Consider the following 72089-nt stretch of genomic DNA (forward strand, 5'->3'; position numbering starts at 1 on the left):
TTTAGGCCCAGATTGCTGTACTGGGGTGAATGTATGACATTGTTCTGCATTCTGTCCATCCATTGTTCTTTTTGCAGGGAGCAATGAAATAGGCCGGTAGTTAGCCTTCTTCAGAAGAGGAAGCACCATTGCGTGTTTCCACTCTGGGGGAACCATTGCCTCCTGGAAGGTGGCATTCAAGAGTTCCATGATTATTCTGAGTGAAAGCGACTCAAGCTGCTGGAGCACCGAGATCGGAAGAGGGTCACAGGGTGAGCTATATTTAATACTGGCTAGGAGTCGTATAAGGGAGTTCATATCTAATGGAGCCCACATTTCCAGTTTATTAGTGGATTCAGCGATCCTGTTGTCTCTGTGAGAGATGGTTCTGGCTGCTTGTGGGGATGTAGGTGCTTGCTGAAGGGGGGTACCTGGTTTTATGCCCTTCATTTCAGAGTATATTTTCTCCACTTTATGGAGGAAGAATTTCTCCACGTCTTCACATTGTAAACCATTCAGGGAAGGGGGAGTAGATTGAGTTTTCGATCCAGAAAGTTCTTTGACCATTTTAAATAATGTCTTGGAACAATTCAGCGCACTAGAGATGGTCGAGGAGACATGTTCAGCATGAGCTGACTTACAGAGAGTGTGGTATTCTCTTTTTTCCCTTTTATATGCGAGTTTGTTTTCAGGTGCATAGTTCCTCCTTCAGCTTCCTTCCAAAGCTTTGCATTTGATTTTCTCTGTTTTTAAATTCCCTGTGAACCAAGGGGCAAGGGGGCGGTGGTTGTTCACCTTCTTAATAGAGGGAGGAAGACAAGTATCAATGGCATGTAAAAGCCACTTTTGGACGACACCCCAAAGAGTGACAGACATTTGTTTGGTGATAGCAGCGTTGGAAGACAGAATCTTATTGAGAGCTTCAATGTCCATTTTCCCCCAGTTCATAGTTGGTTTCCTGATGCTAGGTGCGGCTACAGGTGAGTTCACTGAGATCTCGAAACGCAAGCCGATCGCAACGTGATCAGATCAACATAAGGGAAGAGCTGGTGGGCTTTGAATGTTGGATAAACTGGAGAAAATAGGGTCGATAGGTGGCCGGCCACATGATAGGGACTGTAGTTGCAAAGTGCAATATTCAACGCTGCCAGATCAGAGATAAAAGAAGCGCTATTCGTACATGCAGAGTCATCCAAGCGTAAGGTAAGGTCGCCCAAGATGGAGAAGTTGGTGGCATTTAAGAGAAAAGGGGTTTTAGGTCAGGAAAGGATGAAGCCCATGGACCGGACAGCCCAGGGGAACGATATCTAGTAAGCCTGAGAAGGTGAACTTAGGGGTCAGGGCAAGCTTAAATAAAGCTGCCTCCCAGCTCGTAAATGGCAGGTCTTCAAATTTGCACATGTAGGACTTCTTATAAATTATAGCAATGCCACCACCTGTCTTGGAGTCCCTGTCTTTCCTGACTATAGCATAGTTAAACAGTAAAACTGCAGCCACATCAGGGCCAGAGCTCATGTGCAGCCATGTTTCAGTAGGAAACATTGCGTAAAATAAATAGTAACTAGTAAATCCAGTATTTGTAAAGCGCACAGCTACCCGGAGGCATCCCGGCGCTGGGGGCCATTGGGAAGATTAAGCGAGCTGCACGCATCTGATCTGGGGCCATTGAGTAGGGGTTAGGCAGGACGCTTGCAGCGACTAGAGCGCTTCCCGGAGGGAGAGTGTGGCCGAACAAAATGGCCACCCGGGCAGGAACAGCCCCGCAAAGTACAAGTGCAGGAAAAAAAGGAGTATAACACACTCAGTAAAGCAGAAAAATAATGCAACAGCAGGCTACAAAACTATAAGCATCCCTAAACCTAGAAAGGTAGAAAATGGTTTTGGCAGCCACCAAACATGACTACCCCGTCTCCCTGCAGGAATTGTGGTAACAAATCTATAGCCCTTTCGCTCAGTCACTCGTGCTTTCTCTCAAAGAAATGTATACAGCGGACCTTGCAGGCAAGCGGAAACAGAGCGTTAGTACTTCTTAATACTCTTAAAGACAAAAACGTGGCTGCTTCTGTTTTTATTGTATATACCATCTTTATGTTTTTTTTTATAGACTGTGCTGTATCTTCTTGACATCCCGGTCTGCAGCGGGACTTCCCCGATTGAGCAGAGTAAGTCTTTCAAGCCCCACATCCAGAGCTGTAGGGGCAAATTAGCAGACTAGTTGTTTGGAACCTGTTTTTTTAATTTAGCGACTTATGTGTAGTCATCACAAACATTTCTCCTGCTTGGGGATTTTAATTATCATGGAGAAGATTTTTTAGATATGGAAGTAGCAAAACTGTTATCAGACTTAAAGACTTGAGGACTCGACAAAAGATTACAGGCCCTACTCACTCGGCGCGCCACAATCTTGGACTTAATCTTCACCACCTCTACTGCACTACTTGTGAAGCCCATGCCTTTGACGTGGACTGACCTCATTAATCTTCACCACCTCTACTGCACTGACTTGTGAAGCCCATGCCTTTGACGTGGACTGACCTCTCATTACTCTTCACCACCTCTACTGCACTGACTTGTGAAGCCCATGCCTTTGACGTGGACTGACCTCATTAATCTTCACCACCTCTACTGCACTGACTTGTGAAGCCCATGCCTTTGACGTGGACTGACCTCTCATTACTCTTCACCACCTCTACTGCACTGACTTGTGAAGCCCGTGCCTTGACGTGGACTGACCACTCATTAATCTTCACCACCTCTACTGCACTGACTTGTGAAGCCCGTGCCTTTGACGTGGACTGACCACTCTTTACTCTTCACCACCTCTACTGCACTGACTTGTGAAGCCCATGCCTTTGACGTGGACTGACCTTTCATTAATCTTCACCACCTCTACTGCACTGACTTGTGAAGCCCATGCCTTTGACGTGGACTGACCACTCATTAATCTTCACCACCTCTACTGCACTGACTTGTGAAGCCCGTGCCTTTGACGTGGACTGACCTCTCATTACTCTTCACCACCTCTACTGCACTGACTTGTGAAGCCCATGCCTTGACGTGGACTGACCACTCATTAATCTTCACCACCTCTACTGCACTGACTTGTGAAGCCCATGCCTTGACGTGGACTGACCACTCATTACTCTTCACCACCTCTACTGCACTGACTTGTGAAGCCCATGCCTTGACGTGGACTGACCACTCATTACTCTTCACCACCTCTACTGCACTGACTTGTGAAGCCCATGCCTTGACGTGGACTGACCACTCTTTACTCTTCACCACCTCTACTGCACTGACTTGTGAAGCCCATGCCTTGACGTGGACTGACCACTCATTAATCTTCACCACCTCTACTGCACTGACTTGTGAAGCCCATGCCTTTGACGTGGACTGACCTCTCATTACTCTTCACCACCTCTACTGCACTGACTTGTGAAGCCCATGCCTTGACGTGGACTGACCACTCATTAATCTTCACCACCTCTACTGCACTGACTTGTGAAGCCCGTGCCTTTGACGTGGACTGACCACTCTTTACTCTTCACCACCTCTACTGCACTGACTTGTGAAGCTCGTGCCTTTGACGTGGACTGACCACTCATTACTCTTCACCACCTCTACTGCACTAACTTGTGAAGCCCATGCCTTTGACGTGGACTGACCACTCATTACTCTTCTTTCAAATACCTAAAGCTGGGTTGCCTGAGTAACAAGACCTGAGCAAAAGAGTCTCTTGGCAATGGCAGCGCATTACTCCTATCGCTGAAAAATTTGATTTCTCTGTAACCTCAAAGGAACAAGACATAAACCACACCTTGGTGGGCTAGTGTTCGGCTTTAAATTCTGCCTTTGATAACATTGCTCCTTTTAGAACGCATTCTAATAATAAACACAGGACTCGCGCCCTTTGGTATCCTACAGGGCTGAGCCCGGAAAAGTCACTATTTAAAAATCTAGAGTGGCATTTAACTACCAACCCTTGCGACAGAGACCAGACACCTCTATTGCGCTCTTTTTGTAGGTGCTAGATTGTTGGCTACTGTGAGGCATTTCACCAATTGTTTCTTTACGCTGATCCTATAACTAATGTCAATCGACTGGGAGATGCGTCTAGTTATATGAATAAAGTCCAGAAGGCCTTGGGTCCTTTTTGTTAAAAGGTAAGGATGTTCTATGGGATACAGCCATGGATTGTGGTATGCAGGCTGTATTTTACGTACTGCATTGGTATGCAGAGTATAAAAGCTGGCAATGCTAAAACTAGTCCCCATCCTGGAATAAAAGAAGACACACCTAAAAATAGCTTATCCTAAAAACCAACCTTCCAAAAACAAGGTACCAAACAAAAGGAGAATCTTAGTAGCTTCACGTGATGTCCCTAGTGTCTGTTTACTGGTGTTTGTTTAGGTTTACAGGAGTCCAGAGGTTACATAGCAAACCTTGTCTATGCATGCCGTGTATTTTTCATTCATTATTGTAGTGTTTATGTAATCCACTCATCGCGTGCCAGAAGGTAGATGTATTTGGCTACAGTTGTTTATATAGCCCAGACTAGATCTGGTCTGTGTCTCCTGCTCCACAGCCTGTACCCGTAAAAGTGCATTAATTTCTCCTTCCCTTGGAAGCAAAATCCACCTGTATTCCAGTTTAAGCATATTTATTCTCATAGAATCACTTTCAAAATCCACTGTTCCTCAAGTAAATTCAGATTCAGTCTGACCCAATTCATTTTGGGGGTTCTCCCTTCATCAGGGGGCGCTCGTGAGGAATCTATGTTGTATGTTGTGTGCGCAAAATAGTGAAATAAGAATTAACCTGCACTGCAATCTAATCCTACATATACATAAATGAATAGTTTACTACATGTCCTGGTAGAGCCGAACCGCATGTCTGTGCTTGTGTTAAACCAGGGTCTTCGCCTTTTCAATAGTGAGAGCTACTTCTGATCTACTGCCTACATCACGTGGCTTAGCTAAGGGTAGATGAATGCCAAGCAACCTAATTGCGCCCCTAGAGCGCCCAGTCTTGCTGCAGTGAGCACATAGCATTTGTAGCACTGGGCTAACAAACATTTTCCTGTAGGGCGCTTAAGCCTTTGTAGCACTGTTAGGTTTACCTGCGGGACCCCAAGAATTTATGGTACTGGTAGGAACGGTGTATCTGTGGGGTCCCCAGGGACGCATTATGTTAATTTTATTCTTATTAACGAATCACATCTGAGAGGTGAGTGTTTCACTCAGGGTTGTGGCCTCTTTGTCATGCAATACATGGGATGGCATTGTTCTCTCTAAGTGCGTGTGAAGACAAAAGACTTCTGTTATCTGGTGAGTTGCCCTCCTGTTCATTGGCTCCTGTCCAGATCCTGGCCCTGGTTTAACAATTCAAGATTAATGTTCAGTAGTGGCAGTCACAGTATAAGGACTGTGAGCAAGACCTGCTGTAGAGTTTTCGCTGTCCTAGGAAATATACCTGCGCTGATTGCAGTGTCCGATTTATAAAAAATTGCACACAGAGTACCCCTTAGAGGGGTCCCCTAAAATCTACCAATCCTTAGTGTGGTCACCGACTGGCCTGAGCCAGCCTGTTACCACCAGAGTGTGTTCTGTCCTCATGGGGAGAGTGCCTGTGCACTTCGAGGTCGATAACGATGCCTTTCTTGGGTGGAGGTGCTCACACCTCCCCCTGGTCAGGAAGAGCCGTCTGTGGCAAGGATTTTCAAAGGCCTTGCCGCCTTTGTAATGCGACCCCAACCTCTCCTGTTAGAGGGAGCAAGCGATCTTCCTGTCCTCACCCCCTTTTAGGCACAAGGACAGGTGGGAAACCTTAGATACAACAGGAGAAATTTCAATTCTTGGCGACCTAAGGGCACTGCAGCCTTCTCTGCTGGTGAAGATCTGTAGAGAACTATTGTCTTGGTCCCAGTCCTACTGGCCTGTCTCCATCCCTGGGTTATCCAGAACCAAAAGGCAAGTCGTCTTGCAGCCCAGCGACCTCCAGAACCTTGGTTATGTTACTCACTCTATATTTGCAGACTTTGTGTTTTTGGTCTAATCACTCTCACTAATGTGCTCCGTATTTTCGGTGTCAACACTATCGATTGAGCACTTGTTCAATAAAAAGAGATTTACAAAGTACCTGTGTCTTGGCAAGATAAGCAGTGTGCTGGTCATTTATTCAATCGAGTCTGTTGTTGAGCTCTGAGTTCAAGCTGCCCTTTAATGTAAACAGGGTCATTGATTTGGCAGTATCAGTATCTGTAGTTAAATTAGACAAAAATGAGTTCTAATTGCCAACTCCCTGACACCCTGAATGGCCTCAACCCAATCGCCATCGCCAAGCGTGCCTAGATCCCTCTCCCGCACAGCTCTCCGGGTCCCCAAGGGATCCAGAGAATTGTAGATCAACTTCCTATAGATGGTTGAGATTGCTTTTTCGGTCAGGAGATCAATTAGCAGCTGGTCCTCCAGTGGGGATGCATCAGGCAACTGCCCCCCTTCCCGGATGTGACTTAGCAGAGCGTGGCCACCTGCAAATGTCAGAACCATTTTTAGTCACCTAATTCATACTTTTGTTAGGGATCGTGATGGACACAAGCGCCTGTCCCCCCACACATCGCCCGGCCGCTCTAAGCTAATCAATCCCCATTTTGTGAAGCCCTGCAATACTCCCACTGCACTTATGAGATCACCACCATACAGTGGAGTAATTTCAGTCAGCTTACCTTCTCGGCCTAAATACTTGGTAGCCTCTCTCCACACCCTTACCACTGTTTGGGTATGAGTAGGTAGGGTGCACTCATACTTTCTTCGATACAGCTCCGGGGTGGGGTAACCTCTCATGCCCATGGCCAATCTATCTACCCGGTAAGCAGGATCCTCACAGTCCACAAAAACCCAGTTGTTTACTGCCCCCAGCTGCGTGGCCCAGTAATACTTGTGAATGCTCCAGACCACCAGTCCACCTTAATAAACTCCCCTCTGCAACTTACTCAGCGTGACTTGCCACCATCCCACAACAGGAGCCGAAGTTCTCAATCTACCTTTTGAAAGAAAATGTCCGGTGGGATCTTAAAGGAATTTTTTGCACAATGTACAGGAGACCCTGGAGGGTCATCACTTTAAATAGGGCCACCCGGCCCAGTAAGGAGAGGGGGAGTGCCCGCAAGTGTGGGGGATCCCAGCGAAGACTGTCTAATTTCGGGAGTGTTTTCCTGCCTGTGCTCTCTTGTAATGAACACAACCAAATATTTAAAGCCATGTAGTGCCACCCGAACTGTGCAACTAGAGTGCAGCCGCAGGGTCCCTGCAACCATCAGGAATATTAAGGACTTCTTCCAGTTGATATTATCTCCTGAATAATCTCCAAGTATGTGAAAAATGTGTAGGATTCGTTCACTCGAGAAGGCTGGCTATGTGTCATATAACAAAACGTCTTAGTAGACGGAGATTCTCACATCCCACTCCTGATCAAATGGAATACCCTATATGAGAGGTCCTAGTGAACCCAAACATGTGTGAAGAGCATAGGAGACAAGGAACATCCCTGTCGGACGGCAAAGACTCGGTAGACAGTATTATTGAGGCGCATGCTCGCTAGAGGGGCCACATACAAGAGCTTAACAGCAGCGCCACTGGTTCAGCAACGGAATCCCCTGTTGCATATGGTACTCCATTAAGGTGTCGGAGATTTAAGTGCGTTCCCTGGTGTGGCATAAAGCCCGATTGATCAGGATGAACCATTGTTGCAATTACTGTCCGCAGGCAGATCGCCAGGGCCTACGCAAGGACCTTAGTCTCAAAATTAAGCGGGGAGATAGGTCTATAAGACCCACACTCAGTTGCTGGTTTGTCCTTTTTGAGATGACCGCCACCTCAGACGTTCTTTGGTCCTCCGGGAGACACCCTTATTTTCAGGCAGTCTGAAACCTCCTCTGAAGGCACTCCCTGATTTTATCCTTCATGCTTTTATATAATTCTAAGGGGAGCTCATCAGGCCCCGTCGCGTGCCCTGTTTGCAAGGTTCCTGTTGTCTTATTTATTCAGTCTACTGTCAGGTCTTGGTCTAGTGCGTCTCGGTCCTCATTCGTTAGCATTGACAGGGTCAGGTCTTTCAGGAAGTCTCTCCCAGTATTTCCGTCCCCTTGTTGTCAGTGTCCTCAAGGATCCAGTTCCGTCCTTTTGTCTTGTCTCTCTAACCATGCAAGCAACTCATTGGCTTTATCACCGACATCATAGAGATAATTCTGGGTAGCCAGCGCATGAGTGCACGCTATTTTCCATTAGTGCTCTTAATGTGTGCTGCTTCAGTTGATGGTGTAATCGGAGAGAAATTGATTCCCCACTTGCCAACCCAACTTCCAGGAAAGCACATTCCTTGTCCTGAGCCTCGCACTTCAATTTACGTTCCTTCGACATTCTCCCAATCAAGGCTTGTGTCTGGCAGCGAATCACTGCCTTAAATTCACCCTGTAGCATGCAAGCTGATTCAACAGGCCGCCCGTTCTCCTTAAAATAGAATTCTGCTCTATCTCTCATACGAGCTTTGTACGTCTTGTCTTTTAAATATCACGGATCAACCCTTGGGGGTAGGATGAAGTCCACAACCGGACCATCGAGTTGCACCTCCACCAGAGAATAGTCTGAGATTCCCCCTGCTATGTGCGTAGCAGCTCTAAAATCAACTTTATGGACAGTCTGGGTGAAAGGAAGATGCAGGCATGCCAGACTACCATGTGCTATAGACAGGTGTGTCCGGTTCTGATACCCTCTTCCCCTCTAGGGGCATTTAGGAGTACCATGAATATAGTTTAGGTGCAGTTCTGTCACTCCAGTCACCCCAATGCGTATATGCTCTGTCGTAAGCGTCTTGTCCTTCCACAGGATGAGTCAGTCTTGTCTGGGTCTCTTTCCTGTTTCCCGGCACTTGAATGGCACGCCTGAACGCCTGAGAGAGCAGTGACCCACCAGCAGGCTTTTGTGGAGCGCTTTTGTCCTGGATGTAAGGCTGCATTCAGTAGGGCACCCACTCTGTCTTTTCTTTGCCTTTGCCTGAAGATCTGTGTAACAAAGAGGGTTTTGGCAAAAGCACAGTAAGGCTGTGCCAGATACAAAATGAACAAAGAAATTGCCAGTACTGTGCAATAATTTATGCTTTTAACAAGGTGTTGAGCAGAAGTTTACTCAACCCAAAGACCACTATTTCAGTCTGAAATCTTATAAAAGATAATTTATTTCATTGAATTATTATTTTCTTTTTTCTTTTTACTTGCTTTTAAAACAAAGTAAACCAGTCAATTTGAACAAGAGATTAATTTGGATGAGTGTTGACAATGAACTCATCTAATGTTCAACATGTGAAAATACACTTGTTTTAAATGGTTATTTCAATACACAAAAACAAAAAACCAAAGGCAATGGGGTATCAATACCCAAATCCTAATTCACCAATACAACATGAAAAATGACGCTTTTAGACAACAATCAGACAATAGACAACATATAGAAGTGATGAGGCTAGTGAAAAACCTCTGTTTCAATTCAAATTGTTTCAACTAAGGCCTATTGCAGAATCTCTGCTCTAATCATAGATAGGCCTATACATACAAATGAAAATATGCCAATGTAGAAATATCTTTTTCCATATACGACCACACACTGAATTTATATTTACAGATTATCAAAAGAAGGGAGGTTGGTCGCAAAACAGAATAAATCAGAAAAGAGGAGAAGGGGGTGTGGGGGGTGTGGGGGGGGTGGGGGTCGACACGTTTCGAATCCCTGTTTAATTCAGGGATTCTCTTCAGGACCAACAGACATGATCTGAAAAACATAAATAAACAGACACTCAGTCAAGACCAGACATGAGAGACCCTCAACTCGCATACTGATCAGCACGATCTTGTATCATACCTGTATTTCCAAGTAACAATGTTCAAGTCTTAAAGTCTGGAACACAAAGAATGGGCCATTCTAAGTCAGTTAACGTATTTTTAAGGATAATTCAGGCTTATTGGTACAATGAATTTAAGATGAAAGCAACTTACATGAGTGCTTGTTTAGATAGTCCAAAAGTAAATTTGATGGGAAAAAGGGGAATTGTGACCCAACTTTTCAATCAATTTGTAAGCGATTCCTGAAAAAAGCAAACGAGCGTGTGATTGAAAAGGCGTGTACTGCAAACCGGTAAATTCCATTACAAAAGAAAACGAATCCAGTATTCTAGTTAAAATCGAGACTTCTATAGGCGAATGGTTACACATGGTCAAAGTGTGTAAAGTGAATAACAACCGGCGAACAACGTAAGTTGAAAAGGGTGTATGTAACAAAATAAGTTGCGCTCGTGCGAGGTGCCGTGAAGTGGGGCAATGGGCATGAGCCGCGTCAATTACCTTCAGTGATTGCTCTATCCTCCTTAACTTGCTCCTCGCTCTCTCGTACGGAAGACGCCGTATAGTTTGGCATATTCAATTCCGTGTTGAGCCGGAAGTGATTATAAAATGAACGCGGTGTTCATGGGAGATGTAGTCTCCACTGACTATTGAAGTCACTCCAATGCGAGAGTAATTCGCGGTTCCGTATTCCGAATGGCAGTGAGCCAACGATTAATCCATGTGCGCGTCGGACGCCCAATGCTTAGTTTGTATGACAGATCTGGGTATTTCATTGTTCTATAAACCATGGTTGTTATCGTGTAATCACCAACGTCTTCATGGGAGTAGGAGTTCTAACGCTCGGAAGCCCAACACGATGGGGTGTGTATATCCTTTGGTTACAGTAGAAACTCTTTAGAACAACGGGAAGTGCCTTTTAAAATTGGGTTATGTGATACCACTATAGGAGGGTATTTTAATTTGGTCAAAAGGGGGGGAGGGGGAGGGGGTGTCAACAATTGAGGGCTACATCATATGCTCAGTTAGTCGGAAAATGAGGGCTGACATCAGTTGTACAGTTAGACTCACAGATGATATAGTTCGGACATCTCATTCAAGCCTGTAATGGTGGTATTAAACTTAAGAATTAGCATAGCTTCTCTCTGTCTTAACTTGGCCTCTAAATCGCCATCTCGTGGATCTGGTTCTATTTTTGATATAATTGTCCATTTGAAATCCTCATCCCCATGAGATTCATCAATCCAGTGTTGGACAAGTGGAGCTGTTAGTACTTTCTTTTTTATACGAGATTTATGTTGTGACATTCTATGTCTGGCTTCTTGATTGGTTTTTCCAATGTATAGCTTGTTGCAAGTACAGGTGATGGCATACACTATATTCCGCGTTTTGCAATTAGTGAAATGCTCATGCTTCCATGACACACCCTCATGTTGAAAAAGGTCACCTTCGATAGTTGAATTGCAACATAAGCAAGTGCCACATTTGTGATGGCCTGTGATGGGGGGTAGGCTTACATAGTCTCGTAGAGTCATTGTCTTGGGTTTGGGTACGGCCGCTCTGACGATCTGATTGGCTATACTTGTGTCTTTTTTGAAGGCAAAAAGTGGCACTTCTTTTAGCTGTTCGTTGATTTCTTTTACTAAATGCCAATTTTGATGGATTGTTTTTTTCAAAAAATTGGATGCAGGAAACGCGTCGACCCCCCCCTTCTCCTCTTTTCTGATTTATTCTGTTTTGCGACCAACCTCCCTTCTTTTGATAATCTGTAAATATAAATTCAGTGTGTGGTCGTATATGGAAAAAGATATTTCTACATTGGCATATTTTCATTTGTATGTATAGGCCTATCTATGATTAGAGCAGAGATTCTGCAATAGGCCTTAGTTGAAACAATTTGAATTGAAACAGAGGTTTTTCACTAGCCTCATCACTACTATATGTTGTCTATTGTCTAATTGTTGTCTAAAAGCGTCATTTTTCATGTTGTATTGGTGAATTAGGATTTCGGGTATTGATACCCCATTGTCTTTGTTTTTTTGTTTTTGTGTATTGAAATAACCATTTAAAACAAGTGTATTTTCACATGTTGAACATTAGATGAGTTCATTGTCAACACTCATCCAAATTAATCTCTTGTTCAAATTGACTGGTTTACTTTGTTTTGCCTGAAGATCAGCAGTCCCAAGGTAGCAGTCACACCTGGCCTGTCTGTAAGTGCAGCCTCTCTGGAGGACCGACCGTCAGCAATTGAGCCCACACTATGGCCGGCTGGACCACAGGCGTAAGCTCAGACAGGGTGTTCGACACTGGAGTAGTTGTAGTCCCTCATGGACCTCTGACACAGAGCAGTCAGAAATTCAGCAGATAAAAGCCCAAAACATGCTCTCCAGGAATCTTGTAGATTCAGACCCTGTTGTGTTAGGAATTTGGCAAATGCAACCTTGAACACGCCGTTGGCAGCACACAATCGTCCAACTGGGCCTCAACAATCACTTTGTCGTAGAGATTTATTTTCTTCCTTGAACTGTTGGGAGAGTCTTGGCGGGGCGGGAAATCCCTCAGACTAGCTGGTCCTGCTGGATGGCTTTCCGGCCCGCCCTACAGATAACGAGGATGTGTCAGACCTTGCTTCTTCCAGGACAGCCTTGTCCTCCCTTCCCTTTCTTACCAGACAGGCAGGCTTCTAGGCAGACTTCTAGGCTCTTCAGGACAGGTACACAGCTTCTCCATTAAGTAATTCAGCCTGAAGGTGATGTCCCCTCAACTTAGATAGGCTGACACCAGCCCTGGTGTCACAGCAGGCACCTGAGTACTTTGTAGAGCACTTTATTCCTTGGTATCAGAGGACTTTGAACTAGGGTATAAAAGAGGGATAGATGGTCCCACTTGCATACACAACTGGCAGGCGGGAGATGCTGTTTACTCTGTGGCACTCTCACATTGCATTTATGCTACGCACACCGACACCCTAAACACGCACTTGATGTTAGTGCAAAGTCTGGGCACAGGCATAGAAATGGAGCATGTTACAAGTCCATAGGGTGCATGTATCCTTTGTGAGCTTAATAAAATGTTGAAAATTCTATAAATCCTCACTCCTACATCCAAGTACTCTCAGGCTACCATTCTACACTCGGCTCTGTCTGAAAAACAGCTCAACATTTTCAAAATTCTGCAACTCTGCATTGATTTAGCTTGTAAATTATATTTTTGGAAATGTTCATGTATTAACTGTTTAATTTTAATACTATAGGTGATTGAAATTACTCACGAAGAAAGCAAGATTTAGCACCAGGCAACTGAAGTCAGTGCCATAAGAAGGATTATTTTGAAAAACTGAAGGACATCCAGCCTTCTACGTTTAAACAATTTCCAAAATCTAGGTGTGGCGAGGAAGTGGGAGCTGAGGAAAGTACTATACCTGTAAGTGAAGTCTCTAATTTAGTATTTCATTAACCCAGAGCAAAGCCATATCAGTGCACAGAATAACGTTCATCTAAAACATCATGTAATTCCAGATAGGAAACACACATTGCATAAAAGAAAGTTATAACAAAAGGTTTCTTCTGCAGACCATCAAAGAAGAGACACTGTGAGAAGACTCCGAAGCTGACACGTTAACAACCGAAAGATTGGAAAATCACCTTTGTTCAACAACCGTTTTTAACCAGTTACGCAAGTTTGAGACTATCTGCCTCTGGGTAGAAAACCATGACACACTCTGCTCACTCTTGCGAAAAACTTACAAATACACCACTTTATTGTGTTCATAACCATCTCAGATTGTTTCCTTTTTATTGTGTACTGTTCTGTAATTCTATGTAAATAGCCTCAACATTATCTGCTGTGCGTGAATGATATGTAAAACTGTTAAAGATAAAAATGGATTAAATGAGCACAGTTGTGCTATAGGTAATGTAAATACATCCTCGTCTTCAGAACTACAAATCTTAACCTTACACCAAACAAAGAAAGGGTAAAAGGAACTGATGTTCTGCAACTGGTGATCCACGATAGTACTATGCATGTTCTAACACCCTCAGTTACTGCCATTACTTCAGTGCAAAAAGGTACTTATCAGTTTAATTATTAAATACCAGACTAACACCTTATCACTGCATTGTTAAGAACCTATACAAATAGATTTGAGAAAATCTTCAGTCACAAAATAAGTTGCTGCCGGATAGGCTATAACCTAAAGACTATTATCTGCTAGAAACATTTCGACAGGTGTTACAGGGCTGCTTCAAGACATAGTTTGCTCAATTCAAGTGTTAAGAAGATTACACACAATTTCTTTTAGAGATAAATGCTGAACATTATCTAAACAAGCCTGACTCTAAAATCGGGTTCCCTCTTACCGTGGCATATAAGCAAGAGAAAACTAATCGCAGAGATATTAACACTAGATATACACCTTATAAAAATACGGACTGTGAGACCAAATTCAGTGTTCAAAACCACCTCAATGAAGGCAAAATAACCTAATTTGGGGGGAAAAGTTACATGTGCCAAAAAAGACACAGCCATAAATCTTATCTCACAGAATTTGACAGAATGCATACTGGGGAAATCCACTCTCAGTGCAAAGTATGCCAAAAAACTTTCAGGCGTAAATCTTATCTCACTGAGCATATGAGAATCCACACTGGGGAAAACCACTCTCCGTGCAAAGTATGCCAAAAAACTTTCAGGCGTAAATCTTATCTCACTGAGCATATGAGAATCCACACTGGGGAAAAACCTTATCAGTGCTCTGAATGCCAGAAAAGCTTTAGTTTCAAAGCGACTCTAAATGAACATGCATTAACCCACTCTGGGGAAAAACTTTACCAGTGCGCTGAATGCCAAAAAAGTTTCTGCCGTAAATCTAAACTCACTAAACATATGAGATCCCACTCTGGTGAAAAACCTTATCAGTGCGCTGAATGCCAGAAATGTTTCAGTGACAAAGGAGGACTCACTCTACATACAAGGACCCACACTGGGGAAAAACCTTATCAGTGCTCTGAATGCCAAGAAAGGTTTTGTAACAAACAAAGTCTTTCTCGACATGCATTAACCCACTCTGTGGAAAAAACTTATCAGTGCTCTGAATGCCAGAAATGTTACAGTGACCAAAGCAGTCTCACTCGGCATATAAGAACCCACATTGGGGAAACATCTGTTCAGTGCTCTGAATGCCAGAAATGTTTCAGTGACCAAAGCAGTCTCACTCGGCATATCAGAACCCACACTGGGTATAAACCTTTTCAGTGCTCTGAATGCCATAAATGTTTCAGTTACAAAATCAGACTCACTGAACATACAAGGACCCACACTGGGGAAAACCCTTATCAGTGCTCTGAATGCCCTAAACATTTCAAACTTAAATCACTTCTAACTGCACATTTGAGATTCCACACTGGGGAAAAACCTTATCAGTGCTCGGAATGCCCAAAACATTTCAACCGTAAATCAACTCTAACTGCACATATGAGAATCCACACTGGGGAAAAACCTTATCAGTGCTCTGAATGCCAGAAAAGGTTTAGTTTCAAATCGACTCTATATAAACATGCATTTACCCACTCTGTGGAAAAACCTTATCAGTGCTCTGAATGCCGGAAATGTTTCAGTACAAAAAGAAGTCTCACACTGCACATAAGAATCCACACTGGGGAAAACCGTTATCAGTGCTCTGAATGCCAGAAATATTTCAGTGAAAAACGCTTTCTCACAGTGCATATAAAAACCCACACAGGAGAACAACCTTATCAGTGCTCTGAATGTCAGAAATGTTTCATAAACAAATTCAGTTTCACGAAGCATATAAGAACCCACACTGGGGAAAAACCTTATCAGTGCTCTGAATGCCCAAAAGATTTCAGACTTAAATCACTTCTAACTGCACATGTGAGATTCCACACTGGGGAAAAACCTTATCAGTGCTCTGAATGCCAGAGATGTTTCAGTGAAAAAAACAGTCTCACTCAGCATATAAGAATCCATACTGGGGAAAAACCTTATCAGTGCTCTGAATGCCACAAATGTTTCAGTGTAAAAAGCAATCTCATTCAGCATATAAGAACCCACACTGGGGAAAAACCTTATCAGTGCTCTGAATGCCACAAATGTTTCAGTGAAAAAATCAGTCTCATTCAGCATATAAGAATCCATACTGGGGAAAAACCTTATCAGTGCTCTGAATGCCAGAAATGTTTCAGGGAAAAAGGCAGTCTCACTTACCATATAAGAATCCACACTGGAGAAAAGCCTTATCAGTGCTCCGAATGCCTAAAATGTTTCAGCCAAAAATATCATCTCACTGAACATGTGAGAATCCACACTAGAGAAAAAAAATTATCAGTGCTCTAAATGTCAGAAAAGATTCAGAGGTAGAGATGGTTACAAGCGCCATAAGAAAACACACCATCAAAATAATTCAGTGCTCCAAGTGCCAGAAAAGAATCAATTTTAAACGCAATCTCACTCTACATGAGCAGACGCACACAGGGGAAAAACATTACCAATGCGGTGAATGCCAGAAATTCCTATTGATTGGCACAGCCTCACTAACCATAAGCGACTCCATACTGATGAAAAACCTTATGAGTGCTCTGAATGCCAGAAAAGCTGCAAAGAAAAACGCTATCTCACCATGAGAATCTCCACACTGGAGAAAATCCTTATGCCATAAAAGCTTGAATCTGAAAGACAGAGTTATGCTTCATGAGAGATCCCACTCTGGGGAAAAACATTATGAGTGCTCGAAATTCTAGCAACGTTTTGGTTACAAATTACTTCTCACTTGACATGAGCGAACTCACACGGGGGAAAAATGCCTTATGTGTGTTCTGAATGTCAGATAAGGTTTAGTCTCGAATACAATGTCACTTCACAAGAGAGAATTCCCACTGGACTAAAGCCTTATACAGGAGGGGAAAGCCAGAAACGTTTTACTCAGAAGGGAGATCTCACTAAACATGAGAAATGCATCCACACCAGGTGAAAAGTAAGGCGTATCTTGAGTTGCAGAAAAGCTTCTAACAACCTGACTTTACATGAGAGAGCACATATTGTAGTTGCAATAGGATTCATCAAGAAACTCTTGCAGGATAACTTAGGCTGCCCGCATGCACCCTCCAAAGAAATTTCAGGCCTGTAATTATTTTTTAATTGCGACCGAATCCACAATTTGAGTATCTGAAAGTTACAAAACTCTCAAGGTCTTTACTTAACACAGAGAAGTGTTAGTGCTTGCAAAAATCAACTAAATGTCAAAAAAAATCACAATATTAACGTCTTAAATTTTACTTCACTCAAAAGGTTTCTACTCACCCTTGTTTCTTAACATATGACTGGTATCTATATTTTCATGGTAAGATTAAGCCTATGCGGAGTTCCTCAATGAAGAACTTCGCAAAGTGACAAAAAAACTCTGGCGGTCTACTCAGATTTCCGCAAGCATCAGAGTGCGTAAGGGTCATGGCGTTCGTGATGATTTTGATCTCCTGTTGTTTGTCCCGCCCTGTAAAAATAATTGCGAAAGGCACCATGTGCAGCACAAGAGGGTGCAGCTGCTTCTCCTCAAGTGGCCGCTTTGTCAATGCGAAGGAAGGTTTCTCAATGCGAGTGGTGTGACCGGCCACGACCACTTGCATTGAGAAATCCGACGACCCGCTTTGAGAAATCTCGCTAGGAGGTTGATTTTGCTCGCCAACTAGACCATGGCGACCGCGAGCAAGGAAAAATCTCATCAGGAGGTGGATTTTCCTCGCTCCAGCACATAGCGTTGAAGAGTGTGAGCGTTGAAAAAAACTTGCTACGCTCCTCGGAGCGGAGTTTTTAGGAACTATGTGAGCTCCGCGGAGTATGGAAAACTCTGCCAGCGGAGTTCACCACCCAAAATGGGATAATATACAACAGCAGGAAAACATAACACATCAGTTACTTGCCTTCGATAACGCTCTTTCTGGTCGATACTCCTTTACCTGCAGATTCCTCATCTTGTGAATATTTCCCACACACCAGACTGGGTCCTTCAACTTTAAAGCAGAGTAGGAGACAACATGCAGCTCAGTGTCGCCGTCATTCTGCTACAGAAGTGACAAGCGGAGACTCAAAGAAGCACTTCCCTGGCGCACTAATAATAATAATAATAATAATAATAATAAGGGAAATTTGTAGAGCGCCTGGTTACGCGCAACGGCGTGTCCCCGCGCTGTAGTGAGTGGAATCAACAGAGTCACAGCCGCCAAAGTCGGCCCGGCTTACTGCGTGTAGAGGTGAGTCTTTAACTTCTTCCTGAAGCCAAGTTCAGAGGGCTACAGGCGAAGTTCCAGTGGTAGGGCATTCCAGCTTTTCGCGGCCAGATATCTAAAGGACCTACCCCCCATGCGTGCCTTTTTTATCCTGGGGACCTTCATTAGCCCTGTACAGGAGGAATGCAGAGCGCGCACAGGCGCGTACTGGGTGACCAGGCCCTTGAGCGAAGCCAGTGCCTTACCGCACAAAATGTGGTGGCACGTACAGAGAGTCTTAAACTCAACCCTGCTCCTTACTGGGAGCCAGTGAAGGGCCTGGAGGGCTGCCTTAGACGGCGATCTTTTAGGAAGCTTCAAGACCAAGCGGGCCGCTGCATTTTGCAGCACCTGGAGGCGGTTAATGGCCTTTCCAGTGGCCCCCAGATAAAGCAAGTTGCCATAATCCAGGCGCGATGTGACGAGGGTGTGCACCAGCGTCCTTCGGGCTGCCGTTGGAAGAAGATCAATAACTTTCTGCAGGCTTTTCAGGACGCCGAAGCATACCCCCACCACACGGCCTATCTGAGGTCCAAAAGACAGATCGGCGTCAAACCACACCCCAAGATTTTTCTCTTCCTGGCAGGGTGTGGGAGCATCCCCCAGACAGGGTGGCCACCACGCCGATGACCAAACAGACGGCCCCCCCCCACCACGAGCACCTCAGTCTTGCTGCCGTTTAACTTTAGGCAATTGGCGGACATCCAGGTAGCCAGCTCTTGCATGCAGGCTCTGAATCCAATCCAATCCAAAAATCTTTATTTCTGCCATTTAGACCATAAAAGATACATGCAAATACATACAACAATATAAAAATCATCATTTGATGTGAATAAGTGCAAGTAACATTAAAAAAAAGAAAGTCGAATAGATAAAATACATAAACAGGGAACAACACAGTTCATGCCATGAGAATAGAATAGACAATATAAAAGGCATTTACCAACAGAAGCCATAGGTTACAGTGGGGGAATGGCAAGGACATTCATTCTATATTGGTTTATCCTTAACCAACTTGGACCTAATACGCCACATGGCAAGGAGACATTTTGAAACTGCAAAAACAATGTGGGGGGAGGGGTCAGATTTCAATATTCTGTAGGATGTCAAACAGTTCCTTATAGCCATGTTCCTGCATAAAGGCACCAACCAATATTTCCTTGGGGATTTATAGGTGGGGCAAAAAAACAGAACGTGGATTTCCTCCTCATCGCACCGGTTGCAGCCGGGGCATAGTTTATCCCCTCCATTGGTCCATTTACTAGTGAAGGATTTAATAGGTAGGGAGCCAAACCGCCACTGTATAAACTGCTTCCTTGCCATGATCGGATAGATAAAATCCAAAAAAGTTTCAAATTTGTAAGAGTTTTTGGATTGGGTAAAACAATGAGTTAAGGAGCCGATGTTAAGTGCAGTCATGTGGGATGCAAGATTTAGTTCCTTGTATACTTCCACTAGTCTTTTCCTGGAGACCTTATTACAACCAATTTCTGGAGTCACCCAAAGCTCGTTAAAGCCAAGCCTAAACAATTCTTTTTTAACAAAGGCTAGCCAGGGGATCTTGTCATTGTGGTTTAAGTTCATAACATGTACAAGATCTTGCCTATAGTGACTAAGCTCCTTTGTTGACCAGAGTCTATGCCAGAATCTTATGGGTTTGGATTTGAGATCCTCCCTGATGGAAGGTAAACCCAGGTCAAGACGTAAGGGAAGCAGGGGAGTTGCAGTTGGGAGGGCCAAAAGACGCCTCATAAAGCTATTTTCGGCACTTACCAACTCAGTTGCCGCTTGGTGCCCCCATAGCTCGCTACCATAAAGTGCGGCAGGTTTCACTTGCACTTTATACATCTCAACTGCAGGAGCTATAGGTTTATATGTTGAGGTGTTAATAACCTTTAAAATAGCCCCGGAGAGTTGAGAGAGCCTTAATCGCGAGCTTGCGATCTGTGGGCCCCATAAGAGGTTCTCTTGGAGGGTTACACCCAAATACTGAAATGTTTTAACCCTCTCTAGGACCGTAGAATTTAGGGATGGGTTAGATCTGGTTGTAGAGGAGGGGTTAAAAATCATGTATTTGGTCTTCCCTGCGTTTATCTCCAGGCCATACTGCCTGCAGAAGAGATCGAAGCCATCAAGGATTCTCTGGATTCCCATGGGTGATTTGGAAAGCAGGAGGGTGTCGTCAGCAAACATGATTGCTGGTACCCTCCTGCCTGCCAAGACTGGGGCGTCATTATCCCCGACATTAGCTAAGTGTGAGATGACGCTGTTCACATATAGGCAAAAAAGAGTAGGGGCAAGGACGCAGCCCTGCCTGACCCCCCGGGAAACAGGAAACCTATTTGTCAGTGCTCCGCCCCGCCCACAGCGTACCTGGGCGAAGTTGCCCTGGTGCAGTCTAATTATAGCCTGGAGTAAATTAGTGGGCACTCCCAACTCCTTCAGGACCTCCCAGAGCTTTCCTCGCGGTACCAGATCGAATGCTGACTTTAGGTCCACGAACACCATGTACAATCTCCCGCCCTCGATGGTCACCGTTTTCCAGAAGAGGAGAACTAGGCGGAAGATTTGATCCATGGTGGACGTATTTTTCCTAAAAACAGCCTGGAGAGGACTTAAGATTTCATTTTCCTCCATCCAGTCCATCAGTTGGTCCAGTAGGAGTCGCGAATAGATCTTCTGGGGGACATCTATCAGGCTGATCGGCCTGTAGTTGGATGGGAGCAGAGGACAGCCCTTCTTAAAGATAGGGACTATCTCTGCCCCCAGCCAAGTGCAGGGGATCGCCATACCACGTGCAAGTGAGTTAAAAAGGATGTGAAGGTAAGGCGCCCAGATCTCTGGATGGGACCTAAAAAGGTCACCAGGTAATTTATCAAGGCCGGGGGCCTTACCCATCGCTAGGCCATCTATTGCGCTTGCCACTTCCCCTAGCGTGAACTCCAAAATATCTCCAGGGAGGGAGAGGAGTGTTGCAACAGTAGCATCAGTATTCTCGAGGACATCTGCATAGAGTTTCCCGAAGTGATCTTCCCACATTTGTGCTGCTATATTAGGTTCGACTGCAGCTTTGGGTTCCCCTGAGCCAGTAGTAACTAAGGCTCTGAATCTGTCTGCCGCTAGACTGGGCGCGGACGATAGGGAGATGACCAGCTGCGTGTCATCTGCATAGGCACTATGTGCAGGCCGTGGCTTTCGACGAGACGCCACCGGAGAGACATATAGATTGAATAAGGTTGGCCTCAGGGACGAGCCCTGAGGCACGCCCTGGCCCAAACCAATCTCCTTCGAGTAGCAGTCTCCCTGTCGAACCTGAAAGCCTCTCCCTGTCAAAAAAGACTGGATCCATTCAAGCGCAGCCCCTGATATCCCTCAATCATTCGGACACTGTAGCAAGGTGGTATGAGTACAGTGTTGAAAGCTGCACTTAGGTCCAAAAGGATGAGAGCCATAGTCTGGCCCTCATCCACTCCCTGGCGTATGGTTTCCACCGCCATCAGTAGCGCCTATGCCTTCCTAATTAACCCATGATAAGTATGCCTCCCAGTTAAATATTCCTCCTTGACATGCGTGGCAAATGCCACCCGCCACTGCCTTTCAGGGCGCTTAAGTACGGCTTTAGCCACCCGAAGCTCATCACTAAACCATGGGCCGTTTTTTGAGTACGGCAACCCAATTTTGCCAGGGAGAGTCGGGCAGTACAGTCTAGCGCCCCGGTAATGCGCTTACTTAGGCTAGTGTTAGGTGTTTCCACATCATCCCCCCCTGGACTCCCCCCTCTAATAAGTGCCGCACTGAACTTAGCTTGGGAGAAAGTGGCCCATCTCCGCCTCGGGTGGTTCAAAGGAGCTGGCTCTGGTAATCTAACCCCTGGGATCCGTATGGTAAAAGGTACCAGGTGATGGTCCGACCATAGGTATAGGTATAGGAGTCAGAGCATCTACTTCCCCCCAGTTGGCAAATATGGGGTCCAGTAAGTGGCCTCGCTGGTGGGTGGGATCTTTTACTTTCTGATCTAACTGAAGGGCACGTAATTCTTGGCAGAGGTCCATGGCGGCTTTATCTGTGGGGTCGTCCAAATGCATGTTAAGATCCCCTAGCACCAGGAACTTATCCCTGCGCAGCGCAGCCTCTATAATGCCTTCTACTAGGCTGTCCTCAAACCTGGCAAGAGGGCCCCGGGGGTCTATAAATCAGGAGGCCCTTCATAGTGTAGCCATCATTCACCTTAATGGTAAAAATACCCGCCTCGCTATCCATAATGGCGATGTACTCTAAGTGGCATCGTAAGCGTTGCTTGGCTACGATAGCTATCCCCCCTTCTCTGCCGGTAGGTCTATCCAGCCTAATCATAGTGTAGCCTTCCGGTAACGCCTCCATAACATCAGGGGCCGAGCAATCATCAAGCCAAGTCACCGTGAGAAACACGAGATCCCACTGCTTCTCAATGTGCAAATCGTAAACATCCAGCTTATGTTTCCAAGTTGTAGGCAAAATGACAGTGCCCACAACCCGCATTCTCCTCCACCCTCATACTGTGCAGGCAGGAGCTTGGGGTGGCATTACGGAGGGACAGCAGCTGCGACCTACTCCAATTTAAGTGCCTTACCGTTGGGGCAGGGGATATGGCCCTGGCCCGCGCTCGACCGCGGACGGGCGCAGACGGGCTTGACTTAGGCGCGACTTAGGCACGCCTCCGTCGCGCCCGCTGCACGGGCCCGCTGCGCCCGCCCGCTGCGCTGTCGATTCGACATCCGCCTTTTATCCCCCCCCCAGCGTCCTAACAACTAGAGCGCTGCCCGTCCTCCTCTGCACACTGGAAGTGGCTGGCTCGGACCTTCCACGCCCCCTGCTCAAACGGTGCTAATCACCGGCTTCAGAACGAGGCGGGAAGGAGAGATGAGCCCAGCCCTTCTGCGTGCCGTGATTGCAACTGCCTTCAGGTAGGAGACCTTGGCCTTGCAAAAGGCCCCCAATACAAGTTATTAAAATTAAAGTGCAAAGAATAGCAGCACACGGAGGGAGCCTAATCGCTCTCCTCCCAATGCCCCACACTTATTTAAAATGAGCTCAATCAGCTTAAAATACCATCACCCGTGAATCACAGAAAGCGCCCGTGCTCGCGCCATAAAAGCAGCAGGGACACTGCCACTGTCCACTCACCACCACTGTGAACAACTACAGAGGCCTATGAGTTCATTATCTCACAGGTCTGTATCACATATGCAGGCCCTGGCCAGATATTAATTCACCATTTTTATCATGGTTAGAATTCAGATGAGGCCTTTTCATTTCCCAAAATTCTAATTGTGTTCTCAGCAGCAAGTGTATATAAAAATCGTTGAGTGATGACTGCGCAGGGCTCAGATGAAAGTGATTTGATGATAAAACCGTCCGATCCACATTTTGTACACAGAAACGGGGCTATAAATACTTTTGTACAATACAAGTTAAGCAAAGGCGATTCTTAGAAGACATAATTTATATGAAATAGCCCCTGTATAGTCAAAGTTTCGACCGTTCCAGTTAATAACCATGGTCTCATCAGGACGATAGATCGCCACCTCTCTAATTTGCTTCTCAACTATATTCAATACAGCCTAGTAAGGATTCTTCTGTATCTCTGGCCAGTGTACCTGGGAGGAACTCACTTTCAACTAAGCAGTTCCATCGCCCGTTCATCGGACCAAACAACTGCAGCCAGTGAATCCTCGGCTCGCTGTCAAACACGTTCAAGTGTGACACTTCCTGATGAGACCATTGTTATTGATGTCTTGTCTGTGAAAAGCTGCACCAGCCCTCCTGTGATGGTGGGCCGGAAGACCTTGACCGCTGATGGTGATGAAGTAGCAGCTTAATTTCCAGAAAGGCATGTTGGCCATCAGTTGTCGGATGGCCAACAATTGCCTTAAACTTAACTCTGAAAAAACAGAGGTTATTATATTCAGCAAATTACTGCCAAATTGGTCTTCTTCATGGTGGCCATCTTCTTTGGTGCCCCTTCCACTGCCAGTCACCAAAGTCAGAAATGTGGGCGTCATATTTGACGACAGACTATCCTTTGTGCCTCATTTTTTTATTTTTTTTATTTGTTATTTTCAAACACCCACAACAAATAGGAGGATGGACAATTGCCTTTACATGGTGCCCGACCATTAGGAGATAGTGACATTGTTACACAATCAAGGTTATCCAACGATCCCAGCTCAACCCCAGACACAGATACACCTCAATACCAGAATTGCCACAGTGTCAAAGTTCCTATAATTCTCCATGCTACTATGGTTAATGTCTTCTGCATCAAAGCCTCATCCTACTCTTCCTGAGATGCCCGCTCCAAAATCGACCTCCCCCTCACTCCCCTGCCGGCGCTACTGTCTTAAGGCTAAGTGGGATCAAATGGTGAGTCATATTGTACGGGTTACCCAGGTGATCTCATTTTAACAACATTATTAAGCATCCTGACTACTATGGAAGCCGGGAATCGCCTCACGTTCTGCGCCTCAATATCAAGATACCTAGTCTACTGGTCTCCCTCAGCCATTAATGCGCTCGCCTCTGAGTCAGTTTCTGGATCTGTCGCTTTCAGCTCTGTCACAATGGCCTCCCAGGTTCGCGCCGCCTCTAATGCATTGTCATTATGGGATCTATGGGCTTGCTGTAATCGAACTGAGCTCTCGCTGTTTGCCCACTTAAGGAATGCAGATTTCCACCTTATATCGCTAGGACCCGCCGCTGCTTTCCAGTGGGATGTAATTTCTCGTTTAGCAAGCACCAATCCCAAGTCTATGAATTTGCTAGTTAACTTCGTTTTGCTAGTATGCAGAAACCAATGTAGCAGGCAAGTCCCCCCCATTCGGAGCGGTCTGTCGCCCTGTTATATTACAGAGTAAAACGGTCATCTCTTCCCAATATGTCCAATCTACAACTGGGGCTAAGAGCCGTATTAACATGGAAATATTGCTTGATTTTAGCCGGCGTAAGATATGCCCTGTGCAATATAAAAAATTGAATCAGCTGGAGTCTAGCATTCCTGGTGCCCTTCCATGCCCTTTCAAGTATCTGCGACCAAGCCGCATCATGTATCTCTTTAGCTAAATCCACCGCCCACTGCTCAAGTAGCCTCTGCAGCGGTGCCAGTCCCTCTCCCAGCATACGTTTATATAAACAAGTGACCGCCTTATACTTGCCCGCCGCCATCACTACACATTGACACGCCTCGCTCGTTGGCGGTTCCGAAAGGCCAGTGCCCCAGTGCTTCTGGATGGCGGCAACCAGGGCCGCATGCAATAAGAAGTGACCCTGGGGGAGTCCAAAAGTGTCCTGTAATGCGCCATAAGGTAATAGTACACCATCTCCAAATAGATCGCCCACCATCTGGAGTCCCAGTGTTTCCCACTCCGCGAGGGCAGACCAATCTCCGCATTGTGGCAGGGCCGTGCACATGCCCAACGGTATTTCCGGGGCGTAAGGTCGCTGTACGCCAACTCTGCTGTGGTAGCGTCTCCAGCAATGTCTCAGGACACATTCTGCAGATTACAAATCGGTAGCCCGTATCCTTTGCTGCAGTACCACAAACGATAGAACATGCCGCGGGAACATCTGGCTCAGTCTCTCGCTCAGGCCCTCGAAACTCCTGCGCCTCCGCCTGGGTGAGGTGTTGGAACTGTGCAGCTAAATAATGTAATTCAAAATCAGGGATAGCTAGGCCTCCCTCCGCTCTTGGGCGGATCAGAGTATCCAACGCCACTCAGCGCCTCCCTATTCCCCAAATAAAGCCCCCCACCATAGAGCAGAGTTGCCGTAATAGTGCGACGGGTATACGTATAGGCAAGGTCCGGAAGAAATATAAAAGCCGAGGGAGCGCCACCATTTTCAACAATGCTACTCTGCCTGCTACCGACAGTGGCAGAGTCCGCCAGAAATGCATGCTGCCCTTAAGCCCCCCCGTAACGCTCTACCTATGTTACCTTCAAGCAGATCTTCCTGCCTATGAAAAACATGCGTCCCCAAACACGCTCCGGCCGCCAGAAACACACATGTCTTCGCCCAATTACTCGCAGGCCAGAGATATCCCCAAATTGGCTGAGCAAGGAACGCGCTCCCTCCAGTGCGCCTCACGCATCTCTCAAAAACAGCAGCAGATCTTCTGCATATAATGAGATATAATGTGACTGACCACCGAGCCTCAAGCTCCGGAACGCCCTCCCCATCCTGGCCCTCGCCGCTAACGGTTCCATCGCTAGGGCAAAGAGCAGCGGGGAGAATGGGCACCCCTGTCTAGTACCACGCCCTACTGGGTACGAAGAGGATACAATTCTGCCAACCCTCACTCTGGCGCTTGCCGACGAATATAATATTTCAGTCCAGCGTGTATATCCCTCGCCAAGCCAAGAAGGCTTTCATGACTGAGAATAGGTTGGGCCAGTCCAAGCTGTCAAATGCCTTACCAATGTCCACCGAGAAGACAACTGCGCGCCCCTCCGTCCATGGTCCCCATCTAGTATCCGTATTAGTCTGCGTATGTTGTCAGCAGTATTGCGAGTCGGGTTGAAGCCAGCCTGGTCCGAGTGTACCAGCCACATCATTAAGGGAAGGAGTCTCGTAGCTAATACACGACTCAGTATTTTATAGTCAGTGGTGAGCATAGATAGAGGTCGGTAGGCGGACGAGTCAGTCGGGGTCTTCCCTAATTTAAGGAGGGGAATGATGATGGCCTCCCTGGTGGAGGTCGGCAACACACCCCGCTGCCTGGCCTCTTTATATACTGTCAACAGTCTGGGGCCCAGGAGGTCGACATATGCTAAATAGAATTCTATGGGCAACCAATCGCTGCCCGGAGTTTTGTTGCGCGCCAATTGTTTAATGGCACAACGAATTTCATGAGTGTGATGTCCCGACCAAGGGACTCCGCCTCTTCCGCCTTGACGGTAGGCAGTTCGAGGTCCTCCAAAGATGCCTGCACATCCATCTCCCCTGTTTGTAAGCAACTGGTATATAAGTCTGCGTAGAAGGACCTAAACCGATCATTTATTTGATGTTCCGTATATTCCAGTCGTCCCGATGATGAAGTCAATGTCAATATGAGCACACACCTAGGGGTGGGATCGGCCAATCATGCCAATAGCTTACCCACCTTATCCCGTTCAGCATGTGCGCGGGCTAAGTAAGCTCTGTGGGCGAAGCACCGTAAGCGCTCCACGACCACTGCTACTGTTTCTCTCCGGGCCTGGACCGTGTCCCGGTCCTCGGTGCCACCAGAGTGGGCTCTTTCACCCTCCTTAAGGGCCTGTTCCTTAGTTTCAATTTCTTGCAGGAATAGCTTCTGCACACCCACCCATTTATTAATACAAATCCAGTGAATCACTACTTTAAAAGCGTCCCATTCCAGGGCAGTCGTTGAGGCCGAGCCTTCATTTTCCACAAAATACCGCTCAATACACACACCCAGTTCAGTATGGAAGGCTGGGTCTTCCAGCAACTCCGGGTGCAGCTTCCAGATCGGAACTATACGGCGCTCCGCAACCCAACAGATCAATAGGCTCAAGAGCCTCCTGGGATGGCCCATATCACCCAAAACCTGCCATAGCCTGCTTCGTGGAACCAGGACAAAAGCAGATTTAAGGTCGATGAAGGCAACATACAAGTTTCCCTGCCGACCACAACGATCTTCCAATAGAATAAAAGGAAGCGGAAAACCTGATAAAATGTGAATATCTTTTTCCAAAAGCCTGTCTGAAAGGGGGATACGATATGATGGCTTTAGCAGCAGTCCATTCCTCAATCCTGCTCAAGACCAATGGGGCAGAAATTTTCTTCGCACAGTTGATCAAGCTGATCAGCCTGTAATTGGCTGGATGGAATCTATCCCCCTTCTTATATATCGGGACGAGGTCCGCTCCCTTCCAAGAGTCAGGTACTGGGGCACCACTGGTAATGGCATTAGTTAAGGAAAAGTTATTCCAAGACAATTTATCTCTTTCTAGCAGAAGGATATATGCTGCAATGCTGTCTAATGCGGAAGCTCTACCTCTGGTTATTGCATCCAGAGCTGAGGATGTCAGCCAGGTTAAGGAAAGGGCCAGGTACAGCTACAGAGTTGTCTGTTTACACAGTCCCCAGCACAGTGTCCGGCTCATTAAATGGAGTTACTGAATAAAGATTGTAGAAATGATCAACCCAGGTCTGGGAGGAATGTTATTTTGCAGAGGTGAAGCAGAGACCTCTCTCCCCTCCACTTTACAAGTGCCCAAAACCTGGTGGAGTTCTTAAGAGAGCAAGCCAATTTGAGTTCCTGTCGTCTTTCTTCTTCCCATTCTTTCTTAGCCCGAGCCTGGGCCCTTTTGTACCTCTCTCCACCCAGACTGATTTCTGAGATGTCCTTTGTGCAAAGTGCCTTACCCCGATATCTACGTGATAGTCTGAATTCCTTATTAAACCAATTGTTTACTTTATGAAAATGCTGTTTGTGGTCGTTAATAGGGCCTATAAGGTAGGACAATATTTTCTTGAAGTTGTTGTGGAAGCAGTCATTGGCATGCCACACTCTTAGTTCTTGCAGATCGATTTCCTGAAGGTAGTGATAGATTGATCTTCACCTCGCCAGATTACCAAAATATCGTTGATACACACATATAACTGAAATCCCAATTGGCACAGACAAACCATGGGAACGAAAGCAGTGATTGGGATCGGACGGGCCTGAACACCGTTTTCCTTTGTCCATTTTGGATAGTCCCAAATCTCCATTGATTGCAATAGGAACAAGGCAGTTGTCCCTTCTCTGACGGAGGGGGCCCCATTAGACTTGACCTTTTTCACATGAGTGATTTTTCAGAGTGTGTGGTGAAGTGCCACTGGTCCCCTAACATGCAAGAGAAAACATATGGCTAACCATATAGAACAATGGCTCCTGATAACCAGGTGATACAAAAGGGGATGATGGACGGAGCATTTGAGCAAATCAAACACTCACCCCCAGTCAACTGATCTGGGTTTAATCCATCACCATTATTTAGCTCACTCCGCCACCCCAGTTCAGACATAGCCATATGCTAACCAGGTGCCTTAGAATATGTGCGAGGGACACTGCCTGTTCTTTTCTATATTTTCATATATATCTTTATTTTTATTATATTCTCATAAGCTCAGAAGAAGATTACCACCACCAGATACCTGTAACAGACTGTCCGTTGGACATGGTCCAAACATCCTACACTTATCCATACAAGATTGGGCACTCTGATTCAGGTGCACTGATCTCTCTATACCCTTAGACATATGGGGCTGACCGCTTGCAACAGGATACATGCGTAGTACAAGGGACATGGTTTACACACCCATCACTCATTTCTACTATGGGCAATCTGGTTTTCGGGTGTGCTGATTTTCCTAATGGGTCTTCTGCCCTTGGGTATACAGCGCTGACCCTTTAAAAACACATGCCAGTACATCGTGGTATTTGCATTTAACTTCGATGAAGGCCCATTTTTAGTGATTTTATTCCACGTGAAGAAGCGGCTGTGTGTGACAGAGGCAAGAAAGCCGTCACCATTTAGTGCGCGTTCATTCAGATTCATGCTGCCCGCATGGGACTACATTTCCCAAGTACTTGTGGTCACGTGACTGCATCGGAGTAATGCGATTATACAACCTGAGTGAGTAGCCACACACCAAATTCGGCTTTAATCAGCTCCGGATTCTCTATTCGAGCAACAGCAATTACTCTGGACACCTTCCTCCATCTGCTGTGGTATAACGGATTGCTGGCTCCCCGTATACAGCGTATACAAGTATGGGTCTCTGACCCTACGTTTGTTATATCTTTAATTTTTTCTGCACCGAGGCAGCGTGTTCCCTGTATACAGGAATGGGTCCCTGAACCTACCTTTTTGTTTAACTTGAATCTTTTGTGCATTGAGCGTGTCTTTTTTTTTTCCTTTTTATGAAAACGTACAGAATGCTGCATTCATGTTAAGGATATGGAAGTGTCAAAGCACACTCGTTCATATCGTAGGAAAGTTCTCAGTGCACATGTGGCAGGTGTTGTGTCTTGAAAACAAAGCATGCTGCCCCCATGCAGAGGTCAACTATTTTAAGCCCATTTTCTCCACTGCATTGCAGCTTTGTTATTGCAGTGCACATCAAACACGTCCGCAGTTTTCAACTTGAAGAATGCTGCAACAATGTTTAAATTAGGCAGTGTTATCATGTGCCTTGCTGTTGCATATTTTAATGGGGCAGTTGCCTGCAGAAATCTAAGCACGCTGTACTTGTGTGTTAGGCCAACTAGCTCTAAGAGTCTTTTTTCCCCCATAACACCACATGTTTCCTTTGGAAGTTACTGCACTAGGTTCTGCCTTTGTTCACCCTGTGATGCCGCAACACACGCCTGTTATGAGGAACGAGCCATCAAAAACATTGATATACAAACTTCAAGGCAGACACACGACTGCCTCCACGGTCTTGGCGTGTCTCCCCCTAGTATTTAACACCATTACGCTGCACGCTTGTCTCAATGAACCTTAGTGACATCTAAATACATGCTCGGGGAACGTATTATGGACTTCACAGCCATACGAAAATACCTCAGTCACTATTGCAGACACTGCCTATGAGTATATGGACAGTTTTTAATCTACATGGGCACGCTTTTTCTTTACACTTGTTCTGAAATGCCTAGACCTGTTACAGCCTTCCAGAAGACTTATTTTCTTACCATGCTCACCTTCCTATAATTCTTTATTAGGGCGGAGAGTCACCCTGAGCTGCATGCCACAGTGAGTTGAGGCACATTTCCCGACGTCAACGGATTTTAGTAAGGGCTTTAAACTCTGAACACATGCTTGTGTGTGCTTATTTATCCTTGCTGTCTCTGTTTATCACCTTCCCCTTTTCTGCCTTTCCCTCTCTTGCTTTGGGACCTTTCCAATGTTTAACAAAAAGCTGTAAAAGATCTTTGTTCTTTTAATAAAGCGTTATTTTATCACCCTGTGCCTGGAAGCTGTGGCAGATTGGAGTACGACAAACCCCTGAAAAATGGACCTCGTCTGCCGTATTCTAAGCATTAACCAAGGAGAAATGTATTGCATGATAGCTTGGAGAGATGAACTGACCAGTCAGAGATCCCATGGCAGCTCTGTGGAGACTCAAATTCACAAGCTTCTTCTTTCAAGGAGTTATAGGAACCAAATCATGCACGCCATGCCCTCTGACCTTTTGCAGGCGACATAGTTAATTTTAAATCCCCCCTTGCACAAAAAATTTCAGACAATTTTAGTGACAACCAAATACATACTTGGTGCTCATAAGTGTGTGAGTGAACAGTGGCGACGCAAGTGGTGGAGTAGACAGCATGAGCGGCGCAATAAAAACAAGAGTGCAAGTATCATACAGTGGGTGGCTGAGTGAAGGGAACAAATCAAGTGACTTCTGTGTTCAATTCACAATTTAAGTAACAGCCACAGTAGAGAAATGGGCCAATTAATGTGCTGTAGAGTCAACGGCGTTTCGATCCTCAATGGTTTGGGATCATCATCAGGACATGGCTGTCATGGTTTGTAGTGCTGCGGGGCGAAAAGAACAAATCAGGGGGGCGAAAGGAAGAAGGAATGCGTCAAAGCAGGAGGATGCCAGGGGGCAGCCACCCACTGTATGATACTTGCACTCTTGTTTTTATTGCGCTGCTCACGCTGTCTACCCCACCACTTGCGTCGCCACTGTTCACTCACACACTTATGAGCACCAAGTATTATATGGTTGTCACTAAAATTGTCTTAATACAGTGCTGCTTTAACTGTATGAATATGATGATACCCTTCCAAATATAATAGGATTAACTACACAAGACCAATTGAATACCAGTCTCCTTTGTTCTAGCTCTTGTAGTGTTTTATACATACATATGTAATACTCTACCAAATATTACCCGTTGGGATATTGTTAGCTGTTCTACTTCCTTGCCATGATCCCGACTAGGTCTCCTTAATTGCTTTACTAGCTTTTAAATAAAGGCATTTTTTAATGCACCCCATTTTACTTTCAGATTCACAAATGTCCCCTTGGGTTACTACCTCCTGTTACTGTTTTACAGCCCACATATGGTTTCAAAGCTCAATACATCCCTTAACAATGTATTAAATATTCAGAAAGGAAACTATTAACATTCCCCTTCCAAATTCTGAATTGTTAAATGGGCTTAGTACAATTCAAAAAGGAGTTTAGCATTAGCAAACTCAGTAAATTACTGAACCAGTGGATTGTTTTAACAATAAAACATGAGGCCATTTTTCTCAATTCCCTCCAAATTAAGTTTGCTAATAATGTTAGTTGAATGATAACCTGTGCACATACCTATTTAGTGTTAGTGTTGCTTCAGATCAAATAAAAACCATCACACACAACTCTTGCACAGTACTTACAGACAGAATTTCTGACATCCAGCTTTAATGTTTAGTTAAATATATTTGCAAATGTTGTCACTTAAACAGGAAAGCAGCTAAAGCAGCCTCTGGACATAAAATAGGATGTAATCATAATCTTTAGATACATTTTCTGAGTTTCAGGAACAATGTGTGTCTTCTGGGTTTACTCTAAACCACTATAATAAACATATTCAATGCTTTTAGATTTGATCTGTTTGTACTGGTTTCTATTGCAGACAATAATCTAGATTTAAACCAAGGATCAAATTCACCCATGGCTTTTAAAATCTATTCATCATTGATCTCTATTAGTGTTATCGCAACTAAAACTGTAATATAACTTATCTGAGAGATGGACCTTCATCAAGTATTATGCTCAATCAATTTATTGAACAAACTATGGAGTTAAAATCTGAATAGATTAGATCCACAAGTATTGCCTGACGACTGTATTTTACATCAATAGATTACTTATCAGCACATTATCTCTAAGTACAATTCAGTCATCTTCTATTTTTTGCAGAGCTCGAGCTGGGTCTGTTAGAACTCTTTTAAAATATGACATTTAAATGTGCAAAAAATCAGGAATTCTAGTTTCAAGCCTGGTCAAACCTTAATAAATGCTACACCAAAAGATGCCCTTCTGTTCCTATATTTTATTGTGCACCATGATTCAGAAATGGCATTTTTTTGCTTTCGGAGGTAAAATTCTAAACATATTTATTGTTGTTGCCAGTCGAAACATCACTAATTGGGAAGATAACAACAAGTGGTCTTATGATGCTTGCTGGAATGGGAAGTGTTTAATCAAAAAGTGGATGGAATTCAAGTTTCAGAGACAATTTTACAAAAGTGTATGGATTTTGTATATATGTCAAATTGTTGATCTCCAAAATGGCCTAAATCAATTAATTGAATTGAAATTCAAGTTTATCATTTGAATCCTATTGTTGGAAAATATGTGAATTTGAACCCCATGAGGCGGTTCCTTTCCAGAAAGCATTCAGGTTGTAATCATTAGTCAAATAATGCTGCGGAGTTTAAAATATTCAACTTGAATTCTAATTACATATGAAATGTTCATTGTTCAATATATTTCTCTTAGTATTTTAATGTGAAGACTTTATTGCTCAAGGAAAATAATTAGTATTTGTTTTTCTATATGTAGGAAGCATTACATTAATGAAATCACTGTATCCCACCTTTTTTGTTTCCTTTCCTGTTCTTTATGAACGTTTCTATTGTTGAACTTTAAAGATTGGCCGAAATTAGGAATTGTGCTCTATATAACTTTGCTGTGTTACAGTATGTTGACTTTTATGTACTACTTTTGTCTCTGATGTGTATGACAACTGATGTTTTGTTTTGCTTTAATAATCAGCTTATGTTTATTAGGTTTTATTAACCAATAAAATGTTTTAAACACAACAAATGGTAGTTGATATGTATTTACAACTGCAGCATTTTTATTGTATGGGCAGTTTTCAAAGTGGCCAAAAATATGGTCTGTGGGATGACAGAGGACCACATTGGCATCAGCAGGAAGAGGTTTGGGCAGGTGATTAGGGGTACATGTAAGGTTGGAAGTAGGGGGAACAAAGCATGTACATTGTGTGGACTGTGACTCCTGGAGTTATTGTGAGGGATACCATGCTACCCTGTAAATAAATCCCCTACTGATTATTATCAACAAACTTTATTCGGTTTTATAAAAGAAAAACATCTTCCAAGTTACAGATTGACACATATAATATGTCCAAGTTAATCAGAAAACAAGATAAAAATTCATGAATTACAGCAGTAGCATTTTGCGTCTGTGAGATCGCAATGAATGCCGTCATCAGAATCGGTAGCCGCTGGAGACAACACAGTGCATGGGCCATTATTGTTTCAAGCAAAGTATCAACATCAGTTGGCATGACTGATGGGATTGTGTGAGACGTGTCTAACACACATTCTTCTCCGCATAGCAGGCATCGTAGAACAGGTAAGATGCAATCTTGCCAAATTGGTATGAATGACAGAAACCAGGTGGTATTTAATTCTCTTAAACGCGGTAGTCCCAAAATTTGGATGATGCGCTCACAACACTTCATCGCCAGTAGAGTTGTCTCCATGGAGAACTGGGTGTTGTTTGTGAAATGACTTGCCATATCGCAGTAATAGGAGCAAAAATAGTATTCCTGCAGCGAGTCCCAAAATGAGAGGTAATCCGCCAAACACAGAGTTTGGAAATATTCCTAGGACTGCTTCAAAAGGTGCTAACAGTCTAGAAAATACGGTCTTAAATACATGTACAATACCACTCGTTTAAGATACGACTTAACATTTCTGAGAAATATATAGGGCAATTTGTAGTTAGAAGGGCATGTTACTCTGCAGAAGTCCTTGCGACTGCAGATAATAGGTTTCTTTGGCCGAGGTTAGTGGCACCGTTTTTTGCAAAAGAATGGCTTTCATTCTGCTTAAAGTATCAATTCGTATAGAAGAGGTGTTCAGTGAAGGCCAAAGTGGCGAATCCCGGCTGTCTTGGTTTTAGGAAACAATACTTGCATACAGCAAGTGACCCTGGCTGACACAGTTACTAGATATGGTATTCCTGGCAACATGCCACAGCAGCTGCGATCATTCAACATAAGGTAACTCCCATTCGAGAGTTGTCTAAAAATTGGATCAATCACCGCGGCTGGTGAACCTTTATTTTTATTTATTTTGTGTATTTTGTAAAGCGCGCAGCTACCCCAACCGGGTGTCCCGGCTTTAATTGAACAGACAGCAGATGGTCCAAAGCAGAGACTTACAGGCAGAAAAGAAAGGTTTTAAGGGATTTGCTGAATTCAAGCTCCGACTGGCTCATGCGGAGGTAAGGCGGAAGCTTGTTCCAGCGCTGGGTGGCACACACTTCAAAAGTTTTACCTCCAGAACGGCTTTTTTTGAATCTAGGACTAACTAGTAGCATTTTGGTGTTTGAACGGAGAACTCTGGAATTACTGTATGGGCGGAGACTTGACCTAAGATGGGCTGGTCCTTTGCCTTTCGTAGACCGATAGGCCAGGGTCATAGCTTTGAACTCAATTCTTTTAGAGATGGGGAGCCAGTGCAGTTTGTGAAGGTATGGGGAGATGTGTTGCCTAAGTGAGATGCTCCTGACCAAACGGGCAGCAGTATTTTGCACTGTCTGGAGTCTGTGGCACAGACCTGCTGTCAAGCCCAGATAAAGTCAGTTGGCATAGTCAAGATGCGACGTTATAAGTGCATGGACAATGGTTTTACGGTTATAGCTGGGCAGATAATTTATGAGTTTTTTTTAATGATTTTGATTTTAAAGACGCAGGCAGCCGAGACTGTTTGTACCTGATACACAAAGGAGAAACGGTTGTCCCATCGGACCCCGAGATTTCTAACCGAGTCCTTAGGGAGAGGAGCCAGGCTCAGATCTTCCGGCCACCATAAATTGGGGTCTAATGGTGATGGTTGGTTGAAGAACAGGACCTCGGTTTTTCCAGCGTTGAGTCTGAGAAAATTTAAAACCATCCATTTCGCAATATTCCTAAGGCATAACTTCAGGGGGTCGAAAGTGGTGGATATTGGCTCATCAAAGGAAGAAGGAGCTGAATATCATCAGCATATGATGTAATTTTAATGCCCGATTGTGAGATCATTTCGGCCAGAGGGGTAACATACATATTAAAAAGGAGCTGACTCAGCGATGAGCCTTGAGGGACACCCCATTTAAGTGGCCTAACTGAGGAGGTGTAGGGGGGAGTTTGAGCCTGTTTACGGTTCAAGAGGAATGAGGCAATCCAGTTTAGAAGCATAGCCTGGATACCAATGGATCTCAACCGTCTCAGCAGGATTGAATGAGAGACGGTTTAAAATGCTGCTGATAAATCCAGCAGCACTAACACCGCCCTTGAACCCCGTTCAAGAGTCAACTGCACAGAATCCGCCTTTTCAATCAGGGCCGAATCTGTGCAGTAGCCCGAACAAAATCCATGCTGAGAATCATGAAGGAGACCATGGGACTCTACAAAGCTGGCAAGTTGTTGATGAGCCAGTTTTTCCAGGATCTTGGCCGGGGCTGGAAGAAGGGAGATTGGCCTATATTTTCCCGGGGTCTCTGGATCCGCATTGGCTTCTTTCAAAATAGGGACAAGAAATGCGTGTTTCCAAGCTTCTGGATACATGCCCGATCTCAGGGAGGCGTTCCATATGGAGTTAAGATGGGGGTTGAGGAGTGCTGCTTGTGCTTTATATTGTTTTGCTGGCCAAGGGTCACTGGGAGAGCCAGATTTGCTTTGAACAATTCCTGGAGGGAGGTATCTTCAGATATTTCAGAGAATTCCACGAGGATTGGAGCCGAAGTTTTATAAATCTTCTGTTCCTCCTCAATATCAGAGCTATATTTTGTAGGAAAAGAAGCATAGATAAGAGCAATTTTCTCTTCAAAGAACTCACAGAGAGTTGAGTACAGAGAGACTGAGACACAGGCTGACGCCGATTCAAAGCCTGTGGATCAGTGAAGGATCTAACAATTTTGAAGATCTCTCTGGGGGCATTGCTAGCTTTATCAATTCTGTCTGATAGAGAACTTATTTTTTGTTTTATGATTAGTTTACGGTATTCTTTAAGAGCTGTCCGGTACTCAATTTTGCTTTCTGTGGAATACTTCAGTCTCCAGCAGCGTTCCGATATTTTGCAGGCGGACTTTTTCTGTCTCAATTCCTCCGAATACCAGGGGGCTGCAGGTGAGGACCTGAACGTTTTAATTGGTCTGAGAGGGGCCAGTGAATCAATTGCCTTGCCCATCCAATCATTGAGGTTGGCAATACTTGAGTCCAGGTCAGAAGCTGGGGGCGGACAGGAATCTTTTAAATACTCTTGGAGGGATTCAGGGGAAATTTTGCTCCAGTTTCTACCGAATTCCTTAGGGGTTAAAAAGGGTCTATCATGATGGGTTATGTGAAGAGAAAAGGGAATAAGATAGTGATCAGACCATATAACTGGTATGGGATCCTCAACCAGAATGTCAGGGAGATTAGAGCAAACTAAATCTAGCGTGTGACCGGCTCTGTGTGTGGAGAGAGCTATTGGTTGGAAAAGATTACAGGCAGCCAATGTGGAGATGAAATTCGAACTGAGGGGACAAGTAGCATCTTCCACATGCAGGTTAAAGTCTCCTAGGACCGTGAAATTGGTATACCGCGTGCATGCTTGGATCATATAATCCGTCAGGGCTGGTAGATGGGAGGAGCTGGAGTGAGGGGGACAATACATCAAAAGGCCAGCACATGAAATAGAGGCCCACAATTTGATGCAGAAGGGAAGACCTTCAATGCAATCAATTTGATCATAATGGGGAGAAGTAACCGTCCATTTAGATTTATAAATAACTGCCACCCCACCCCCTTGTTTACCATTTTGTCGATTGGCACATATAATACTGTGGCCTTCAGGAATGGCCAAAGTCAGGGCGGGGTTTGTCTCCTCACTTAACCAGGTTTCTCTCAAGAAAAGGAGGTCCCAATCATTATCCTTAATGGACTGCAGAATGTCTAGAGAATGTTTTATCAGTGATCTGCAGTTTATAAGTGCAGCTTTAAAAGATATTGTCACCCTGGAGCCCAAGGGTAAGGATGAGCTGAACAAAGATGGATGTCTATCCCGTGTGATGTATTTGTTCAAGGAAAAACCACAACACTTACATGAGAGATCCAAGCTCCGGGTTTCAGATGTGTGGAGCAGGGTGTGGGGGCGCCAAGTAGGTCTAAGTGCAAGTATCTCCATCTGGCTATATGAAGTCCTATGGGTGATGTTAAATTGGGCAGCGTTTCCGCCCCCGACCGTGGGCTGGGCGCAGACGGGCTTCCCTTAGGCGCACCCGCTGCGCGCGTCCGCTGCACGTCCGGTTAGGTATAGCCATTTTATCCTGGTGAGGGCGGGAGAGGCCAACAACTAGACCTCCACCCCGAGACTTCCCCCAAAATGGCAGCTCTGTAGAGCACAGGTTGCTTGGCACGTCAGCGCCCAAATCGGCTGATGAGGGGAAGTGTGCAAAGCGTGCAGGAAGGTAGGAGCAAGTGCAAATAAGCTGGTGCAAAGAAGTTTAAAATACAATTAAAAAAAAAACGCTTGACCTTGCAGGTGGCAGAATACGTTTTTAGAGTAACCATCGCAGGCCCCGTGTAAGTTTATACCCTGACATAGGAGAGAACCGCGTAGTGCGTTTTCACAGTTTTCCCCTCTAAGAAACACTTCACGACCCCCACTCCAACATCTGTATGTGTACGGCTATTCCCAGGATGTCTTGATGTATTCTTTACCCAACCTTTTATATGTGCCTGCTGGTATATGTTGTAGGCAATATCGAAAATGGAAAATTGTTACAGGCAGAGTGATTGTTCCATGTATAATCCATTCCGTAGCTGGCTTTTCAGCGACAGTAAATGGCAATCTTTCCAGTTTTTCAATGCTCAGCACCGTATTGTCTGCTCCCCTTTGTGCCAATTTGATTTATCAGTGAGATTGAATTCTGAAAACAGTGACATAGTATTGATTAAACGTCAAGGCACATAGCCTGAACGAAGGTTTTGCAACGTCCAGCCTAATAGCATGATAGAACTTAATTGCGACTGGCCATATTGCAACATGACCAAGTCCTGTTCCATGAGGTCTATGGCAGAAGACACTATGCTGTCTAAAGAATATATCCTGGACCACAGAGTCGTTAACCCATTGTCAACCACAGAGAGAGATTTCTGTAAATGAATATGATCAATTTCTCATATTCGTTCTGCAGTCTCTGCTTGCGTAATTTTCTATGCTTCATTATAAGCAGCATAGATACCGGCATATATAAAACGTTAATGCGAGGTGTTCTTGGTCCTAGCAACAATTCCCTAAGATCAGCGCCATCTTTAAGTAAAGACAAGTGCTGCTTTACATCCTTAAGTGTAGATCTATGTAGCCAATCAGGGCAAAGTTTCCCTACACTGTATGTTGTTACTATTCCTGGATGTTGTCTTTGAACATATCTTGGTTCTGGCCTAATGAATGTGAACCCCTTTGTTTTATTCAGGAATCTATCTTGTTAGTTGTTTGTGTCTGTGGGCCAGATCAACCATGTATTCCAATCTGGATCTGTTCTGTTGTGATGCAAAATAATATGTACTTCGACTCCCCCCTGTGAAGTGTTATCACTAACAGGTGTAGGTGTAGGTATAGATGGACTGTTCAAGTCTTTTATTTTGGCTAACCCAAGACAAGACGTCTGTTGGACAGTGTCATTCAAAAACATAATTTGCTCAGGGATGATGCAGGCTTTAAATAAAGCTTCTATCCCCTGCACTTGCCAACCTTTTGTGCCCCAAACAGTTTTTGTCTCAATGTTGTCTTTCCATGATTCGAAACCTAGTATAGACAGTTGGGCATAAAAGGCTGTAGAATAAATTTGCTTGGTATTTGTTAACATACTTTTCAGTCCAGTTTTTGTTTACATTTTTAAAGTAAAATGATTCCGGATTGGATATATTGAACCCTGAAAAGTACAGAATTTTCAAAAAAATGTTTTTGAGCTACCCTTTGGTTGCGTAGGACAATCTTCCCATTGGTTACACATTAATACATTTGTAGGATTTGCAGATTTGTGCAAGAAATTATGACCATAGTGATTATAACAATACATTTGTTCATAATCTGCTGAATCTTCTAAGTATTCATGATGTAAATACGGCACACATTTCTAAGTCTGACATCATATTAATAACAGTCTCGAAGTCCCAATCTAGATGAAACAAAGTCATTCAAGGAAATCTTGAACTGGTGTGGAATCTTCAACAGCTCTGACGGGCCAAAAATGTCATAATTAGTTCTGTCCCAAGCTATACCCCCTGGTATAGGAACAGCTGTGATATTCACTGATGACAAGTCTCTTTATTCACGATGGGATGATTTGTGTGGCTTGAGAAGTAAGTTGATGTTCTTACTTGCTGTGTCCATTTTGACATATCTTCCATTTATCAGCATTCCCATAGTTAGTACCAGAGTCAACCAAAGTAGAAGAAAAAGCACACCCAACACAATCCAAAGTTCAATTCATGGTGAAACCAGATAAGTCTTTTCTAGGTGATGAAAAAGGTCTGTTGCTTGTTCTTTCAAAGTTCTTTTTACTGGTGCAGTTTCAGGTTCGCTTGGATCCTCGGAAAACGTATCAAAGTTAATGAAATAGCCAGAGGCAGTTCTGTCAATTGTTGGGATTGCATCAGGATTCGTTGAAATCGCTGGAACCTCAGGATTACTAGTAACATTTGTGTAGTCAGATGCTACTTCATTGTAGACAGGCGTTTCTTGACGAACTGTTATTGGGTTGCAAGAGGAACAAGTTCCATAGCTTTGTTGCTTAGTCCTTCATTTCGCACTGCAGATTCTTCAAAGGTAATGAGTCTCTCAGTTTGAACCTCTTGGATAGTAGCCAGAGCTGGGCGTCTGCTACATTGGCGGAGTCCACTTGGCCTGCTGCTTATGATCGGCCACATGATGTGGTTTGACCAGGTTGATAGACATGAACCGGTTCTCCTTTTTTCCAGCAAGGGGCAGCAGTAATACTGTTCTTGATCCGTGGATTGCTAGGAGAGGTACTGGTTGTCAGTAAAAAGGCCCAAATTTCTTCTTGTCCACGATATTTTCTCTTACCTGATCACCAAGCTTTGGGATCCAGACAGACCTTGCTGGGACGGTCGGTTTCTATTTAGTGGTGGTTGGTTTCAGGAGCACGTTACTTTGTTTCATTCTTATTTCATTTAAGTCCTGTAAGACAGCCAAACGATCTTTGTTAACAAAGAGTTTTTGGTCTACCATTGAAGTCTGACAATCGAGGTCCGCTACTAACATTCTGGTCCCAAAAAGGACTTCATATGGAGTGATACCCCCTAGAGAACTTCTTGGCAGATTGTTAAGACTACGTTGGACACTTATTAGATGTTTGACCCACCCGTCACCCGAACCTAATACCCTAGCTGTTATAGATTGCTGTATGTCCCGTTTTTTTTTCTCCACTACCGAATTTCCCTCAGGATGGAATGAACTAGAGTACCGCAATGTAACGCCTAGATGGGCCATGGCCTCCTTGTAAGCTCGAGAGCTAAACACAGGACCCTGGTCAGAATGTAGCATGCCAACTGCGTATGTGCCGATAAAGACTCGTAAATCTTTTATAACAGCTCGAGAATCAGCTGAGCGCTGAGGCCACAGCCAAAGGAATCTTGAACATGAATCCACTGCGATCATGATATATTTATAGTTGCCATCCCTCTGTAAGGGAATGCAGTGGTCCAGGTAAACGCAGCCTAATGATTTATCTGAAATCAACAGGGGCGCAGGACGTTTCACAGTAGAGACTTTCATCTTTTGGCATATTTCACATTCCAAAACATAGTTTCTGGTTTGTTTCCTCATGCGCGGCCACCAGTATCTCTGCTTTAATAATGACACTGTGGCGGAAACACCTGCATGTACAAAGGCGTGCCCTTCATGTGCTCCTGAAGATTAGTCCTAATCTATGTTTCAAGTTTGAAATTACTCTATCCCCCACTCCAGGGATTCAAGCAAATAGAACATTGTTCGCTTCAGTTATGTATGAGTATTTTGAGTGGAAACCCATTTGGTAATGTTTTACCACTGTCTTTGCTTGAAGCATTGACAGCCAACATTATTTCAACGTTTATTTTTGTTTCTGAACGAGTGATTGCAGCTACGGAAGCCGTTTGCACAGCTGCCTTCATGGCTTCATTAGCCAATGAATTTCCTGCAACGTGAACGCCATCACGTTGATGACTCAGCGTATGTATCACATGAGTGTTTTGTAGTTCTTGTTGTAACTGAACTACTTGTTCCCAAAGCAACGTATGCTTAATTGTGCCACCCTTTGCATCTTTGTAACGGTTTTGAATCCAGTTTTGGAAGTATTCATTGTAAGATTGAACACAATAATGCGAATCGCACACTATGATTGTGGGGAATTCGCGGTCCGTATTCTCAAGCGCCATCTTGAATGCTTGTAGTTCAGCTCGCAGAGCTTTAAAATCTCCTAGAGATTGAGTTTTAGTGACCATTGGTCGGAATTTGCCATCGCGCCAACAACCTTTAACGATCGCGCACGCCACACTATGGGCTTGTTTACCTCCGTTGAGGTTCTGTAATTTGCGAATTCGTTCGTACTCAGCCTCCATTTTGTATTCTCCGCCATTTTGTGTTGCCCTCACTCAGGCAGCGCTGCAAACGCAATGTTTTTGTCGTTTCTGCATTTACGTGTCAGGTGGCTTTCTCGGCTTTTGTTTACTAACTAGTGTCAGGCTCTGACCGAGTACACTAATTCATGTCTGAGCTGGTTAATCCCCGTCCGGACTCTCTGTTGGTTCACACCATTCTTTCCTCTAGGTTATCTTATCTGCTGTCCTTCGCTACACGTCTCATGCATTCTCTTGTTTCACGACTGTCTTTCTAGAGCATACAAATGTGTTTTCCCTACTTGTAAACTGGATTGTGTGGATTCGCTTACAATTTATTTAAGGGGTCAAGTGACAAACACAGTCGGGAATTTGAGTTACTTTGGGCTTAAAGCTTTGTCTGTAACATTTGTCGATGTCTCATGCTCTGTGTATGATTGCATTTTCCATTGTATTGTGATGTATTTAAGCTTGTGTGCCACGGAGTGAAGTGGCAGTCTCTTGTGAACATCGCCCTTCTGGTGAGTTCGCAGACCACTGTATTGGCTGCAGCTAATACAATACGATCTTCTACGCCAGACAAAGTGTCCAGTGTCTCTGTTTTGACGAGGCAGGTGAATCCGGGGATTTAGGCGTACCCTGCGCCGCCGGGCCTTAAGGCTGCGGTTCTCCAACTGGCGCCCAACGTGGGGTGACTTCAGCGGTAGCGGTAGAGCCCGAGGGTCGTGAGGAGCCCCGCAAGAAAATTCCGGAGGATGCGCACCACGAGATCGACCCCTGCATGTTGAAAGTGGACCGAAGGTCTTTTACAGCGCGGCTACTCCTTTCCGACGGCTGCTGACGACTGCTGCCCTGACTGTCGCCATGCCTTGGCCCTTTGATGATGTTTGGTAAAGCGAGACGATAGACGGACCTCCGCTGGTGTAGAACGATCCTTAGTTAAGTATTTGGTGGGTCGCTCCCACAAATTTTGTTTTGTTTTGTTTTTGGGTTTCTATTCGGGTATTGCAATAACCGAAGCCAAGGGGTAAGTACGTTTGTGCTGTTTTCATTGAATTCAACCCCTTGTTGTTTGTGAGCAGTCTAGAGAAGTAACGATGCCTGGACTGAGTACGTTTTGACGAGTGTGCTGTTTAGGTTGTACTAGGGACTCCCAGTTAGAGGACTCGTGTCCAATTACTCCAGTTGGAACTCCCACTTATGAGCTCTATTCGAAACATGGTATTGGTCCCATTACCTTTAACGAGACATGGGTCCGATACACTAAAAATAGTGGTGTTTTACAATGGCCCCAAAGTGGTTGCTTTGACCCCGCCATACTAGATAATTTGGAAGCGATTCTGTTTAAAAGAAAAGCCCGGCCGGCAATGTTTGCCTCTTTCCGCCTTTGGCGTAAGGAAGCCAAACAGAAAGAAATTAAGCAAGCGAAAAGAGATAAGGAAGCACAAGACTTGTCAGTTATACAGGCTGCTCAGCAGTTTAAACATAATGAAGTAGATTGTGCAAATGAGATACTGGAGAGACAACATCGCATGGCGATAGATAGATGCTATCCAATGTTGCCTACTTCCCCTCCAGATAAAAGTAGAGAACTTGAAGAAGATCCCTTAATGTCTTGTCTGCTGAATTCGCCTCCACCCTATGCCCAAACTCCTAATGCACCTCCGTTACCCCCTCCTGTTGCCCAGCCAGTGGTTGCTCAATTGCCGGTTGTTCAGCAACATGTCCAGCTGATTAATGCTCCTTTGCCTGTCCCTGTCCCTCTGCCTTTGCCTCTGGTGATTCAGCCCCCACCTTCTTTCCCGTCTCCTTCTCCTGTTTCGCAATCAGTTGCACCTCCATTGCCTTCAACTACTTCCATGTCTCCTGTTCTCTTACGGGATTCCCCAACCTCACATAGGAGTATAGCGGATGCTGTCTCGAATTTCTTTTCTCCTTTCCTTGTATCTCTGAATCTGTCTCTGACTTTTTCTAGATGACAATCTTGTTGTCAACTTCCTCTTACAGATGAGAAAGTAGTTTTGGGTTCCCTTGCTCGTAAGTGGATTGAGAAGGGTCCGAAATATAGCACGGAGGATATTATGAGTTCTTTCTGTCAATGGGTTGAGCCTACACAGAGATATGTTTTCAATGTCATGTGTGACACTCTTGTCAAAGGATGGGAAGATATGGAGTCAGGCACTGTTCCTTCGGAGCTGTTGAAATTACAGGCTGACTTCGATAAAGGTTTTATTGTAGGATCACGAGTTGCAGAAGCGGTGAGTACGCTTGTTGCATTTAGGACTATGTTTTTGTCTCTGACTCTTTCCGATGATGACTCTGTTGATAGACAGGGAATAAAGCATTATCCAATGCGTGAAGTGCCTCCAGTCTGGAGAGAAGCCGTGCTTGGTCCTCCTGCTGTCCCTGCTTATTTTTAACGTATATGTGTCAATGAGCCCTGGAAAAGGTCTGAAGTATTGGCCCTTAAACAGACTCTTCCGGACCCCTGTAAAAATCCTGTTGGGTATTATAAAGAGCTGTCTCAAACAGTTGAGGCTTGTATTATGAATTTGGCCGATATTGATATGTTGTTTGGGAACGTTGTTCCACAAGCATTATGGACACGGATTCTTAGAGAAGAACATGCTCAAGAATTGGGTGCTAATTGGGCTGCTATTAGAGCCGCAGATACAGCACAAGTGGTGGGTGTGAAGCCCGACAATCTGATTACTGCTCTGCCTGGCAGAATAATTGATTTGATGAAGACAATGATGCCTGCGGTGCGAGTAAATTGGGATAAGCTGGCCGCATGTAAGCAAAAGAAAGACAAAAGCGTCTAGGATTTTTTCACTCGTTTTGGAGAAACGTTTATTGACCATAGTGGTCAGGATTTGAGTACAGAGGGTGGCCAACGGTTGTTTATGGACAAGTTTGTGTATAACTTGCTTCCTGAATTGTCGAATAAATTGAAGAGTTCTGAAAGTGCATGGGCTGTCTCTTCTCCTGCTAAAATATTGGCTACTGCGCAGTATTATGAAAATAGGGACAAAGAGGAGAAAGAGAAGCTAAAGAAGAAAAATAGAGATTTGAAAACGAAGGTTATTTTGCAGCAGGCTTATCCTCCACGTCCTGCACAGCCTCAGTTTTCTCAACCTCTGCAGTTTCAGAGGGTGTTCCAGAAGCCCAAGCCTTTTGTTCTGCGACCTTTGCTAGGTCCTAATCAATGCGCTTACTGTAAGGAAGAGGGTCATTTTAAGAATAATTGTCCGGTTCTATTACAGCGTAATAATGGGATGTCTGCTCCACGAGGTCGTGGCAATTTTCAGTCAGGATCTAGGGGTAGAGGACGAGGTGTGTCTTTTCAGGAACAGCGTTCTTTTCCTTCACCTACTGCGAATTATTTTGACCAGCAGAAAGTTCCGTCTGCACAGTATTTTAATAATGATTACCGTGTTGACAATGGGTTTGAAGATTTTCATACTGAATAGGACAGCCATGGACGAAGTGAGGGAGTTGTATCGATTCCAGTAGATCAAAATGGGCCGTATGTTACTGTTAATGCTATGTGTGTTTCAGAACCGTTTCTTTTGGATACTGGTGCGATGAGAAGTTCTATCATTAATTCTAAACTCCCAGGGGCACCTTTGTCTGGCTTAATAAATACTTCTGTAGGATTTTCTGGCGCCCCAGTTCGTAATCCTGTTTCTTGTCCCCTGCCTGTTTTGATTGGTCCCTATGACTTGGAAGCTCCATTTATTCTAACGACTGGTTGTGGTGAGAATTTGCTGGGTCTGGATTTATTGAAAAGACTACATGCGACATTTTATTGTTCTCCTTCTGGTGTACATCTTACGTTTGGGAATAAATTAACATCTTCCATGTATCTGTCTCAAGATAAGTTTCGACCTGAGTTGCTCTCTCTCCCTGATAGTCTTTGGGCCACGGGACCAAATGACGTGGGTTGTCTTGCGATTCCACCATATGTTGTCACACTTAAGGAGAATGTTAAAATGCCACGCATTCCACAGTATCGTATCTCTAGTGATGGTGAGAGAGCACTTTTGGCTATTGTTTGTGACTTGATTGGGAAGGGTGTGATCGAAGAAACGAGAGGCAATGTTTGTAACAGTCCTGTCCTTCCGATTCTTAAGAGGACCGATCCTGCACAGCCTCCTGTTTATCGATTTGTAATTGATCTTAGGGAAGTTAACAAAATAGTTGTTCCAGTTTCCGGTTGTTCCAGACATTACAGCGTTACTGACGATGATTCCTGCTTCGGCAGCTTGGTTTTCAGTAATTGACCTCAAAAACACTTTCTTTAGTATTCCTATTGCTGAAGAAAGTAGGGATATTTTTGGCTTCTCTTTAGGTGGCCGAAGTTTCCGAATTAAAAGAGCGCCCCAAGGTCATTGTGAAAGTCCCTCCATCTATAGTCAAGCCCTTAAGTCACAACTTGATGCTTTTTCTTTGCCTCCAGGTGCTACGCTCATTCATTATGTGGATGATTTGTTGGTGGCTACTGATACGGAAGATGTGTGTAAGAATGTGACTGGTGCGTTGCTACGTCATTTGTCTGATCTCAATCATAAGTTGTCGCCCTCTAAGTTGCAATATTCCCGCCAAGAGGTTACCTATTTAGGTCATCTCTTGTCGAAGGAGGGACGGCGACTGACCCCAGAACGTATTCAGGCTATTTCACAGATGTCTGTACCTACTACGCAAAGAGAAGTGCGTGCCTTCTTGGGTATCACTTCATACTGTAGACAATGGATTCCCAATTTTTCACTTTTGGCCAAACCTTTGCTAGCACTCACATTGAAAGATACACCCCATCCGCTCCCTTGGACAGATGAATGTCAGAAATGTTTCTTTGACTTACGTACTGCTCTGTGTTCTGCTCCTGTGTTAGGTACCCCAGATTATAGCAAGCCTTTCACACTCTACGTTCATGAGAGAGAGGGTTGTGCATTGTCAGTCTTGACACAGCAATTCGGAGACAAGCAACGGCCATGTGCTTATTTCTCCGCTACATTGGATCCGGTAGCTAAAGCTTTACCCAGCTGTCTGAGAGCTACAGCAGCTGCGGCAATTTCTATTCAATAATCTGCTGGAGTGGTATTGGATAACACACTCATTGTTATGGTACCACATGCAGTGGATACTCTGTTGAACAGAACGAGAACACAGCATCTCACGAGTGCTCGTTTGTCTGGATACGAGCTGACACTTTAGGTGAGTCATGTTCATATTAAAAGATGTAATACATTGAATCCAGCTACATTGTCGCCACTCCCAGATGAGAATGATGTTCAGGAAAAGCATGATTGTTTCCTTCGTACCGAAGAAGAGACAAAGGGTAGGAGTGATCTCAAGGACACTCCACTCAAGGACCCGGATGGGATCCTATGGGTAGATGTTTCTTGTTTTAAACTTCCGAATGGTGAGACCATTTCTGCATATGCTGTTACCACCTTGAGTACAGTTGTTGAGACCGCACATATCAGACATAATTCTGCTCAGGCAACTGAGCTGATAGCCTTGACTAGAGCGTGTGTGTTATCGAAGGGAAAGAGAGTGAATGTGTATACTGACAGTCAGTACGCTTTTGGTGTTGCACATAGTTTTGGCCGGTTATGGAAGGAGAGAGAATTCTTTACCACTCCGGGACTAAAATCCAACATGGTCAGTTGGTTACTGATCTTCTTGAGTCACTTACTTTGCCTGCACAGATAGCAATTATCAAATGTAGTGCACACAGGAAAGTTACAGACGATGTGGGTCGTGGAAATGCGTTTGCAGACGAGATAGCGAAAACAACAGCTAGAGATTCTACTAGTCGTATGTAAGTTGCTGGTCCTGCGAATTGAGTTAGGGAAGCTGGAATGTGTGAAGACACGATTGAGAGCGTGAAAACGATTCAAGGAGAAGCCACTGAGAAGGAATTGAGCAAGTGGAAAGAAAGTACGGGAATGTTGGATTCGACAGGGTGATGGACGGAGTTATCGGAACATCAGCGATGGTTGTTACCGGATGCTTATGTGTTGCCGATGGTGACTATGGCTCATGGTCCAGCTCACATTAGTGCGAAAGGTATATGCAAGCTTTTGGCTCCTGTATGGCAGAATGAGAGAATTCCAAAATGTGCAGAGAATGTGGTTAAGCATTGCATTGTTTGTTTAATGCATAACCCAGGAAAAGGTACTCCAACTCCGGTAGGTCATTTTGCTCCCCCGACATATCCTTTTGAAGTGTTGCAGATCGATTATATTCATATGGATCGATGCAACAACCTTAAGTATGTTCTGGTAGTGGTATGCGGCTTTTCCCGATGGATAGAGGCCTACCCCTTGAAAGATAACAGTGCTTTGTCAACTGCTAAAGTGTTACTCAAAGAATTCTTCCCCAGGTTTGCCGCAAATTGTCTGGAGTGACAATGGAAGTGAATTTGTGGGTCAGATCATGCAGAAAGTGTGTACTGGTCTTAGACAGAAATTCCATCCGGCAAACCATCCACAGTCAGCGGGTTTGGTTGAGTGCTATAATGGTACTCTCAAGCTTAAATTAGCTAAGATTCAAGCCAGTACGGGTCTGACCTGACCTGACGCTTTGCCTTTAGCTCTTTTGTCTACCAGGACTACTGTTCACTCTCGTATGGGACTTAGCCCATATCAGGTGGTTTTTGGACACCCAGCAAACGTTTGGGGTGTCCCTCGTCCTAAGACATACCTTATACACTATTGATTGATTATTTGTATAACTGCTAAATTAAGTGTTCTTCGCCAACAGGTGCAAAGTGCTTTGCCAGAGGCCTCCTCAGACCTAGGTCACACCATCTTGCCCGGTGACTGGGTCTGCATCAAAAACTTCCAGCGGACCAAAAACTTGGAGCTCAGGTGGACTGCCCCTAAGCAAGTTTTGCTCGTCACCCGTACAGCTGTGAAAGTGGTCAGGAAAAGAAATTGGGTACACGGCGTGCACTGTGAAAAAGTGCCATTCGACCAGTGGATCCGCAGGGGCATAAGGGAGTCTGAAGCTGAAGAGATTCCCCATTTTGTGCCTTTCAGTGATGCTCGAGTTTATGGTACCCAGTCTGAGAAAGAGGATAATTACATTCTTCAAGCAGCTGTACCTACACATCTCCAAATAGATTTTACCAATCCAGAGACTTTGTTTCAGGACCAGACTGTGCCGAATAAAACACATTACAACTTGAGGCCCAGGATTGATGAGGAATAAACTGAATATTTGAACATTTTTACCCAAAGACATTTTTGACCTCTTTCCCCTCCCCTTATTTTTTGTGATATTTAGTATTAGATGTACCATCTGTCTCCGTCGCAGGGTCACAGTAGGGGGCTTGGACTGTAACCTGGTTTTTAGTGGCTAGCGCCTCAGGATACAGAAGTAAGTAGCCAAGTGATTGAGGAAGACTGCCGTGAGCGCCAACTTTTTTTAGATAAAGATGGATGGTACAACAACTGTAGGTAGGGAAAATAGGAAGCAAGAAATGAGATCGAAGTATTGTAAATTATTGCGTAGTCGATTTGGCGTAACTTTGTGTGTTTTTATGCTTTTGTGCATTTTATTAGCTTGCACAGGTTGGATGGACTATGGGAACGCCCTGTTCTCGGCCATCAACCAATCGCTACTTAACCGATTACAGGTCCTTCAAAATACAGCTGCGAGGCTGGTATTAGATCTACCTCCCCGCACCCCGTCAGCAGCATGTCTCAGATCACTGCACTGGCTCCCCGTAAAAAAACGTATAAAGTTCAAGCTCTGCTGCCTAGTCCATAAGGCAGTAAATGGACATGGACCTGCTTATCTGGAACGGAAACTCACGGCTCATATCCCTAACAGGACCCTACGCTCCTCCAGTAAAGCCTTTCTCTCCGTTCCCAGAGTTCGAACTGTCAGAAACGGGGACAGAGCTTTCAGCAAAACCGCCCCAGAAGCATGGAATTCTCTCCCCCTCTCACTGAGAAAAGAGCCAGATCCTGCCAAATTCCGAAAACTACTAAAAACCTGCCTTTTTAATCCCTAGCTAACTGAACCCTCGACCCCCTGAATCTGTTGAATTTTAAGGATCCTTGTCTGCTCCCAGCGCTCTGAGACCTTCGGGTGATTTACGAGCAATACAAGTGAAATAAAATGGAAAATGGAATTTGTGCATGTTCTGCAGCAGAAAAATGTTGTCAACTCTACGACTTCTTTGTCTTCTCGCCTTTCTGTTTTCTCACATAAAATACATACTCTTCCTCCACATGAGCAGATACGAAGAACCGAATTTTTGAATAACACGTTTGTCCAATTGTTACACCAACATCCGTTGGCTATCAATATGACTGATTGTTGCTGATCGTCTGATGACGTTACAGAATCGGATTGGGCTAGATGTGATCCTAGCAGATCGAGGAGGTCTCTGTAAATTGATCGGATCTAGCTGCTGCATTTATATTCCAGACGATGCTCCAACAATATACCAGGCCATTTCCAAATTGCATACCATCTCCGAGTCGATTCATCATGATGAAGGAGATTGGTCTTTTATGGGATGGTTTTGGGGAATATTGTCTACTTGGGGATGCAAGATTCTAACATTCCTTGGAGCAATATTGGCTATCATATTCTCTTGTTGTCTGTGTGTACAATGTGGTCCCGCATTTTTTGGCCTACCGGCTACTATATGTGTTGCACAGCCCGTAACTCAGAGGACAGAGAATATTAGGATGATGGTGCAGCAACAGCTTGATGATTTTATGAACATCGTTGTTGACTCCGACTCCGACTAGCATGAGTTGGTTCATTTTTGCCCGAGTAATGGCAAAAGGAGGGTCCGAGGTTCTGTAATTTGCGAATTGGTTCGTACTCAGTCTCCATTTTGTATTCGCCGCCATTTTGTGTTGCCCTCACTCAGGCAGCGCGGCGAACGCGATGTTTTTGTGTCGTTTCTGCATTTACGTGTCAGGTGGCTTTCTCGGCTTTTGTTTACTAACTAGTGTCAGGGTCTGGCCAAGTACACTAATTCATGTCTGTGCTGGTTAATCCCCGCCAGACTCTCTGTTGGTTCACACCATTCTTTCCTCTAGGTTATCTTATCTGCTGTCCTTCGCTACACGTCTCATGCATTCTCTTGTTTCACGACTGTCCTTCTAGAGCATACAAATGTGTTTTCGCTACTTGTAAACTGGATTGTGTGGATTCGCTTACAATTTATTTAAGGGGTCAAGTGACAAACACAGTCGGGAATTTGAGTTACTTTGGGCTTAAAGCTTTGTCTGTAACATCTGTCGATGTCTCATGCTCTGTGTATGATTGCATTTTCCATTGTATTGTGATGTATTTAAGCTCGTGTGCCACGGAGTGAAGTGGCAGTCTGAACATCGCCCTTCTGGTGACTTTGCAGACCACTGTATTGGCTGCAGCTAATAAAATACGATCTTCTACGCCAGACGAAGTGTCCAGTGTCTCTGTTTTGACGAGGCAGGTGAATCCGGGGATTTAGTCGTACCCTGCGCCACCGGGCCTTAAGGCTGCGGTTCTACACCGTAGCGGGCTGAGCTGATCCGTAAGTATTAATGATACGTTCATACTGTTCTAGAGGCAGAATTTCTGTAGGCAGAGGACATTCTTGTTCATTTTGTACAAATGCTTGTGTTTTCAAATAAGGATCAAAAACGTATTCAACGTCTGTCGCAGCAAGAGAATTAACCCATTGTATCCATCTTGGATGTAAAGCTTTAGCATTAGGAATGCTCGCTTTTGTCACTGCCTCTAAGGCATGTACAGGTGTAACGACCATAATGTGCTTACCCTGTGCGAGGGCTCTCTCTTTCACTACAGCAGTTTGAACAGCTGTCAGAATTCTTTCTGTAGAAGTGAATTTCATTTCTGCTTGTGTGTACAAATGTGATTTGTAAGCTATTGGTACTTTTTCACCTTCGTTAAAAGTTAAGTACGTGAATCCACATTGTCCTGGAATGATTCCGAACACTAAGTTGCGTATGTTTACACATGTTTGCAAATGTTTTGTCGCTAACATGACTGTTTGCAATGAACGCAAAATGTCAGTGTTTTTTTGTGTCCAATTAACTGTTTTAAAATCAGGTTTGATTAATGCGTAGAGAGGTTTTACCCTTCCTGCGTAATTTAGAATGTAAGTTCTTCCGAAATTCAGGAAACCTGGAATCGACTGCAAGTTTTTCAGTGTTTTTGGAGGTTAGAGCAGCACACATTTCTCTAGAAAGTTTGCTGCCAGGCTTTTGCATTCACTTGAAAGTTTGTATTTTAGAAAAAGACAAACAAATGGAAAGTCTTACGTCAGGTAAGAACTACCCTGAGCACTCTTAGTGCACAACAAGTGCGTGGCTGTAGGTTAACTTGAAGTAAATCACTTGGTATTTAGCGTTTCAAAGTTGTTTATTCATCCAAGTATTTTATAAATGGTCCAAAAGGCAATGTTCATGAGTACATATTTCTTCATATGATTATGCTTTTGATCAAACATCCATGATATTCATAACAAATGCTCCGTTTAGGATAACAAAAGGACCCCAATGCATTTCGTGCTGGAGTAGCACTTCTTCAGGGGGATATATTTCTAAAAAGAAAAAATGACCCATGATGTGAATGTATGCTGAACAGGAACTTCTATACATACAAGAATTTTATCTAGGCAAAGCCTATAAACAAAGATGGAAAACGAAAAAGCAACAATACATTGCCCCAGAATCGAAATTACACTAATCTAAAGTACATAGTTCTGACAAAGTTATAAAAAAATAGTGCATAAGAAAGTGCATTCTGTCTAACATCAGACGTAAAAATAAAATAAAGCTTGTGAACCGAAAGGAGACCTTAAAGGATCAGAAACAAACTGTTATAAAACAGATGCGTGAATGTTCGATAGAGACCACAACAGAATTGTGCATAATAACCAGTCGAATCCAAATTGAATAAAGTGACAGTGCCGAAGGAAAAAATCAAACCCAAGAGTTAATCGCCAAGGTAAACAAGTGTAGCAAAAATTGAAACTTATCCACAAAGTGTGACCTTCTCAAGAAAAAGACGGAGGAGCCGCCACCTGAGTCACGAGAAAACTGAATAGAAAGAACACTCACTCGTCACCAAGAACGGGCTTGTACAGCAGAAGTGGGTCCGAGTATGAACCCGGAAGACGCCGAGTGTGCGCACTGGCTGCCATAGATGAAGACAATCAAAATAAAAGTAGGACTTATCGTGACAGGAAACAAAGGAAGAGAATCGTGAAGTGCAACATAGGACTCTAGATAGAAAACACTAGAGCCAAACGGACTGTCCTGTCACGATAAGTCCTACTTTTATTTCGATTGTCTTCATCTATGGCAGCTTGTGCGCACACTCAGCGTCTTCCGGGTTCTTAGATTAGTGTAATTTCGATTCTGGGGCAATGTATTGTTGCTTTTTCGTTTTCCATCTTTGTTTATAGGCTTTGCCTAGATAAAATTCTTGTATGTATAGAAGTTCCTGTTCAGCATACATTTACATCATGGTTCATTTTTTCTTTTTAGAAATATATCCCCCTGAAGAAGTGCTACTCCAGCACGAAATGCATTGGGGTCCTTTTGTTATCCTAAACGGAGCATTTGTTATGAATATCATGGATGTTTGACCAAAAGCATAATCATATGAAGAAATATGTACTCATGAACATTGCCTTTTGGACCATTTATAAAATACTTGGATGAATAAACAACTTTGAAACGCTAAATACCAAGTGATTTACTTCAAGTTAACCTACAGCCACGCACTTGTTGTGCACTAAGAGTGCTCAGGGTAGTTCTCACCTGACGTAAGACTTTCCATTTGTTTGTATATGTTTGACACCTGTTTGGAACAAGTAGGTGTTTCCCTGAGCACCTAAAAAAACGATGACCTTCTAACTATTGATTCACCTCATGTCCGATACCTAAGGAGTGCCACGGTAGCCCATTCTTGTATATTTTAGAAAAAGAACATTGAGGTGGGCAATGTTTGATTTCTTAAAATTGAATTTATACTCTTCAGAGGCGAAGCCCAATATAATGATGTTCACCCTGTTCAAGTGCCTAGCCAAGTCATCATCTGTCAGATAGATGTCATCAACATATGACAATGCTTCATCTTCATAAGTTTGTAGTAACTCTGTTACCCTCGCTGAGAATAAGCCATGACTATTCTTGAATCCCTGAGGGAGACGACAGAAGTGACCCTGTGTCCCCATGATTGAGAAAGTGGTCAAATACCTATTTTCTGGTACAATGTTTTGACAGTAGAAACTGTTAGAAATATCTAATGTGGTTTTATATTTTTTGCGCACAATGTTATTCATTAATGCTGCACTTTTTTTTCTGCAAAAGTTTTGCAACAAGAGTTTAGATGTCTGTAATCCAAAACTAGACGATATGTACTGTCTGGTTTGGAGACAGGAAACAAAGGATTGTTCATTGACGAGGTGCATGTTTCAATCACCCCCTGATATTCAAGTTGATCTAAGATCTCCCTGACCTGTTTTGTAGCTTCTTGCTTAACTGGGTACTGCCTTTGTGCAGTTGGTTGATTTTTTAACTGGATCTTATGGTGAGGAGAATCCCCATCCCATCCTACATGATTTTTGAATAATGCGAGAGTTTGGGCAACTGCTCATTTCCTGGCATAGTATATTTTAAATGAATTGGAATGTGGTTGGAGAAGGCTGGCATAATGATGTCTTCGCCATATGGGCACTCCCTGACAAATTCTGGTGGCCAGTCTTGTTCAGCAAGAAGAATGTCATAACCCTTAGAAAGTCGCTCCCCAAAGAGTGCTTTCACTTTTCTTGGTATGTCTCCCTCCATCTGGAGTGTTACCTCATATAACTTATGTAGAGAACTAACCCTTGTGTCCGCAGTTTCAAATTGGATGTATTCATTCAAGTCCACTGTCTCCAGAAGATCCTTCAGGTTCTGGCGAGCTATTGTGACTTCTGCTGCGCTGTCCAACATTGTCTGAGTCCATTCCCCGTTCTTGACTTGTGTCCTCAAGATCCTCGGCATATCTGATTTTTAGACCTGCTACCTTCTTTTTGGTGAATTGAGGTTTCTTGTTTTTCTGAACGTGTTGATCGTCTTTGGACTTCACGCGTTCTTCCTTTTGTTCTGACCGTCCTCTCCTTTCGGATTTCTGTGACAATATCTGGTGCATTCTTCTGTGCCTTACAAACCGTGCATATACGTGTGCATTGATGCTTATCCTATAAAATACTATTTATGTAGGGACGACATATTTTTAAAAGGGACTTTTTTGCATTCCATATGGTTAAGGTGTTTCTAGTACAACATTTATATTGCATGCCTGCCACTGATGTAATATCACGTTTATAAAACTCTCGCACACCAGTAGCAGTGGGAGGCGGGAAGCAGAGTCATGGCAAGGGATGCTTCTGTGGCAACCATCTTCTGTTACTAAAAACAGTCATCTAAAGGCTAGTGTCCAACAACTTGCAATGTGAATGCTGCGGTGGGGGGCGGGGGGGATTGGACAACACTTAAAGCCTGGCATATCAGGGCACAAAGTAGCCTTTCAGGCTATACGTTATTATTCAAGCCAATTAGCCTGGTGTGTTGCATCAGCCTACCATCCTGCAGGACTCAGCAATATTTACTCAGGCGTGCAACTCTGAACAACTACAGGACTGTGCTTGCGCAATATTTTCTGCACTACCCATCTGTTCTGTGTTAAATCTTTTGCAGCACCATCATTTTCAGGACAGACAGTTACAGCTGCTGTGTCAGTAACTCTCCCATTCGAAGTCCACTAGACAATGCTGTAGCTCTGTCTTGTCACACAGGTAATTTCCTCATTCGGAGTCCTCAAGGCAGTGCTGCAGCTGCTTATCTGGTCTTGTCAGTAACTCCCCCATTCTAAGTCCTCTAGACAGTGCGCAGCTGTGTCTTTGGTTACACAGGTAATTCCTCATTCTAAGTCCTCTAAGCAGCGCTACAGCTGTGTCTTTGGTCACACAGGTAATTCCTCATTCTTAGTCCTCTAAACAGTGCTACAGCTGTGTCATTGGTCACACACGTCATTCCTCATTCTTAGTCCTCTAAACAGTACTACAGCTGTGTCTTTGGTCACACAGGTAATTCCTCATTCTTAATCTCTAGGTAGTGCTGCAGCTGCTTATCTGGTCTTGTCAGTAACTCCCCTATTCTAAGTCCTCTAGACAGTGCGCAGCTGTGTCTTTGGTCACAAAGGTAATTCCTCATTTTTAGTCCTCTAGGCAGTGCTGCAGCTGCTTATTCGTCAATAACTCCCCCATTCTAAGTTCTCTAAACAGTGCTGCAGTTGTATCTTTCATCAAACAGGTAATTCCTCATTCTTAGTCCTCTAGGCTGTGCTGCAGCTGTCTCTCTGGTGACAGTGGTAATTCCTCATTCTAAGCCCTCTAGACAGTGCTGTTAGCTGCTTGTCTGGTCAGGTCAGTAATTCCTCATTCTAAGTCCTCTAGGCTGTTATGCAGCTCTGTCTCTCTTCATACACCCACTACACTCCAAACCAAAAAACATAGGTAAAAGACATTGTCATATTCAACGCCAATAGCTCTAACTCTCAAAAAAAGCGAGACCTATTGCATTGCAAATTCTTGCTATACTTCTATGCACATTTCTTGTGATCTCTGATCCAGAATTCACATTGGACAGGCAAGCTTCCTGTGTCTCCAGATCAGTCGTGATTCATTCACTACAATATTTAATTACGATCATATCAAACACAGTACTTAAAATATGTATCTTTTGTATCGCACAGGCTGCACTTGTTTTTAGAACTGAGGAAGACCCAATCTGATGTTTTAAGAAAACACTACTAGCAAGGGTCAAAACTTCAACTATATACATATGTTGTGCCCCGTATTTACTCTAAACACAACACAAAGTATTCACTCTAAAACTAGCCGTTGTTATTCATAGACTTACAGAACAAAATAGGCACTATATCGAATGAATTGTTTTTGATATATTTTTTTGTTGTGTTCAAAATCAATTGATCATACTGCATGATGAGTTCCCTTCAATGTCACTTTCAAAGACAGCCTTGATAAATTATTTTCCTGTAAACCTCTGCATATGAATAACAATATATGTAGGAAATCAGACTCCTGTGTGTTTGAAATCATTTAGTGATAGGTCAAAGTTGAGAAGCAGAATATAAATAGTTGGATGCAACATTTCCTTCCTTCTGACAACCGCTGTAGCTACATATTATGAGCTTAAAGCAAGCAAGGAAATTATAAACTGCTGCCAGAGTGTTTGGAGGTTGTGGAAGATGGTGGGCGTGGGGAGGAAAATGGCGGTTTGAACGGCACCGATGGGGGTGTGTTTTCTGCCGTGCACCTGACCGCCGCTGTTCTTACCAACTCTTGGCTCAGCCAAGTCATCCAGCTGGGAGACTTGAGCGTGTGAATTCATGTGGGTGCCCCGCCCCTTCTCTGTATCTACTCCATTGCGGATGGCTGCATGATCCCGCGAGGGTGTGCACTTCGCTGCGCTCCAGACCGCTGCCGATAGAACCTTTGTCTACCTGCTGCTTTGCGGGCCCAGCTCGCGCGGTTCGAAACTGACTGACTGGCTGTTCATGAGGATCTGCTGCCTGCTATCTTCAGCTCCAGAGTGGCTGAAGTGGGAAACAACCGTTACAACGCAACTATTACCACGCAGTGCCATTACAACGCAACTTTTACAACACAAACCATTACAACGCATTGCTCTGGGGGGCGCTCTAGAATAGGGAATAGGTTTAATTTACTATCCAACACCTTCCCTAGTGTCCACGGGGACTGGAGTTGGAATAGTAAATTAAACTACTCACTATCGAGCACCCAAAAGCACTATGCGTTGTAGTGGTATGCGATGTAAAACCTGCTTTGTAACAGCATGCGTTGTAATAGCATGTGTTGTAACGTCATACATCCGGCTCAAGTTTATCTAAAGTTATGGCACCAAAAATTGAACTGTGCTGCGTGGGGGGCGATGAGCCCGCGGAGCTACTAAGGGGATCAATATGGATGCCCCAGAGCAGGAGAGCAATAAGGAGGAAGAGGTCTGCTCAAAGGTAACAAGTCATGTGAAATCACATGCAGGGCACCAAATTCTGAAAGTGTTGCAATCTGGAGCAGCGAAGGACGATCTACAGCATGTACCAAGGAACAGCCAGCTGTCGGCAACTCCCTAGTAGTTGATGCATTGATGGCAGCAGCCTTGGCCGGAGGGAATGCTGTAGCCTCTTCCAGTCCCTTAGTTGTCGATAAAAATGGTGGTTACGGGACAGAGCTTGTGGAGTTATCCTCGGTTTGTCAAGCTAAGAGCTCCCAGCCCCATCATGATTGCACAGCGTGATGTGTTCTACGCCCCTGCACACAAACGAAAATGCTATTCTTTTGGCAGATCACCAGGCATTGGAATGTATCACCAAACCTGGGAGTACTGTTTCAGGTTCCTTTGCAGACCAGGATGTGGTGTTTGGGGGTTTAAACAGCCAGGGGTCAGGGCTAGGGCTTCGGCGGCAGTCTGGCGACCTAGATATGCAGATATGTGGCCATGAGCCCCTCCCTTGATCTATTTGTGGTTTCCCCTGGCACTGAGGTTTGGGTTGGCTCCTATATGGGCAGCCGTGAGGAAGGAGACCAGCCTGCTCTGATGGCCAGGGGTAATAGTAAACAGAAGTCTACAGAGCCGCATAGAATACATCAGGGTGGCAAAACTCTGAGGAAACAGCAGACAAACAAGTCAGGAACCTCTGGGGCAAAGGGTAGCCCATTCAGGAGTTGGGTTACATCCAAGGTGGACGTGAATGCACTTATCTCCCGTCAGTCATCAGTTCAAGCGGCCGTTCCATATTATGAGCTTAAAGCAAGCAAGTAAATTAGAAACTGCTGCCGGAGTGTATGGTAGTAAAAGATGGCCACAGTTGGGTTGCAGTGGGTCCCTCACAGCCTCGGCCCTGGTACCACTGAACCTGCTGCAATAAAGGAAGCTATTCCTTAGTGTCAACATAGGGAGGAGCAAGCCGTGAAGCAAAAATGCAAATAACGTAAAATGCAAGCAAATAAAAAAATACAAAATTGCAACCAAACGAAAATATATGCCAATCCGTAGTCTGATGCCAGCCTCACATTTGCCAATTGCGTTATTTTGGCAGACTTGGCACAAACATCTGTATCCTGGCTTGTGCTAGATAATCCAGCAGTCTGGTAGGAGAACAGCTTGCAGTGTTGATGCCTTTCATTATATACGTGTATTGATTGCAGTCAGGGTTGGAGATCGCTAATGAGATGCAGATCTCATGGTACTGCAACTTCGTGCAGGTCATGTTTATTTAGCTGGAAGATGTACAGAGACAAAAGAGGTGCCAGCCAGTAGACTGCAGCCTGGTTATCTCATAAGGATATCAGGCATGTTGGTTTGGTTGGCTTTGTGACTGCCACATCACATCCTAGCAGTGGACCAGGTCATGCTGGTTTAGACCACTGCCAAAAGCAAAAGAACAGGCATTGAGAGAGGTCTCTGCCGGTCCCTCTTTTTGTGTAGTAGACGGCTAAAACCTGGAACCCAAAAAAATACTTTAGTGACAGACTTGGGGGCAAATCCTCGGAGGTAAGGGAAAGGATGACAAGGACTAGGAGGAGAAAAGGGACCGGAGGACCATGGAAACCAGAGCTAGGTGACCAAGGAAACCAGGAACAGATAGACAAGGACCAGGTCTCAAAGGGAAAGGAAAACCAAAAACAAGGGGGCAGGAAAAATATAACTAGGTAACAAGAACTATGACCAGGTGGACAATGAACATGAGGCCCAGTGCAAGGTGGAGATAGTCCAAGTTGACCAAGGTCCAGGAAGACCGCAATGATATCACTAGAACCTGCATTAACTAGAGAGGGAGATCAGGGAGGTCCAGGGACTATATAAAGAGGTCTGCTTTGGCCTTGCATTCTACGGGGCGCATGGGAGTCCAAAACTAAGTACAACAAAATAAGGAGCAGGTGCACTAGGGTAAATGGACAAGGACAAGCAAGACCAGTCATTGTGGGCCTAGCTATGGAGGAGGGGCACCGGGAGAACCAGGACCAGGTGGAAAAGAAACAGGAGGAAATCCTCCAGGCTCCTAAGGATCAGAGTCATAAGGATCGCTTCAAGAACGATCAGAACAGGTCGTAAAAAGATCTGGACATGGAGGAGCCAGGGTGCAGGATTAAGAGGAGAAGGAGGTCTTAGACCAGGTGGACAGGGACCATGAGGACCAGAGATAGGTGGCCAATGACTAAGACCAGGAGGATAAGGGACCAGGACAACCAGGATGTGCAGGACAGAGAAGACGAAAAGAGCCATAACCCATGAAGACAAGAACCAGGAGTCTCGGCTACAAGGACAAAGAATACTAGGACATGGCCCAGAAGAACTTTGACCTCGAGAACGAGCTGAAGAGACAGCATTACCAGTGGGAACTGGAGGACTAGGACCAGGAGAAGAAGCAAGAACATATGGATCAAGACCTGGATAACCAGACGCTGATGGCTGAGACCAGGCCTTGAGGACCAGATCTAGGAAAACCAAGGATCTGTATTGGTGAGACTAGAACGAGGTCCAGCTGGATGACTAGTGTTGTGATATCCCTCTGGGGATGAGTGTTGCGCTCTATAAATACAGTAAATAAAAAAGACCAGGGCGGCCAAGTGTACAAGTACCAGCGCCCTGGAGGACGAGGAGAAGGAGAGCCTCTGGGGCCAGACCAAGAAGGACCAGTCCATGAAAGACCAGGACTGAGTGACTTATACTGCCTGGTGCCAACCATAATTATAATCTTACCAAGTCAGTGCCTGCCCCGGTTTTCAGTTAGAACATTGTTGGACAGGCCTCGTGGCCGGCCGTCCCCTCCCCGCATGGCGGGTCGCGGACCCCTGTTCCTCCTGTTCCCCGGACAAGTACCACCCGTGCAACCCGCCGGGGCAATCCACCAGCCCTTCCCCGACGGAACATGGGCGCCCGAACCCCACCGTATCGGCTGGCCCGGGTCCCTTCCAGAACCCCGGTCTCCGGCCCAGCCGCCATCTTGGACACTACATGACCAGGTCTCGTGGCCTCGGGTCGACCTCGGCCAGGCCCCGACAACGAGGCACCACCATTCGCCCAGGGGGTGAAGAGACCACTTGGCAGGTCAATGGGAGAGGGAGTGTCGATGGCTCCCCTCCGCCAGGTGTCGATCGACCCCAGCCTCCCCGGGCGCTGGCTCCACCCCCCTGCTGGGTGTCTGGACTCCCTCATCCCGGACCTCCCGACCTCCAAGTGCGAGGGTCCGGACATCAAAGGGCGCCAGACCTATAACTGGGGCGGCTCCAGAGCAGGAAGGCAGTTGTATCCTGGAGTCGAGAGACACCGAGACGAACTCATCCTTGGAGGCCTGCTGGCGCTGCAGCGGCTCCTCTTCGTGAAACCACCTTTGAAGGCCTGCTGGCGCTGCCGCGGCCCCCCTCGTCGTGAACCATCTACAAGGCCTGCTGGCGCTGCCGCGGCCCTCCTCATCGTGAACCATCTACAAGGCCTGCTGGCGCTGCCGCGGCCCTCCTCATCGTGAACCATCTTCGAAGCCTGCTGGCGCTGCCGCGGCCCACCTCGTCGTGAACCATCTACAAGGCCTGCTGGCGCTGCCGCGGCCCTCCTCATCGTGAACCATCTTCGAAGCCTGCTGGCGCTGCCGCGGCCCTCCTCGTCGTGAACCATCTACAAGGCCTGCTGGCGCTGCCGCAGCCCTCCTCATCTTGAACCATCGTCGAAGCCTGCTGGCGCTGCCGCGGCCCTCCTCATCGTGAACCATCTACCAGGCCTGCTGGCGCTGCCGCGGCCCCTCATTGCGAACCCTCCAGCTCGAGGATTGTGAGCTCCATCTCTTGCTGCTTCTGTACCAGACCGGTACTCAGACTGTCCCGCTACCCTTTCCCCCAAAGAGACTAGAATTGACGGGATCCTCGTATCCTGGCACTACTGTACCGCTCATCACCTTGCCTAAAGAGATATATAAAAGCGTGCAGAACGTATCCTTGTGTGGTGTCTATCTGTGGGGGGGGAAGTTACTTGTCTGTACGATTACCGGAGAGGGCCCTCGCCGGAGGCCTCTCCCCCTGTACTCGGCCGACCCTCCGGGTCTCCGTCTAACATTGGTGGCAGCGGTGGGATCCGAGCCGACGCATAATCGTACAGAGAGTAACTCACCCCACGACACACCGCCACCATGACGACAAAGGAGAGTGGAACAACAGAAAAGTTTCAGATGGAAAAACTGGAAGAGTACAGCCACAAAGAACTAAAACAATTCTGCATAGAACTGGGCATTGCTACCACGGGACTAAGTACGAAAGATGACCTCAAGCACGCCTTGGAGTCTTGGGTGGAGACGGAAGCATCCCCACCCCAAAATCAAAGCCTCGAGACCACCGAAACAAGTACCACCCCTACGGATGAAAGAAGATCGGGCCTCTCGTCCGAAGAGGCCCGAGAACGGGAGAAAAGCCGGCTCCATGAATTGGAACTGGCTCGACTCCGTTTAGATGGAGAACTCAAATTGGCGGAACAAAAAAATAACCCTCGAACACTTACGGCTCAGGGAAGAAAGAGAAGAGAAAAAGAGCCAGAGGGAGCTGGAAGAGAAAAGACTAGCCTACGAGCATGAGCGCAACTTGAAGGAGCTAGAAATTCGGAGACAGAACAAAGACCTCGGAATCTCCGGGCCACAGAGCCTCGCTGCCCCTGCGAACCCCAAGGTCCACATACCCAAGGATGTCGTTAGGGAATACTACCGGAACGATGATATCCAGCAATGGTTTAAAGCCTACGAGGTAGCAATGACCTCCCACCGAATTCCGCGGAGCGACTGGGGAGCCGGGTTATGGGGGAGATTCATCAACGAAGGGCGAGACGCCCTGCTGCAACTCCCCGACCACCAGATGACATCCTATGACCACATGAAGGCCGCCCTCCTCACTCGCTATGGGCTCACACCCGAGATGTACCGCCAGAGGTTCCGGGACTGCAAACGAATCCCAGGTACCACCTGGGTGGAGTACGTGAACTTTTTCAGCAGAGCCTTCGAGGGATAGATCAAGGGCAGCCAGGTCACCACCTACGAGCAATTGTTCGACCTTATTGTATGGGAGCACCTCTCCAATAATTGCTTCGTCGAACTTAGGCAGCATCTCCTTGATAGTAAACTGACTGAACCTCGACAGCTCGCCATCGAAGCAGACCGATGGGAGAGCACCCGAGTCCCTCGGAGCTGGCCCAACGAACAGAATAGGGCCTCCCAAGGGCCCCACCGCCCACGGGGGGGTGGAGGAGGCCAGGGTCGGGGCAGGGACACCATCAGGGTGCCCTCCACTAGCAACCCCCCGCCTCCGGCCGGAAGAGGGAGCCCTCCAACGCGACCAGGGTTCCGCTCCAACGTTACCTGCCACAGATGCCAGCGACCCGGCCACTACGCAAATGACCCCAACTGCCCGAAAAATCAGAGCCCCATGAACCGCCAGGTCGCCGCCATCGCCTTGGGAGAAGAGCCGGCCCAAGAGGACGCCGAAGAATACGAGCCGTACCAGCCCGAGTGGGAACCTGCCGCCATGACCCTGGTCTGTCTAGGGGAGAGAGACTTGGTCCCGCGGGCACCCCTCCCGGCCAACACTCGGAAATACAGCCAGAGGGTCACTATCAATGGATGCCGGGCTGAAGCCCTCCGTGACACAGGGGCCAGTGTGACCGCAGTCCGCTGCCATTTGGTGACCCCTGACCAGATCCTACCCAATGTGCTTTGTCCAGTACGGTCGGCCGACAACTCCGAAAGCCTGTGCCAGATGGCCTGCGTCCCCTTCGAATGGGGAGGGGTGTCCGGCATGCTAAAAGTGACTGTCTGCGACGATGCCCCCGTGGACTGCCTTCTGGGGAACGACCTCGAGAGCTCCCCCTGGTCAGCTGTTGAGCGGAGGGAGCACCTGGGGATGCTTGGTCTCCCTGAATGGGTCTGTGTAACGACCAGGTCCATGGCCGCCCGCGCCATCTCCAGCCCAGAAGAACCGGAGTGGCCCAAACCTCCTCCGCCGATCGTAGCAGAAGAAACAACCCCTGAGCCTGGGCCCCCGGGGTCCGGCAACGAAGAACCTGAACATCTCCGAGACCTCCCAGAGCTGGCCCTGTGGCGTCAAGAGGGTGGCCCCACTCAGGAACAATTCCGCCAGGAACAAAGAGCGTGTCCCTCCCTCGAGGGACTCCGACAACAAGCCCTCGCCCAGAGCGCAGGAGATACCTCGGGGGCCCACTGGATTTACTGGGACAACGAGCTGCTCTACAGTGAGCAAAAGATTGCCGAGCTGGGAGCCAGCCGGGTGCTGGTGGTCCCCCTCCGATTCAGAGACTTCCTATTGAACTTGGCACACGATGTGCCTCTTGCCGGGCACCTGGGGCAGGACAAGACGTACAGCCGCCTGGTGACCCACTTCTACTGGCCGAAGATGCGGAACGACGTAGCCAACCACTGCCGGGCCTGCCCCACCTGCCAGGCCAGCGGAAAGAGCGGCCCAAAACTGAAAGTTCCCCTGCAACCCTTTCCCATCGTCACCACCCCCTTTGAGCGGGTAGGAATAGACATTGTGGGGCCCCTGGAGCCCCGGACAGCACAGGGACACCGGTTCATCCTTGTCCTGGTGGACCATGCTACCCGCTACCCCGAAGCCATTCCCCTCCGAACAGTGACAGCGCCTGTGGTGGGCCGAGCCCTGATGGGGATCTTCTCGCGGGTGGGCTTCCCCCGGAAGTCGTCAGTGACAGGGGCACGAACTTTATTTCCAAGTACATGAAGTCCCTCTGCAACAGTGCGGGGTCACCTACAAATTCACGACCCCCTATCACCCGCAAGGGAACGGACTGGTAGAACGATTTAACCGCACGCTCAAGGGGAAGATCATGGGCCTGGAAGAACCCCTACGTCGCCAATGGGACGTGCTACTCCCGTGCCTCCTGTTCGCTTACAGAGAAGTCCCCCAGAAATCCCTGGGTTTCAGTCCGTTTGAACTATTGTATGGGCACCCCGTCCGGGGCCCCCTCTGCGTGGTCAAAGAAGGGTGGGAGGTGGCCCCTCAGAAAACTCCACCGGATGTATACAAGTACCTCTTGACCCTCCGTAACCAGACCCGGCGGTTCAGGGAGCTTGCCAAGGCCAACCTCGAAGCCAGCCAGGAAGACATGAAGCGCTGGTATGATCAGCATGCTTCCTCCATCGAGTTCGAGCCGGGACAACAGGTCTGGGTGATGTCCCCGGTTGAACCTTGCGCCCTCCAGGACAAATGGATGGGGCCCTTCAAAGTGGTGGAGCGCAAGGGCCCCGTCACCTACCTGATAGACATGGAGTCACCCCGAAACCCCCTACGTGTCCTCCACGCCAACAGACTTAAGACCCACTTTGTGCGATCTGAACTTAGCCTCCTGATGGCTACCGACAGTGGGGCTGAAGAAGACTCCGAGCCCCTCCCCGATCTTCTGAAAACGCTCGAAAAGGACGGCTCCGTGGAGGGAGTCCATCTCTCCGATGCCCTGTCTCCAGCGCAACGTCGAGACTGCCAAGAACTACTACACCAATTTTCCGACCTGTTTTCCCTCATTCCGGGGGTCACCCCCTGGTGCCTCCACGACGTCGACACCGGGGATAGCCCCCCTATCCGACACAGGGCGTACCGGGTGCCTGATTGAGTACGTGCCTGCATCCAGTCGGAAGTCTCCAAAATGCTAGCTCTGGGAGTGATCGAGCCGTCCGACAGCCCCTGGGCCAGCCCGGTCGTGCTGGTCCCCAAGGCCGCTGCCCCGGGCGTCGCCCCCGAGCTCAGGTTCTGTGTAGTCTATCGGGGTCTGAACGCCGTCACAAGGACCGACACTCATCCCATCCCCCCGGCAGATGAGTTGATTGACCGCCTGGGGGCCGCCCGCTACCTGAGCATCTTCGACTTGACAGCGGGCTATTGGCAGATCGGCCTCACCCCAGGGGCCCAGGAGCGATCCGCCTTCTCCACCCCGGATGGCCACTACCACTTCAAGGTGATGCCATCCGGAATGAAAAACGCCCCCGCCACCTTCCAGAGACTAGTGAACAAGGTGCTGGCGGGGCTCGAGGAATTCAGCGCCGCCTACCTGGACGATATTGCTGTGTACAGCCACCACTGGGCAGAACACCTCCACCACCTCCGGGAGGTCCTGAACGCCCTCCGGCAGGCCGGGCTCACCATCAAGGCCAGCAAGTGCCAGATCGGCCAAGGGTCCGTGACCTACCTGGGACACCAGGTGGGAAGTGGCCTGGTGCCCCCCCTTCAGCTCAAGATTGCCGCCATCCAGGCCTGGGAGCCCCCGGTCACCCAGACAGAGGTCCGAGACTTCCTTGGTCTCACTGGGTACTACCGGCGCTTCGTCAAGGACTATGGCAGCATTGTGGGGCCCCTCAAAGAACTCACGTCCAAAAAGAACCCCAAGCAAGTCAACTGGACTTCTGAATGTCAGGCGGCCTTCGAGAACTTGAAGTCCGCCATGTGTACCGCCCCCGTGCTCCAGGCCCCCGACTACAGCCGGGAATTCATTGTACAGACAGACGCCTCAGATCATGGCGTGGGGGCCGTCCTCTCCCAACTCAACCCCGAGGGGGTCGATCAGCCAGTGGCCTTCATCAGCCGACGCCTGCTGGCCTGAGAACAGCGCTGGAGCACTATAGAGCGAGAAGCCTTCGCAGTGGTGTGGGCCCTCAAGAAGCTCCGGCCCTATCTCTTCGGCACCCACTTCCGGGTACAAACAGATCACCGACCCTTGCAGTGGCTGATGTAGATGCGGGGGGAGAACCCGAAGCTGTTGCGTTGGTCCATCTCCCTGCAGGGGATGGATTTCACTGTGGAGCATCGCCCCGGCCAAGACCACGCCAACGCAGACGGCCTGTCTCGCTTCTTCCGCCTCGGCGAGGAGAGTACCCCAGAGGATGGGTGACTCTCCCTGCCTTCAGCTGGGGGGGATGCATGTTGGACAGGCCTCGTGGCCGGCCGGCCCCTCCCCGCATGGCGGGTCGCGGACCCCTGTTCCTCCTGTTCCCCGGACAAGTACCACCCGTGCAACCCGCCGGGGCAATCCACCAGCCCTTCCCCGACGGAACATTGGCGCCCGAACCCCACCTTATCGGCTGGCCCGGGTCCCTTCCAGAACCCCGGTCTCCGGCCCAGCCGCCATCTTGGACACTACATGACCAGGCCTCGTGTCCTCGGGTCGACCTCGGCCAGGCCCCGACAACGAGGCACCACCATCCGCCCAGGGGGTGAAGAGACCACTTGGCAGGTCAATGGGAGAGGGAGTGTCGATGGCTCCCCTCCGCCAGGTGTCGATCGCCCCCAGCCTCCCCGGGCGCTGGCTCCACCCCCCTGCTGGGTGTCTGGACTCCCTCATCCCGGACCTCTCGACCTCCAAGTGCGAGGGTCCGGACATCAAAGGGTGCCAGACCTATAACTGGGGCGGCTCCAGAGCAGGAAGGCAGTTGTATCCTGGAGTCGAGAGACACCGAGACGAACTCATCCTTGGAGGCCTGCTGGCGCTGCCGCGGCTCCTCTTCGTGAAACCACCTTTGAAGGCCTGCTGGCGCTGCCGCGGCCCCCCTCGTCGTGAACCATCTACAAGGCCTGCTGGCGCTGCCGCGGCCCTCCTCATCGTGAACCATCTACAAGGCCTGCTGGCGCTGCCGCGGCCCTCCTCATCGTGAACCATCTTCGAAGCCTGCTGGCGCTGCCGCGGCCCACCTCGTCGTGAACCATCTACAAGGCCTGCTGGCGCTGCCGCGGCCCTCCTCATCGTGAACCATCTTCGAAGCCTGCTGGCGCTGCCGCGGCCCTCCTCGTCGTGAACCATCTACAAGGCCTGCTGGCGCTGCCGCGGCCCTCCTCATCATGAACCATCGTCGAAGCCTGCTGGCGCTGCCGCGGCCCTCCTCATCGTGAACCATCTACCAGGCCTGCTGGCGCTGCCGCGGCCCCTCATTGCGAACCCTCCAGCTCGAGGATTGTGAGCTCCATCTCTTGCTGCTTCTGTGCCAGACCGGTACTCAGACTGTCCCGCTACCCTTTCCCTCAAAGAGACTAGAATTGACGGGATCCTCGTATCCTGGTCCTACTGTACCGCTCATCACCTTGCCTAAAGAGATATATAAAAGCGTGCAGAACGTATCCTTGTGTGGTGTCTATCTGTGGGGGGGGGGGAGTTACTTGTCTGTACGATTACCGGAGAGGGCCCTCGCCGGAGGCCTCTCCCCCTGTACTCGGCCGACCCTCCGGGTCTCCGTCTAACAAACATCTGGTCACCCCTAACACCAAAAAGTTTTGCCATTGATGTGACATTTCAAAGTTATTCAAATTCTGGGAACCCTTCACCAGTTCTTCGGATTAAGTGCTAATTATTCAAGATTTAATATAAAGCACTAACCAAATTTAATTCAACTGTGTACGTCAGCCTCATCATTATTTTCAAAATGCAGTTCCGCTTAATCCCCATCTATTCCAGGAAACACAAAATCAGTTCCACAGCGTTTTCAGTCTGTCATTTTACCAGGAATTTTGCCAAGGTTGTTTTGGAATTTCTAAGCCCCACCACCTGTACCCCCAAAAGATGAAAATTAGTGCTGCTGCTTTCACATTTATCCGGTCTCTTGTACCGGAGCCTTTCTTGAACCCAGATGATGCATCTCTCCTCCTTTCTAAGCACGATAACACAAGAGGAAAGCACCCTCTGCGGAAGGGCCGCAGGAAGAGGGTGGGCCCCACATCTGAGCCCATGCACGGGGCGACCCCGCTCATCACTGCTGTATTAATGCCACAAATCACACACACAAGCTGCGGCTGAATCAGGGATTTAATGAAGCTCAAGACCCTGCGTGCGCCGCTATGGGAGGGTGTGTCTTTCCTCAGAATCTGATGCGCCTGCGTAGTGAGGCAAGAAGAATCTACTACGCATGTGCAATCGGGGGTGAATCTCCAGCGCATGCGTAGTGAGGATGAGTGGAATCTGCCCATACGCAGTTAACGATTCAGTTCCCTCTTAACCCGAGAATATGGTTCAGAGCTGAGGATTGAAAAATGTCCTAGTTAGCATGATGGAAAGTTTCAGTTTTATTAAGGACGCGGAGGCGAGGATTATGCATATCTGTCTTCACTCTTTATTAATAGCAAGTTCAAAGGTAAAAGTAAAAACAACATAGCAGCAATACTACAACTCCCATGAAGCGCAGGGAGTAACCATGGTCACCAATAGTCCAATCCAGTAACAGTCCGATAATCTATATAACACACAACACATCGCAGTCTTTCCTCTTCTTCACTGAAGGAAGTAAAGCTCGCTGTTCCTCATTCCATCTTTGATTCTGAACCTAAGAGTATATGGTGGAAAAACTTCCCAAGAACGTACACCATGTAACAGGCGTGGTATAACAGTTCACAATGCAACAAAGCATCTGAGAATAACTACAGTAACCACACCATTAGTTTATCAATTCCTAAGTACAACTACCAATGAGTGACTGGGGCAAGATGGCCGCCGCTGACTGACCTCAGGGAAGGGCGGCGCGGACTCTCCTCTCGAGTATGACCCCTGCTGGATGGAGGGGTGAGCTAACAGGCTATGCCTCGGCGGAAGCCTCGAGGGATTCACGGTGAAGTTCACCAGGCTTCACAGGATACCGGGGTTGCGAGTGCTCACGGCAATATTCACAGCATTATTCACGCTCACGGAGCGCAGGGAGCGCGGGACAGCAGGCTCCGTTCAGTGGATTACCTTCATGAGGTGTTGCCCTTTAATGCACAGCTTTCCCCAATTCCTGTGACTCTGCAACGGCTTTTGGATTATTTCGGCGGTGGTTTCAAAGCAGAATGGTCCCAAAAATGACAAAAACAGCAACTACAAAAGACCAGAGTAGTTCCAAGGATGCCAAGGAGGGCAAGGACCTGCCGGGAGTGCAAGACATTGGTGTAATCTCTTGCCAGACTCGGAGTGGTGGCCCCAAAAAGAAAGGTGAGGAGTGCAAATTACAGGACGTTGGCGTAGCAGGAGGCACTAGACTACGCGCTGCTAACATCGCTGCTACTGAGGGCGCTATGCGCCAGCCGTCCGTAGTAGAGGCATTTGGGGTCGAAATATCACAGCTCTAATACCCCCTAATGAAGTTGGCTTGCCTCTCCATTCCCTTGTTTCGATCTCTGCAGTTTTGCCTGGGGGATCTGCTGATCCACTTCTGATGGTAGATGACCCGGTTCAGGATACACTGAGGGATGATCTTCGAACAACTGACCAGGTGGATTCTGGGTCAAGTAGTTCTTGCCCCCCATCTTTTGCCTCGGGAAATCGAAAACTGCTAAATCTGTGCGGAGAGCTGAGAGTCGGGGGGGTAAGGCCTACTGCTGTAGATGGGCTCCAATCTCCCTCATTGACAGATGGCTCTCTGATATCTGTCAATACAATGAGTGGCTGTATTAATAATTTGGAAAAGGATAAGGAGAAGAGCAATGAAACCCTTGGTGTCTGTTGTGTACCAGCTGAAGTTGAAGCTGCTGCTGAGAAAATAACCTCCCAACTGATTCCAGGCTTAGGTCAGACTAATATATCCACACCATCACAGTTGAATACAGGAATACTGGAGATAGTGCATGGCAAGTTGAGTAGCACCTCAGGCGAACAGAATAATCAAGGGAGTATATCTGCTTTAGTTACCTGGTCGAGTGCACCCCTGCTTTCTCCGGAGGGAGATAAAAAAATTTCGCTGAACGATGACTCGGACACGTCTCAGATTAGTGAGCAGGAATCATTTGCAAGAGAGAGTCTCAGGAGATGAATCCCCGGCCACACAGAGGAGGCATCGTAATAAATCTCTGACCTCTAGGCGACGGGCCAGGACTAAAGGTAGATCCTCCGACTCTGCTAGCAGGCGGCTTGAGTAGGATTATTCTGCTTCTACATTGACAACTTGTACTGGCAGCGGAACAGAATTAGGGGCTGAGCAACAGGGTGACGCAGATGAAATCAGGAACTCTGGCAAGACATCTCCCTCCCCAACCTTGGAATTATTGTATGTGACTCTTAAGCAAATGCAGGGGGAGGCAAGGCAGGAAAGTAAGAGATCACAATTGGCTACTAAGAAACTTCAGGGGGCCATTCGTAAAACGAATAAGCTATGTTCTGATATGTCGGAGCGCATAACCCATGTGGAAGAGTGAACTGTT

At 46.4% G+C, this 72089-nt stretch overlaps 1 protein-coding gene across 6 annotated transcripts; it reads left to right on the plus strand.

The window, feature by feature from the left end:
- Positions 1-14377: 14377 nt before the first annotated feature.
- Positions 14378-16228, plus strand: LOC147737800 (uncharacterized). 6 transcript variants are annotated; one of them, XM_086944988.1, is made up of 4 exons: positions 14378-14794; positions 14876-15680; positions 15765-15917; positions 16086-16228. In XM_086944988.1, exons 1-4 carry the CDS (start codon positions 14378-14380, stop codon positions 16226-16228), a joined length of 1518 nt encoding a protein of 505 aa, XP_086801114.1. The 6 variants fall into 6 exon arrangements, with proteins under 6 accessions (XP_086801114.1, XP_086801112.1, XP_086801113.1 ...); XM_086944986.1 differs by having other exon boundaries at positions 14378-15022; positions 15107-15509; positions 15678-16228; XM_086944987.1 differs by lacking the exon at positions 15765-15917 and having other exon boundaries at positions 14876-15665; positions 15918-16228.
- Positions 16229-72089: the final 55861 nt, after the last annotated feature.

This window comes from Lissotriton vulgaris, chromosome 1_1, assembly GCF_964263255.1.
Source record: "Lissotriton vulgaris chromosome 1_1, aLisVul1.2, whole genome shotgun sequence".
In the NCBI taxonomy this organism is placed as follows: Eukaryota; Metazoa; Chordata; class Amphibia; order Caudata; family Salamandridae; genus Lissotriton; species Lissotriton vulgaris.

Coding starts and splice junctions, on each gene's coding strand:
- LOC147737800 (XM_086944983.1), top strand. CDS start 14,378: ATGTGCCAAAAAAGACACAGCCATAAATCTTATCTCACAGAATTTGAC.